At 33.0% G+C, this 72089-nt stretch overlaps 2 protein-coding genes and 1 long non-coding RNA gene across 4 annotated transcripts; 1 reads left to right on the forward strand and 2 right to left on the reverse strand.

Annotated features, from left to right (window-relative positions):
- Window positions 1–5595: 5595 nt before the first annotated feature.
- LOC141721491 (uncharacterized) lies at window positions 5596–9399 on the reverse strand. Of its 2 annotated transcripts, none has more exons than XR_012574753.1 (3): window positions 9205–9399; window positions 9062–9119; window positions 5596–6154 (listed from the first exon to the last, which is right to left on the reverse strand). It is a non-coding gene; the product is annotated as an uncharacterized LOC141721491 (long non-coding RNA). The 2 variants fall into 2 exon arrangements; XR_012574754.1 differs by lacking the exon at window positions 5596–6154 and adding an exon at window positions 7671–8305.
- Window positions 9400–24206: 14807 nt separating this feature from the next.
- On the reverse strand, window positions 24207–26352 carry LOC141721488 (uncharacterized). Its single transcript, XM_074524433.1, has 2 exons — window positions 24714–26352; window positions 24207–24387 (listed from the first exon to the last, which is right to left on the reverse strand). Exons 1-2 carry the CDS (start codon window positions 25954–25956, stop codon window positions 24353–24355), a joined length of 1278 nt encoding a protein of 425 aa, XP_074380534.1. The 5' UTR covers window positions 25957–26352; the 3' UTR covers window positions 24207–24352.
- Window positions 26353–26517: 165 nt separating this feature from the next.
- On the forward strand, window positions 26518–34574 carry LOC141719993 (disease resistance protein At4g27190-like). The gene is made up of 4 exons (XM_074522353.1): window positions 26518–28680; window positions 29498–29674; window positions 32901–33221; window positions 33623–34574. The coding sequence occupies exons 1-4, from the start codon at window positions 26611–26613 to the stop codon at window positions 34394–34396; spliced, it is 3342 nt and encodes a 1113-aa protein (XP_074378454.1). The 5' UTR covers window positions 26518–26610; the 3' UTR covers window positions 34397–34574.
- The last annotated feature ends 37515 nt before the right edge of the window (window positions 34575–72089 follow it).

Below are 72089 nucleotides of genomic sequence, written 5' to 3' on the forward strand. Positions count from 1 at the left end.
GCTTTCTTAAATGGGAGCCTTGAAGAGGATGTATACATGATACAACCTGAGGGTTTTGTCGATCCCAAATTTGCTAAGATGGTCTGTAAGTTGATTCGATCTATTTATGGATTGAAGCCAGCCTCAAGGACATGGAATTGTCATTTTGATGAAACGGTAAAAGAATTTGGCTTTATTCAAAATGAAGATGATCCATGTGTTTACAAGGTTAGTGGGAGCCCTGTGGCATTCCTAGTACTATATGTAGATGACATATTACTAATAGGGAATGACATACCTTCTCTATAGGCTGTTAAGACTTGGTTGAGAAATAATTTCTCGATGAAGGACTTAGGCGATGCTACCTATATATTAGGGATCAAGATCTATAGAGATAAATCAAGGAAATTAATCGGCCTTAGTCAGAGTACATACATTGAGAAAGTATTAGATCGTTTTGGGATGTAAGAGGCAAAAAGAGGATATGTCCCAATATCTTATGGGATATTAATCTCAAAAGATAACTACCCTAAATCATTAGATGATAAGGGATGTATGAGCAAAGTTCCATATGCTTCGGAAATTGGATTTATAATGTATGCGATGATATATACTCGTCTTAATGTTTCGTATGCCTTGAGCATGACGAGCAGATACCAGTCTAATCCAGGTGAGGGTCACTGGACAGCTGTCAAGAATATTCTTAAGTACTTAAAGAGGACTAAAGATTCATTCTTGGTGTATTGAGGAAATGAGAAGCTGGTTGTAAAAGGGTTACGCTGATGCTAGCTTCCAGAAAAACAGAGACGATTCAGTATCTCAATCAGGTTTTGTGTTTTGCCTTAATAGAGGTGTTGTAAGCTGGAAGAGTTCAAAGCAAGAGACAACGAGACTTGGTGTGGTTCCATCGATCACAGATCCAGTTGATCTTTACTGTGATAATAATGGAGCCATCGCGCAGGCTAAAGAACCAAGGTCCCATTCCAGGGCAAAGCATATACTTAGGAGATATCACTTTCTTGGAGAGATTAATGAAAGAGGAGATATACATATATGTAAAGTGCATACTGATGATAGTGTTACAGACCCACTAACTAAGGCTTTGTCGCAGCAAAAGCACGAAGGTCATACTAGTTCCATGGGTATTAGATACATGGGTGATTGGCTCTAGTGCAAGTGGGAGATTGTTAGTGTGTGCGCCCTAGAGACAACACTATTATGTTTATGTTATGAGACATTTGGATTATTAATTACAATTTTATGGATTATTCTTTAGTAATTTATTATATCTTTATTTTCTGCGATAAAATGTTAGATTAATAAATTTCCTTGAAATATAATATGTAAATCTATATCTCTAAGTATAGAAATGAAATTATGAGAATAGTATTGATATTCCTAAAGGTCCCTGGTCAAGTATTATTGTTAAGGGACGATAATAAATACATTGAGACTAGTATGTTTGTTGACTGATGATCCCATCTCATTGATCATAGGTATGGTGATACTAAAGTCAAAACACAGACACATGTATTAGATACATGGTGTTGGATTGTCCCGTTGTGAGATACTACATGTTTATAGTGTCATAAGTTAATCTCACAGTGATAATGATGTATTGGTCTTTAGACCTGAAGTCATTATATTTCTATACGAGAATTAATATACTTTGATACTATTGAAAGTTATCCTTGAACGGGTAATAATAAAAGTAGTCATTGGGTATATTATCAATCATTTGAGAAATATGAATGATCTAGATGGGATTTAGCCCTCCTATATTAAGGAGTGATATTAATGACCTCTTGATTGAGTATGACTATAAAATGCAGGTCGTGCTCAAATACTGATTTGTTAAATAGTTTACTCATTGATCAAGGAAACAGGGATTAAACGTTAACAGAGGATGACACAATGCATGCCTCGAGTTTGATCTATAATATAAGGCTAAAGGGATTATATTACATTGTACATTATTCATGAAAAGTTTAATTGAATCACCAATTATTATAATTAATTGGGTAGCAATGATGTATTACTAAATGTCACTCATTATTTATAATTTAATAATTAGAAATTAAAATTATAGCCAACGTAATAATAAACTAAAGGGTCACACACAAATAACGTTTAAAACAGAGTATTATTTAAATTATGAATTTAAATATTTGATTAATTGTATATATATTAGAATTAGAATTTAATAGTAATATAAACCCGAAATCAGAATGGGTCATTTTTCAGAAGATCATTAGGCTTAGGGTTAGGCCTTAATCCTCTCTCCCCTATATATACATTAAGATGTATATTTTTAGGGTTACTTGTCACGTTACATTTTTTAGAAAAACCCTAACAGTTCTACATCTTAGAGAGGCTAGAGAGAAAGAGAGAAAGGAATAGGCAACCAAATCGACTAGTACCGGCTCCGGTGATCGTTGGACGATTGGACGTTCGTTTGGATACCTTGGAGAGCAGATCTTCGCAAGGAGGGCTGTTGTGGTTCATCAAGATCATAACTTCCATTAAAATCCGAATGAAAGCTTTATTAAGGTATATGATCATATTCTCCATAATTATCCAGTCATTATACATAGATCCTGCGGTAGGGATTCAAATTTATTTGTTTTCCGTTGCATTTTGTGCCTCGAATCCCTAACAGATTCGCTATTCCATTATTGAATCAGATGTGTAAGCTATTCCGTGGGATTTTATTGGAATTCTAGCTAGTTCATTAAGCTCTAGTTTGGTTCGGAAAAGTAAGCAGATATACAATTTTATATGTGTTTATAATATACTAGCTTAAATCCCGTAGGATGCATGGGTTCACGTTAATATTTAAAAAATTATTTATCCAGTAATATTCTAATTTTGAAAATATTTTTGTAAATATATAATAATTATAAATTTATAATAAAAATAATAGGATAACTTTAGTAGAATAAGTATACTCCGTCTAGTGGTTTAACAATTTAGTAGTTTAGCGGATTTGTAACAGTATTTAATTAATTTTTATTAATAGAATACGTTGTGGTCGTAGTTTAGTAGGATAAGTAGACTATATCGAGTAATTTAATAATTTAGTAGTTTATCGAATATATAACACTATTTATTTATTTATTTTCTTGAATAACCAAAATTAGGGAATAACCGTTGAACCAAATTAAACCCCATTCCGATTATTATAGTATAGTATTGATTTAATTTTTATTAATATAATACGTTTTGGTCGTAGTTTAGTATGATAAGTAGACTATATCTACTAATTTAACAATTTAGTAGTTTAGCGGATTTATAACACTATTTATTTATTTTCTTGAATAACCAAAATTAGGGAATAACCGTTGAACCAAATTAGACCCCATTCTGATTATTATAGTATAGTATTGATAGTAATAATTATATTTTACATTTTAATTTTATTTAACTAATGAAGAATTATTTATTATAGGCAGTTGTATTTGACTAAAAGCAACCTCTTTTCATGAAATATACAATATTAACGAACTAATTGTATATTCAGTGTAGTTAGAACATTAAATTTTTATAAGACAAGATTATCAAACATTGTTCTAAATTTGTTCAGTTTGTCAAATATGTTTCTCATTTACTTTATTTATTGAGATCCGGAAAGAAGTAGATATAATAAAATAAATGTTCTTTCTCGGTTACTCCTGTTGACAAATTTGACATACGATAATTGAATAAAATAAAATGAGAGGGAAAATATTTTCTTTTTGAAATATTGATCAAAATATTGCTCAAATTTCATGTCATTTTATCATTTTGTTTAATCACAATCGAAATATACTTCTAAAATTTTACTAGTTTAGTTGGCATGCAACAAATTTATACTGCGTTCTAAAGGCAAGTTGTTCATATTCTTAGACGCAGTTTATATGATTTTGATCCAAAAACTTTTAATTTTGAAGACACAAATGAATCATTTCGAGTAAATTATAAAGTGTTGGCCGTACTTTATACTGATTTTCAAATAGTGGCCAAAATTACACATATTAAAAAAAGGTAAGTTATATAAGATTTTCCACCAAATATTCTTATTAAATGTAGTAAAAAATGAGAATTGAGCTAAGTTTTATAAAGTTAAATTTTGAGAACAATAAATATAGGAATAGTTTCGGAAAATTATCCTTAAATTTATATTTAAACAAGAGATGGACAAGTAATTTATGATTTTTTTTCCCAAAAGGGGACAGTGTTTTTCGGAGAAAGCCCACGAAAACCTGCCTTTCATTTTTTATAAAATTTGTCGAAAAAATCGGTTGATTTTTTAAAAGTTGCCGATAAATCGATTAAAAGCATTTAACTGTTATGCTAAATTACATATAAATTATTTGATTTGTCAAAAATATCTTATAAATCACAAATCGCTAAATCAATCGAATAGTTCTAATTCTGAAATCTGTAATCATGCTCCCATAACATAATCACATTCTTAACACATTTCTAAATATATCTTCCGTAATTAAATTTATTGTTTTAAATTTTAAAATAATAAATAATAAACAAATTGAAATTAGAGATATTGAACAACATTTATACTTATTAATTTTTAAAATAATTGATACTTTTCATTGTGCACGTTAGAATGTAAAATGTACAAAAGTGTAAGGGCAAACTTTAAGAGTAGTCAAGATTTTTGTCATAATTCTTGACCTAAATTTAGACCGAGACAACTTTCTATTCCAACAGTTTGATCCAAATTCATATATCAATATTATATTCTTTCAACTACTTATATGTTATTATTTGAATGTTTTGATGCTAATTCATATACCAATTAATTCTATTTCATCCAAAATAAATAAGATTTCATATTACTATATAAAACTTAAATTTTTTATTAAATTAAGAAAACATTAAATCTAAAAAAAATAATAAAGAAAAACTAATATTACATTCAATTAACTAATCGAAAGAGTATAAATATCAAAAACTAATTAATAAATATATAATAATATTCAATTAACAAACTAACAATCTATACTATTATAATAGACGAAACATTAAAAGTTTGGTAGTTGGTCGGTCGGTACTTGCTGAAATTACTTAATTACCCTTACTTAGTTATTCTAATTGTAATTATTGGATCGATCAATTTTAATTCTAATTGATATTGAAGTCAACTTCCTTTATTACTTTATCACTTTCAATTCTATTTTATATCGAACTATATATCATTATAATTTATATTTAATTCAACTTATCCTACCAATTTAAATTTTAATTCATATCGAGTTCTATATTATTCTAATTTATTACTTGGGGCTAAATTAAATTTAAGCAAACTAAATATAATTATTAAGGTTTAGTTGATATAATGTGATTCAGACTAAGATAAAATAATAATACTATCAATACTCCTAAAAATTTATACTAATGAACTTGGATAAACAAAATAATATATTTTATTTATCCAGGATAAAAAAATACATTATACAATTGCTTAAGAATGACACAAAACTAAAATAAAAATACAATTCAACCAACAAAAACAAAATTATATATATTAATTATTCAGTCTAAAACAAAATTATTTTATTTATCCAACTTTAAAAAAAATATTAAGCTAAAAATAATTAGTTTGATTTGGTCGATGTATTGGGCATCAGGTTAAAATAAAATAATATAAAACGCTGATCCGAAATATATCAAATTAATATTAGACTAAGTATAATTTGTAACCTATTGATGTGAACTAAAAAATCAAATTTTAATTAAAACATAAATATTTTTTTTAAAATACACATAGTGTAACACCCCCAAATCCGGGGTCGGGGATCCGGGTTGTCACGAGTTCCATTTCCCTTAACAACACCCAATCTTAATAAATAATCAACTACTCTGTACTGTGACCCCACAATAAATACACACACCACAAGTTATAGTCTCAGAGATGAATATCCAAAAATAATCACAAGTCGTTTTATTCCACAATTATATGCCAATACACCTTAAACAGGTTTCTGAATAAATTTACATTTCTTTGCCATTATTACAATTCATAAATATACATAATCTGATACATCAAAAGTTGAAAGCCTAGCCTATTGGTAGTTCCTACCTCAGCTATGGCGGCATCAGTGCTTCTAGAAAACTGCGGAACGTCTCCTAACCTCTTGCGAATCGGGAGCTTGGTCCGGTTCATCTTGTCTATCTGATGTTGTGTGATGAAAGAAGAAAGCAAGGGTGAGCAGCAAGCCCACCAAAATAATATGTATAATGATTAACAATATATGAGCCTTCTCATAGTACTCATGAAAGTCTTGGTCAAAAGAAATGAACCAAGTTGATATCTTAATGCGATGAAGTCGCAAAATATTCAGTACATATATATATACATATATACTTTTCAAAATATTGGAAGTCCTCTTCCATGCACAATATACACAAAGTCCCAGTGTATAACTGTATAAAAAAAATATCGTTGCAAGGTGATCTCATATATCTAACCTTGTCTCAACGTTTTTCTGAAAATCTTTGTCATTCATAAGACAATTATTAATTAGATATAAGTTTAAAAGATGAAGTTACAAGATACCCCAATATACTTATATCTTTCCCAAATACTACTTGAACTACCACCGTTCAAGTTATAATTAGCTTCAAAAGTTCATCACATAGATGAGACTATAAGGCAAGATTTGAATAGATTAAATCTTTAAAATATTATCAAAATAAAATGAAGTTACGAGATACTTCATTTGATGTAAACATCATTTTGAAAACTTGACCCTGCCAACACTCAACAATCGCCCAACCATAGCCTTTCTATCGAAGTGCTCTGGGTAGTGTTGCAGAAATTATCCAATTGGATGATGAACTCATTACGGGAGTTTGCCGCGCCAGGAAGACCACTTACGATGATCAGTCGTAGTAGTACAACCCCACCATTTTCTACATGTAGAGGAGAACCTGTCGGATTTACTTGTCAACCGAACACTGAACTCCTAAGGAATGGACCGCCTTAGCGGAACTTCCAGGCCATTTGGGCCAATATAATAAGGCTGGGCCGGCGCTACTCGGCCACTTACGCCACTCCTAGTTCAGATGAAATCCATGACTCTGAAACGTAAAGCTTGTCCCCACTTTCCCCAAGTAGAAACTTGTTGATACGGCTCCACCAAGAAGTTGTATCTATTTGGAAAGGAGAACTCACCGATATTTCCCAGGCGATGCCTGTTAATGGATTAACTTGTTCCAAGAATTTTACTTCCCGAGTGTTGGGTAAGTAATCAATTCATTTATCAAAACAGCAACCTTGTTGCGAATATAAAACACACCACAGAGCCGGATCCCTCAGGTTTTGAGCGAGTATTTAAATCCCCTTCGAAAGGAGGATCTAAAAAAAATGAGTTTTGGGATCCGCTCTAACTTTTAAAAAAATCATTTTGAAGACTCGCAAAACATTTTTAAGAATGTTTGGAGTGAAGCTGATTTAATGAAGTAAATCAGTCCCCAGAATATTTAGAAAATGTCTGAATATTATTATTTAAATAATATTCCCATAAAGAATAATCTTTATAAAATAATTGAAGTAGAAGTATTAAAACTTATACTTGAAATGAATAGCAAATAATCAAAGATATACTTATACGAAAGTAATATCTTTATTTGAATAATCAAAAGTAAGTTTGATTATCGACACCTTATTCTTTAATACAATAAAGAATATTATTAAGTAATAAGCGGAGTCATAATACCTCGAATGAATACTATAAATAATATTCATAAAATAAAGGAGTCATACATCCTCAAATGAATATCCAAGTAATATTCAATAATAATATAAACTGAGTCATAAGCCCTCGAATGAATATTCAAATAATATTCAAATAATAAAATAAACTGAGTCATAAGCCCTCGAATGAATACTCAAATTAATATTCAATTAAGTAAAATAAAGGTATCGAATAAACCTTATTCGATCCATAGTTTTAAAAACTATATCCATATATATAAATATATATATATATAATATACTTGGGAACATCGACTCCCGGTTTAGAAATATGTTCACCTTTTATCCCCTATACTAAGGGTATACGCAACTACTTGCTTATTTCTAGCATAGGTATTATGCAACTATAAGCATTGAAATCAACAGATAGATAACCAGATTACGAAACAGACATGCATATATACCATATCAGCATACTCCAATATATCGCAAAATTTGCTAATAACAATCATGCACTATCACAAGATAATGCATATACATATATTTACATCACAACAACAGTATATCGGGTAGAAAACTTGCCTGAGCGACTGGGGGTTACGAATGGCTCGGGACGAGTCTGGTAACCTATAAACAACAAGTAAGTTGGAATTAAACCAAAGTCACTTGTAAATCTATACTCTAACCAACTCAGACTCTAACGCTCGTTTTGCGCTTACTGATTCTCTTAAGTCACTCGAGTACCCTCGGCTCCACCATTTTTTAATAATTTAACCATTACGAGTTTTAAGGCGATTCCTTCGCGAGTGTCTTACCAACTGCCTATTACACCTTAAATAAATGTTTTATACTTAAATTAGTCATTTAAGATCTTTAACCTATGTTTCAAAGTAAGGCGAGGGGTAAGGGTTCGTTCGCGAAACGTCGTTATTTAAAACGGTCGTTTCTCCTAAACCGTTCATCGGAATCAAACGAACCACATATCAAAACGAAGCTCATAACATGAACTATCTAAACATGGCAATGGTCAAAACCTAGCAGGGAGTTCTCGGGTCCTAATGTTATGAACAAAAGCAGTCTAAAGTAAATCGGACATTACGACGGCTATGTTTACGCGATTTCCCAAATTTTTACCATTCCAAATCATATCAATCCAACTACCAATCAACAACAACTCAAGATACACATCAATGCTACTGATTTCAGTCATAATAAGCTCAAGGATCTCAATCCAATCATATATTATAACATCTCCAACTTTAACTAAACTACTTAACAATTAAGCTCGAATCATGCTTATCATTCAAATTACTACTCATCCATCCAACCCATCTCCAAACTTCAACATTCAAACTTATTACTAAAGGGTGTGAAGATTTATACCTTCCTTGGGAGGTGTTAAGTTGCTAGGAAGCCTTAGGGAGCCTCCTACAAGCTTGATCTTTCCAAAGAAATCAAGAACACAAAGTTAGGCTTTGAAGTTTCTAAAAGTCCGATTTAAATAACTGTAAAAATGAGGGTCTTACCATGCTTATTTGGAAGAGACTTGTGAACAAGAGTTGTAGGATATCTCAATACCTTTCCAACGAGCTATAGAACACAACATTTGAGTGAGTATTGAAGGAGATATGGCAGTTTGAAGTTGCTGGGTTTGTTTTAGCCGAGAGCTTTCTTCTTGAAATGGGAAAGTCAACTTCTAATTTTTGTGTTTTATGATATTTGCTTGGTTGCTTCTCCTTTTTGGCCTTGGATAATGTTTTAGCTTTTTACCATGGTAAATTTTACATGGCCCAAAATCAACCAACAAAACAAAACCCCTTGTCATGCTTATGTCATCTTGCACATGTCATAATGCTTCCACTTGTCCACACCTTGTTGGTTTGATGACATCATCATCCCTAACCTCCTTGATTAACTCCTAATTGCTTGCCTAATGACCGCTGATCTGTTATACGGTTCACTTAACTTTCGTTTTCATTTATCGTTTGAGGGATCATACCCGGGATCTTATTACTTAGGTTTCTTTAACCTTTCTCAATACATTATATTCCTTTCATGATCCTCTCTTATAATCCTTGAATTTAAATCCTTTTTATTCTGTTACCTTATACTCAATTCTTTCTGTATCTGGTAGATTTTCGGGAAAAATCAAAGTGTTCGGAATTGGATTCTGACGATCTTTACATACACTTATATACCATATAGAGTACTAATAAAATCTCAGAATATCCATAACAGAACCCCTACATAGTGTGGCATGAAAAGTTTTCTCATTCAGCAAAAACACTAATTATAAGGGTTTCAAAAATTTCCAAAAATTGGGGTTATTACACATAGAATTATCAATAAAACTATATCGTTCAGTCAGTAATATTATTTTTGTAAAATATCTTTTATAAAATTATAGTTAATCGATTAAGTAATCACCATGCTAAAATAATATTTTTTAAGGTTCCAACATAATGGAGACATTATAATTTTACCCTCAATAAAATAATAATTTTGTTATAATAATGTTTTCCACCCTTACCAATGCTATGTCTTTAAATAAGTTTAAATGTTCTAAAAAGTTATGAACATATACGTCTACTAATATAATTATCATGAAGTCATATCATTTAAAGTTTTAGATGAACAAAATTAAGAATTGAATACAAAATATTTTTTAAAGAAATATATAATATTAAATAAAATTGTGCAATCCGTGCATCGCACATGTTTTAAGCTAGTATTTATAAAACACAAAAAGTTAATATTTTATTAATAAAAAGATTTAGATCCCTATAATGTCGCCCCAAAATTCATACCAGCATTATTCATTGACCTAAGTTAGAATCACTATTTTTGGGTAAATTTGGACCGAAATTGATCCAAATTTAGACCAATCGGCGAGTCTTGTAGATGGCCCAAGTAGAGGAAAGATGTTGGTGCAAATTGAAGTTTGAGGGGGTCCTTGCTCATGTGAACCTGCCTACATATTTAGTGCTTGAAAGTTGAAATTGACGGTCCATGCAAACTGTACATTTAACGCGTTAAGACTCATTGTCCTTTCATGCATCTGTGTCACTCTGTGATTTAGCGTTGTTTCGAATATGGACCCTTTGAGTTTGTACGTAAGTTCGGGTTCCCTACTCCATTATTGAACCAGATGTGTCCACTCGGATCTAGCACATTTTTAGGATTTTAAAAAAAATCTAATTTATGACTTAAAATTGAAATTTTTTATATAAGCGATATAAATATTATAACTTATAAGTTATTTAGGTATTTAAATAATTTTGCGTATAAATTATTTATAAATCGATAATGTGTTTGGTGAATTATACCTTACTAGTTTAAATCTCGTGCGATGCACGGTTAACGTTAATATTTTAAAATTTTATTTATCCCATTATATTCTAATTTTGAAAATATTTTTGTTAGTACATAATAATTATAAATTTATAATAAAAATAATAGGATAACTTTAGTAGAATAAGTAAACTCAGGTTTAACAATTTAGTAGTTTAGCGGATATATAACACTATTGATTTATTTTTTAATAATAGAATATGTTGTGCTTGTAGTTTAGTACGCGGTAATTAGATACAGTAGTTTAACAATTTAGTAGTTTAGCGGATATATAACACTATTTATTTATTTTCCTTAATAACCAAAATTAGAGAATAACTGTTGAACAAAATTATACCTCATTCCGGTTATTATAATATAGTATAGATAAATTGTTATTTTCTGTTTTGAAAAAAAAAACGTAAATTATAAATTACATGATTAATCGATACTACAGTATAATAACCAGAATAAGGTATAATTTGTTGTTTGATTAAACCCTCATTTTGATTATCTTTTTCCATCACGACCATCAGATCTTTTTCATCAAATAATAAGAGACGTTAGATCCAAATAGTACTAGCAAAACGCTCCACAAGTTTTCAGGTTCGAATATCGTGAACAACAAATATTTATATTATTATTTATAAGGATACATATACGTTATCGGGTTCAAATTCTGTTAACAACAAACATTTATATTATTATTTATAAAGATACGTATAAGTTTTCAGGTTCGAATTTCACCAACAACAAACATTTACATTATCATTTATGAATAAGATCTCATCAATCATATACTATTTATACTATTTGAACTTAACTTAAAATTATACACAATGAGATTATAATTATATAATCATTATTTAGTATTTAATTATTAATATAGAATTTTAATAAAATTATATAAATTAGAAATGAAACTATATAAATATTAATTAAGACCCGTGCATAGCACGGACCGTAAGTTATTAATTTTAATACATGGATATAAAATAAAAAAAGAAAAAATTTGATAACAAGGCTAATGATCTAGGACAAAGCTATGTAAGATACACTATTCATCCCGGCTAAAATAAAATTATATTCCCTCCGTCCCTATTATTTAGTATCTACATGTCCAATTTATTTTTTTAGGAGTCAAATTGACTAATTTTTGACTTAATCTTAAAAATTATTGATTAATTATTTTCCAAATCTGAAAGTTACGTTTTATTATAGACTAAATATACTTTCCAATGATATAATTTTTATTATTTATGTCAATTATATAATAAGTGTAAATTTCGGTCAAAATTTGGTGAAAAAGTCAAGATAAACATGTAAATATGGATAAAGGGAGTATTATTTATCCAGATTAAAAAAATAAAACTGCACATAATTCATATTAAAATCTTCAACAAATTAAATTTAGAAAATTATATAGTATCAAAAATATTCCTCACATCATATAATTTTAAAACAATATAAAATTAAAAAAGAAAATGAAAAAGACGAGTAATGAAATAAGAATGTGGAAAGTACGTACCTCCTCCTTAATATTTAACTTATGTCGCATAAGTTATAAATACGGACCTTTCTTAATTGTGCCAAACAGGTGCGGTTACTCTCGTTTATCATATAAGTCCAATGAAGGCCAGTGGAAAATAGGCCAAACAGGCACTTAATTGGAATTCTAGCTAGTTCATTAAGCTCTGGTAACAGGCACTTAATTGGAATTCTAACTTGTTCATTAAGCTCTAGTTTGGTTTGAAAAAGTAAGCAGATATAAAATTTTATAGGTGTTTATAATATATAATAATAGTATTTTACATTTAAATTTTATTTAACTAATGTAGAATTATTTATGACATATAGTTGTATTTGACTAAAAACAACCTCTTTTCATGAAATATACAGTATTAATAAATTATTCGTCTATTCAGTGTAGTTCGAACATAAAATTTTTGTAAGATAAGATTATCAAACATTATTCAAAATTTGTTACAGTTTGTCAAATATGTTGCTCATTTACTTTTTTTAATGAGATCCGGAAAGAAGTAGATATAATAAAATAAACGTTCGTTTTTTATTAATCTTGTTGACACATACTTGACATACGATAATAGAATAAAGTAAAATGAGAGGAAAAATATTTTCTTTTTTGAAATATTGATCAAAATATTGCTCAAATTTTATGTCATTTTATCATTTTGTTTAATCACAACCGAAATATACTTCTATAATTTTACTAGTTTAGTTGGCATGCAACAAATTTATATATACTCTGTTCTAAAGGAAAGTTGTTCATATACTTAGACACAGTTTATATGATTCTGATCCACCGTAAAGTTAAACTATTTATTTTGAAGATAAAGATGAATTATTTTTGAGTAAATTATATAGTGTTGACCGTATTTTATACTGATTTTCAGAATAGTGGTCAAAATTTTAAATTTCTAAAAAACGTGACCAATTTTTATGTCCATCTTCTAAAAAAATGGTTGCCGTCAATTGTTGTTAAATTTTCGCAGTCTACTAATATATTTAAAGCATAAATTAAATAATGGTGGCGGTACTTTACACTTATTTTCAAAATAGTGACTATACTTTTAAATTTTTAAAATAATGATATATTGCTGGTCTGTGAAGAATTTTCAAAAGTTCTCCTAAATTGATCCTAATATGAGTCAATTAACAAATCACAATCACTTTTTCGTTCTAAGTTTTTTCAATGGGTGGATGCTCTTCTATATAATTTTTCTAAATTTTTTATCTGTGTTCCTGTGTGAGGAGGTTGATAAAAATATGGAAGGTAGACACTTGATTGAATTAGAATAGGAGAAAAAAGTAATAATTATTTGAGATGTATTTGTATCTATTTGTTTAGCGATATCATATATTTTTAGTGATAATAAAGGTGTGAGTCCGAATAACATATTGACGAAACCATTCTTGTAAAAGGCGGAAACTAATTCAATTATTTATAAAAGTTTAATCAATTTTTTGAAAATAAGTGTGAAGAGCTACCACCATTTTGTAATTTATGTTTTAAATATATATGGCATGTTTGGCAAATCTTATAAGCCAACTTAACGGCTTAAAAGTCTGCAACAGTTTATTGACGAGTGTTTGTCGACCCCATTTATAAGTTGAATTTACAACTTATAAGCTGATAAGTTGAATATTAGTAATAATGTATTTTTTCTCAACTTATTTTTTATTTTTCATTTTTTTTATCAATTTTAATTTAAAAAAATATTTTTTTAATGTTAATCTAACTTAAAATATAAGAATTAAGGTAATTATATTTAAAAATTATTTATTGTAGTTCAATTAAATAATAAAAAAAATTGACTTATAAGCAGTGTTACAGAAATCGGTAATCGGGGAAGATCGGTAGCATGACCTTATCAGGATTAATCGGCAAATCGGGGATTAATCGGAACAAAAATTGGATGTATTTTAATAATATTTAATATTTATATATAAATTAATAATTATTAAATATTATTTTAAATTTAAAATATTTTATAATTATTTAAATAAACAATTTGAATATAAATCTATGCAAATTGGACTCTTGTAACACTACAAGAAAACAAGGCTAAATACAACCGATTAAATACAACCGGGGTTAAATTCAACCCCTTTCGGTTGAATTTAAGGGGTGCGGCTAAATTCAACCGCATGCGGTCGTATTTAATTACGGTCGTATTTATGCGGTCGAATTTAGCAACAAATGTGACCGTATGCGGTTGAATTTAGCCGTACTCCTAAATTCAACCGCATTCGGTCGAATTTAGCCTTACCAAAAAAATGGGTGTACGGTTGAATTTAACAATACTCCTAAATTCAACCGCATTCGGTCGAATTTAGCCTTTCCAAAAAAAAGAGGGAAATTTTCCCGCCAGCGTTTTTTTTGACACTCCTAAATTCAACCGTTTTCGGTCGAATTTGATATTTTGAAATGACGGGAAATTTCCTAAACTTTTAAAACATTGGTTGCAAAAGTGGGGGAAATTTCCCGCTTTTTTAAAAATTGTAATTTTAGTAGAAATCAATTGTATTTATCTATTATGAATGCATTCGGTAATATTAATTATTTTCGGAATTTAATTTTTTTAAAATAAATTATTTAAGTAACTTATTAACTTTGTACAAGTTATTTGTGAACTGAGCTGTTCACGAAACAAATATTAAGATTTATATATATTTTAATGATAAGATATAAATTTTAGAAAAAAAATAACGTATTTGGTTTGCTATTTTAACAGTCAATCAGTAGTTTGACCACTACTTTTCGCTAGTGCTTAGTCCCAAACTAATTTTTTGTTCTTTTAAAAAAAATATTTATGAATAGTCCAACCGTAAGGATGTCAAGATCTATATATTTTAGTGATATGATAAAATTTTTAGAAAAAAATAAATGTATTTGGTTTGTTATTTTAACAGTCAACTAGTAGTTTGACCAGTTATCCTTACTAGTGTTTAGTCCCGTACCGATTCTTCTATTTTTTAAAAAATGTTTATGAATGATCCAACCGTAAGGATGTCAAGATCTATATATTTAAATAATATGATAAAAATTTTAGAAAAAAATAAATGTATTTGGTTTGTTATTTTAACAGTCAACTAGTAGTTTGACCAGTTATTCTTACTAGTGTTTAGTCCCGTACCGATGTTTCGATTTTTTACAAAATGTTTATGAATGATCCAACCATAAGGATGTCAAAATCTATATATTTTAGTGATATGATAAAATTTTTAGAAAAAAATAAATATATTTGGTTTGTTATTTTAACAGTCAACTAGTAGTTTGACCAATACTTTTTACTAGTGTTTAGTCTCATACCGATGTTTCGATTTTTTACAAAAAAATTATGTATGATCCAACCGTAAGGATGTCAAGATCTATATATTTTAATGATATGATAAAAAATTTAGAAAAAAATAAATGTATTTGGTTTGTTATTTTAACAGTCAACTAGTAGTTTGACCAATACTTCTTACTAGTGTTTAGTCTCATACCGATGTTTTGATTTTTTACAAAATGTTTATGAATGATCCAACCGTAAGGATGTCAAGATCTATATATTTTAGTGATATGATAAAATTTTTAGAAAAAAATAAATGTATTTGGTTTGCTATTTTAACAGTCAACTAGTAGTTTGACCAGTTATTCTTACTAGTGTTTAGTCCCGTACCGATGTTTCGATTTTTTAAAAACTGTTTATGAATGACCCAACCGTAAGGATATCAAGATCTATATAATTTATTGATATGATAATTTTTTTAGAGAAAAATAAATGTATTTGATTTGTTATTTTAACAATCAACTAGTAGTTTGACCAATACTTCTTACTAGTGTTTAGTCTCATACCGATGTTTCGATTTTTTACAAAATGTTTATGAATGATCCAACCGTAAGGATGTCAAAATCTATATATTTTAATGATATGATAAAATTTTTAGAAAAAAATAAATGTATTTGGTTTGCTATTTTAACAGTCAACTAGTAGTTTGACCAGTTATTCTCACTAGTGTTTAGTCCCGTACCGATGTTTCGATTTTTTAAAAAATGTTTATGAATCATCCAACCTTAAGGATGTCAAGATATATATATTTTAATGATATGATAAAAAATTTAGAAAAAAATAAATGTATTTCGTTTTCCTATTTTAACAGTCAATTAGTAGTTTGACCAATACTTCTTACTAGTGTTTAGTCTCGTACCGATGTTTCGATTTTTTACAAAATATTTATGAATGATCCAACCGTAAGGATGTCAAAATCTATATATTTTAATGATATGATAAAATTTTTAGAAAAAAATAAATATATTTGGTTTGCTATTTTAAGAGTCAACTAGTAGTTTGACCAGTTATTTTTACTAGTGTTTAGTCCCGTACCGATGTTTCGATTTTTTAAAAAATGTTTATGAATCATCCAACCGTAAGGATGTCAACATATATATATTTTAATGATATAATAAAAAATTTAGAAAAAAATAAATGTATTTGGTTTTTCTATTTTAACAGTCAACTAGTAGTTTGACCAATACTTCTTACTAGTGTTTAGTCTCATACCGATGTTTCGATTTTTTACAAAATGTTTATGAATGATCCAACCGTAAGGATGTTAAAATCTATATATTTTAATGATATGATAAAATTTTTAGAAAAAAATAAATGTATTTGCTTTGCTATTTTAACAGTCAACTAGTAGTTTGACCAATTATTCTTACTAGTGTTTAGTCCCGTACCGATGTTTCGATTTTTTTAAAAATGTTTATGAATCATCCAACCGTAAAGATGTTAAGATATATATATATATATATTTTAATGATATGATAAAAAATTTAGAAAAAAATAAATGTATTTGGTTTTCCTATTTTAACAGTCAACTAGTAGTTTGACTAATACTTCTTACAAGTGTTTAGTCTCGTACCGATGTTTCGATTTTTTACAAAATGTTTATGAATGATCCAACCGTAAGGATGTCAAAATCTATATATTTTAATGATATGATAAAATTTTTAGAAAAAAATAAATGTATTTGGTTTGCTATTTTAAGAGTCAACTAGTAGTTTGACCAGTTATTCTTACTAGTGTTTAGTCCCGTACCGATGTTTCGATTTTTTAAAAAATGTTTATGAATCATCCAACCGTAAGGATGTCAAGATCTATATATTTTAATGATTTGATAAAAAATTTAGAAAAAAATAAAAGTATTTGGTTTGTTATTTTAACAGTCAACTAGTAGTTTGACCAATACTTCTTACTAGTGTTTAGTCTCGTACCGATGTTTCGATTTTTTACAAAATGTTTATGAATGATCCAACCGTAAGGATGTCAAGATCTATATATTTTAGTGATATGATAAAATTTTTAGAAAAAAATAAATGTATTTGGTTTGTTATTTTAACATTCAACTAGTAGTTTGACCAATACTTCTTACGAGTGTTTAGTCTCATACCGATGTTTCGATTTTTTACAAAATGTTTATGTATGATCCAACCATAAGGATGTCAAGATCTATATATTTTAGTTATATGATAAAATTTTTAGAAAAAAATAAATGTATTTGGTTTGTTATTTTAATAGTCAACTAGTAGTTTGACAAATACTTCTTACTAGTGTTGAGTCTCATACCGATGTTTCGATTTTTTACAAAATGTTTATGTATGATCCAACCGTAAGGATGTCAAGATCTATATATTTTAATGATATGATAAAATTTTTAGAAAAAAATAAATGTATTTGATTTACTATTTTAACAGTCAACTAATAGTTTGACCAGTTATTCTTACTAGTGTTTAGTCCCGTACCGATGTTTTGATTTTTTAAAAACTGTTTATGAATGACCCAACCATAAGGATGTCAAGATCTATATAATTTATTGATATGATAATTTTTTTAGAGAAAAATAAATGCATTTTAATCATTAGATCTCGATACTTTTAACAAATAAAGTATAATTAAGTATAATTCGACCGCATTCGGTCGAATTTAAGCGGTCGAATTTAGCCGCTCCGTATACTAAATTCGACCGGTTTCTAAATATGACTCGACCGAATGCGACCGGTCCAAAAACCGGTCGTATTTAGTTAAATACGACCGAACGTCGTATTTAACTAAATACGACCGGTTTTTGGACGATCGTATTTACCCGTTTTTCTTGTAGTGTAACTTCATATTGCAAGATTCTATTATCATAATTGATATATATTATCCTTTTTAAAAATTACACCCCATATTATGTGAGTATATGATGTGTAAAGAGACGTGCACATCAAACTGAATACAAGGTGTGTCTCTTTTTAATTAGAAAACAATTATTTTGGGTTATGTGCATCGTCTTCTCCTTCGTTTCTCTTCGTTCATTTACATATGTATACATATATTCGTGCTTTCAATTTCCTCCTCTTCTACTCTTCCATCTGCAAGCTTATAGTAGAAAACGTATTCATCAATCGACCCGATTTGTGCCGGCGTTGACCCGATTTCGCCGATTTTAACTCAATTGACCGGAAAACGTTTTTTCCGACGATTTTACCATTTCAGATCGGTCAGCCTCCGGTCCCCGATTACCTGGCCGATTTATCGGCGATTTGTCCGATTTTTAGAACCATACTTATAAGTTAAATTATCCAAACACTTATCAATACTATATTATAATAGACGAAACATTAAAAGTTTGGTAGTATGTCGGTTAGTACTTGCTGAAATTAATTATTTACCTTTAATTATTATTCTAATTTTAATTGGTCCGTTGGTCAATCGGTTAATTCCAATTAGATCTAATTGATATTGGAGTCAATTTCCTCCACCAATTTAAATTCTATTTCATATCCAATTCTATATCATTATTAATTGATATTAAAGTCAACTTCTTCTACCAATTTTAAATTCTAATTCATATTTAATTTTATATTATTCTTATTGATATTTCGGACTAAAATAAATTTAAGCAAAATTAATATAATTAGTTGAATTTAGTTGATATAATGTGCATCGAGTTAAGAAAAAAATAATAAATAATATCAATCCGTCTAAAAAATTATACTATTGAATTAGGATAAACGAAATATTATATATTATTCGTCCAAAAATTATTAAAATAAAATTCAACCAACTAAAATAAAATCACATATATTAATTATTCAGGCTAAAACAAAACTATTTTATTGATTTGGACATAAAAAATTAAAATTAAACTAAATTTAATTAGTTGAATTTGGTCATAGTAATGGGACTCGAGCTAAAATAAAATTAAGTAAACCACTAATACGGGATAAATCAAATTAATATCAGATTAAGCATAATTCGTATTCTATTGATATAAACCAAAAAATAACTTTTAACTAAACATAATTATTATTATTTTTAAAACACACATAAAATGATCAATAAACTATATCATTCAATCAGTACGATTATCTTTTTTCAAATAACTATTATAGTTTATCGATTAAGTAATAACATCTTTAAAATAATATGTTTTTTAAAGTTCCAACATAATAGAAATATTATATTTTTATTTTCAAAAAACTATAAAATCGCTATAATAATATTTTTTTAAAAACTATGAACATGTACGTGTATTAATATAATTATCATGAAGTCATATCATATTAAAAGATAGAAATAAAAAAATTAATGAACAAATTTAAAAAATTCAATTCAAGATATATATTATGGTTTAAAAAATTATATTATATTAAAAAAAAATTGTGCATCTGTGCAAACATGTCGAACCCTGTGACGACAGAGGATAAACTAATAACCACTTGACATGTTTTAATTATGTTTTTTGTTAGAAAGAACTTTGATAAATAACCGATTATCTTATTTGATGCTCCCAGATTCATTTATCACGGTATTTCTTAGCATCCCTATTGGTTTTCTTTAGCTACTAGCTCTTGGCTTTCTTTTCTCTTGTATTACAGCTTCTGCTCTTTTTTCCTTTCATCTTTCATCTGTAGTAATATTAGCAACTTGATCTGCATCTTTGTTTTCTTTTTTACAATTCAAACTCAAAAAAACAAAAAAAGACACTTTCTATAAAATTTTATTGATAATCATCATCATCATTATTATTATTACTCCATTATTGAAATATAACCTATAATCATGGTGGGTGTAGCTGACGTTCCATGCATCGGAAAATTTGTTGACAAGGTATCAGATTATACAGTTGAAGCTGTGTTTCGTGGTTTGAAGTACATATTCTTTTACAAGTCTCTTGTTGACCAACTCAATTCCGAAACTGACAAGCTTAACATTCAAATGGACAACATGTCCAGGGAAGTTGAGAAAGAAAAGGATAATGGTAAAATTATCAAAACTCATGTATTGAAATGGCAAGATGATGCTACAGAGTTAAAGAAGAATGGCAAAGAGTATTCACCTTCATGCAGCTGCATACCTTGCACCGGTTATAAATATGCCAAAATCTGATACCACATTCGAAGAGTTTCAGTCTAGAAAAGATACTTATCGAAAGCTCTATGACGCCCTAGTAAACCAAGATAGTCCTATGGTTCATGGCTGAAAACTACGAGCATCTCGAATCTATCCTGTATCTACACTAAACTCCATCATAAACACAAGAACAGTTGCAGATCATTTGAGAGAGTAGAGAGAGAGACAAGAGAGAAGGATAAAAAGAGATGTGAGAGAAAAGAAAAGTTTGTTATGATTTCACTAAATCGAATCTTTTTACAATCAATGTTTAGATGGTCTATATATACTTGATATAAAATAATACAAAATACAAATCTTACTAACTAACTATTGACTTTACTAACTAATTTTGACTTTCCTATTTTGGTAAGCTATGAGTAGTTTCTTTTGTATTTGATTTGCACATTTCTGAACTATGTTGACTGCTGCACTAGGCACATTTTCATTGCTCAATATATTTTCAGTCCCCCTAGTGACAGATGCCACAATATCCCCCCCACAAATGGGAATGGAGCCAAAAGTGAGAATTCCTAATTTGGATGCACAAGACCAATGTATAACCTTGCCAAGTCCCTTAGTGAGTATGTCTGCAGTATTCTGTAAAGTAGGAATCTGAAGCACCTGAACAATACCCAACTTGATTTTTTCTCTAATGAAATGACAATCTAGTTCTATATGCTTTGTACGAGCATGATAAACTGGATTAGCTGTTAAGTCAACTGCAGCTTTATTATCACAATACAAAGGCACAGGTGCTGAAACTTTGATATTGAGTTCAGCCAAAAAATTCAGAAACCAAATGACTTCACATGGGGCATCTGCAACAGCTCGATATTCAGCTTCTGCAGAACTCCTTGAAGTAACATTTTGCTTTTTAGAACGCCAAGAAACAGCTACATTTCCAAGAAGTAAACAATAAGCACCAACTGACTTTCTATCATTTGCATCCCCTGCCCAATCACTATCACTATAAATTGATAATTGAAGAGAATTGTTAGCCGGAAAGAAGAGACCATGTCTAACAGTCCATTTCAAATACCTGAGTACTCTAGTTAAAGCATCCATATGTTTCTTTCTGGGAGCATGTAGATATTGACTCAACATTTGAACAGAAAAACTGATGTCAGGTCTGCAAGAATTTAGATATAACAATTTTCCAACTAGTGCTCTATACAGGGAAGGATTATCAAGTAAGCAACCAGACTTAGAACTGTCAAACAGTTTCAAATGAGGATCAATGGGAACTGATAAGGGCTTACAATCCACCATATCAACAGAAGCCAACATATCTTGAATAAATTTTTGTTGAGTAACAAAAATACCTTCCTTATTCCTGATGATTTCCAGACCAAGATAGTATTTGATACTTCCTAGATCTTTGATGCTAAATTGAACATCCAACAAGTGTTTCAGTGCCTGAATACCTTTTTGATTATTGCCATAAATCAAGATATCATCAACATAAATCACCGTCACTAGAAAAATATCATCTTTAGTGTAAGTGAACATGGAATGATCAGTTTTGGATTGAACATAACCAGCCTGCAGTAAACTAGTAGCCAACTTTTCAAACCAGCATCTTGATGCTTGCCTTAAGCCATAAATGGATTTTATCAATCTGCAAACAAGGTTAGGTATACCAGAATTTTGAATGTAACCTTGAGGAAGAGTCATGTAAACCTCTTCATGCAAATCTCCATGGAGAAATGCATTATTGACATCCAGTTGCTCAACAATCCAGCCTTTTGCAGCAGCTACAACTAAGAGAGTTCTAATGGTTACCATTTTTGCCACTGGAGCAAAAGTGTCATGAAAATCTATGCCTTCAGATTGTGTGTAGCCTTTTGCCACTAATCTGGCTTTGTATCTATCAATGGTGCCATCAGAATGATATTTGATCCTGTAAACCCATTTACAGCCAACTGTCCTTTTACCAGGTGGCAGAGGTACTAATTGCCAAGTATTATTCTGTTCTAGAGCATGCAATTCCTTTTGCATTGCCTCAATCCATTCTGGATGTTGAACAGCTTGAAAGAAATATTGTGGTTCAGAAACAACAGGTGTGGATAATAAAGCATTAGCTAAATGCACCTTTGACTTATTGATGGTGGAAATATGATAATCAGTCATCCATTTTGGCTTGTGACTAACTCTAGTAGATTGTCTGGTAGGAACTTCAGTAATTGAAGAATTATGAGGAACACTCTCAGTAGTTCTATGATTAGGTGAATTAGAACTTGGTTCAACAATAGAAATTGGCTCATCAATGTGATTATCAGGAAGTGATCCAGTATCTGTAACCTCAGGTAAAGTCAAGTCTGGACTTGAACTATGAGGAACATTATTTATAAAAGGAGAAGATTGATTATATGTTAACCAATCTAAAAAATTTGAAGCATAATCTGCAGGTTTTGAAGAATTTTGATATGGAAAGCAATTCTCATGGAAAATGACATGTCTACTGGTAAACAAAGAGCGAGTTTCCAGATTGTACAATTTATAACCTTTCTGATGAGAAGGATATCCCAGAAAAATGGATTTGATAGCCCTAGTTGAAAATTTATCGTGATCATGAACTGAAGCATAACATAAGCAACCAAATGACCTTAATTGTGAATAATCAGGAGGCTTGTGATGCAAAAGTTCATAAGGAGTTTTATACTGAAGTATAGGAGTTGGTAACCTATTTATAAGATAGGCTGCAGTTAAAACACAGTCCCCCCAAAATTTTAAAGGTAGACCTGATTGAAATCTTAAAGCTCTAGACATTTCCAACAAATGTCTATGTTTTCTTTCTACCCTAGAGTTTTGTTGAGGAGTGTAAGGGCAAGAAGATTGATGAATAATGCCAAGATTGGCCAAGAAATCATTAAAAGAAGAATTGAAAAATTCACTCCCATTATCAGTTCTAATAGCTTTAATAGGAATATTAAACTGACTAATGGTATAAGCATGAAAATTTCTGAAAATAGTAAGCACATGTTGCTTATTTGGCATTAAGAAAATCCAGGTGGCCCTGGTATGATCATCAACTAGTGTTAAGAAATACTTAGCACCTGTGATAGTAGAAGTGCCATAAGGCCCCCACACATCCATATGTATCAAGTCAAAAACAGCAGAAGAATGAGATTTACTTTGCTTAGGAAAAGACAATTTACATTGTTTAGAAAATGGACAAATAGGACAATCCTCATTACAAGAGAGAGTTTTAATATCAGCTATATGCTTCATAACAACATCAGATGGATGTCCTAGCCTAACATGCCATAGTCTAGATACATCAGAAATTGATTGAAATTGCATAGCATTGACAGAAGCCACAGTGCCAGCATTGGAAGAGATACTTGGAGAAGTTGAAAGATGAGAAGAATTGAGGTAATACAAACCAGCAGAATGCTCACCAGTAGCTAGAACTTTCTGCTGAATCTGGTCCTGAAAGACACAATGAGTTGAAGAAAAATTGACAATACAGCCAGTATCTTGTGTCAATTTAGAAATTGAAAGAAGATTACAACTAAAATCTGGAACAAATAGAACATTTGTTAAAATGATGTGAGAATTGAGTTGAACATTACCAATCTGATGAATGTCTATGATGTGTTTATTTGGTAATGTCACCTTGAAGGGTTTAGATAAAGAAGTGAGATGACTAAAAAGACTACTATTGCAACACATGTGATTAGAAGCACCTGTATCAATGATCCATATAGATGGCCAATTACTATTACTGACAGAGGCTTGAAGACAATAAGCCATACCTGCCATAGATGATGAAACTTGATCTTCAGGAGAATTGAAATTGCCTTTTTTGTTCATCATGAGAATCATCATTTGATTCATATGAGAGATTTGATTATGTAATTGTTCAAGAGAAGGAGCAGATCCTGATTGAGCTGATTGTTTTTGACTAATAGCATTGGGACCTGCATTCACATTCTGTGACAAAGTGTCAACATGATTCACAACAGCATTTTGAGATAAAGGTCTAAAACCGGTGTTTTGAGCAGCCTGTTTAGATTTTCCCTTTTTCTTATCTGGATAACCAACTAGTTTGTAACAAAACTCCCTGGCGTGACCTTCCCTGTTACAATAAGTGCACTTCAAAGTTGATTTTTGTCCTTGAGTGACACCAGAACCCTTAGAGACATTGTTACCAGCCTTAGATGTGTCACTGACATTACCAATGAAAGGTACAGATGTATGATATCCTTGTTTCTGTTTCTCATCCTGCTTAATAAGAGAAAAAGCCTGAGATATAGTAGGTAAAGGAGTCATCATCAAAATCTGACCTCTAGCCACTGCATAACTATCATTTAACCCCATTAAGAACTGAAGCAACTTCTTTCTCTGTTCTCTGTCCTCAATCAGCTTATAAGAACCACATTTACAACCACATTTACAGGCAATAACAGATTCCAGAGCTGCATATTCATCCCAAAGATTTTTCAACTTGTGAAAATAAATCTCTACAGATTTATCACCTTGTTCAAGAGCATGTATTTCTCTCAACACCTGATAAACTCTGTGGCCATTTATACTAGAAAACTGATCATGTAATTCAGTCCACATTTCTTGAGCAGATGTAACAAAATCCATGCCATTACTAATTTCATCTGAGACGGTGTTTAGAATCCAACTTATAACCATATCGTTTACCCTGTCCCATTGTGATCTTAAAGGCGAATTTTCTTCAGGCTTAGCATATGTGCCATTGACAATACCGATCTTGTTTTTAGCTGATAAAGCAATAGTGATAGATCGTTTCCAAGGTCCAAAGTTATCTGTTCCAGTTAACTTCTTTGAAATAAGAACTAAACCTGGATGATCTATATTCTGAAGATATAGTGGATGAAGATTCGATTCAACAGAAATCTCATCATTGATATTCTGTGACCTAGAACCATTCTCTGCACTATTATCATGATTCTGATGATCTATATTGCCCGTAACCATATTAGCATACGTAACATGAGTAGATCTTCCCAAATTTTGATTTAACATACTCAAACAGATTAATCCATACACTCTTAAGCAAGAAACAATCAAACTATCGGTTCTTAATCACAAACTCTTAACCAAGAACACAAGTATGTAAACAACTATACGATTACGATCAAGAATGATCAAAAAACGATGCGGAATTATGAAGAAAAACCTGTAGATCGCTGAAAGTATCAAGATCGTGCTCGACGTAGTGATCGCAAGCTTTGAATCAAAACTTTCAGCAGCTCTGATACCATGAAAACTACGAGCATCTCGAATCTATCCTGTATCTACACTAAACTCCATCATAAACACAAGAACAGTTGCAGATCATTTGAGAGAGTAGAGAGAGAGACAAGAGAGAAGGATAAAAAGAGATGTGAGAGAAAAGAAAAGTTTGTTATGATTTCACTAAATCGAATCTTTTTACAATCAATGTTTAGATGGTCTATATATACTTGATATAAAATAATACAAAATACAAATCTTACTAACTAACTATTGACTTTACTAACTAATTTTGACTTTCCTATTTTGGTAAGCTATGAGTAGTTTCTTTTGTATTTGATTTGCACATTTCTGAACTATGTTGACTGCTGCACTAGGCACATTTTCATTGCTCAATATATTTTCAATGGCATCTATGGAATGGCAGGAGTGGGAAAAACTTGAATGATGGAAAAAATTTGGGAAGATGCCATCAATGACAAGATTTTTGACAAGGTGGTAAGAGTAAATGTGGGTAATGAGAACAAGGACGAATTAAAGTTACAAGACCAGATTGCTGCCCGTCTAGATTGCAAACTGGAGCGGCAAGATGATGTGGAACATAGAGCTTCTCAGCTGGAAAACAGTTTAAGGAATGGGGGTAAGACTCTCCTTATATTTGACGATGTTTGGACAGAGATTCGTTTAGCGGATATTATTGGGGCTTCATTTGGCGATGGCAATAGTTCCCAGGGTTCTAAACTCCTCTTTACATCTCGAGATAAATGTGTATGCGAGGTTAACGGATGCCAGAATCCTGTCAAGATCGAAACCTTGACTCCTGATGAAGCTTTGCATCTGTTTATGGACACTGTTGGTCCTGATACAATCAACTCTTTACCGGATGAATCCTTGGTACAGAAAGTGTGTGATGAGTGTGGTCAATTACCTTTACTCATTTTTGCAGTTGGCAAAGCACTAAAAGGCAAGCGTCCCAGTTGGTGGGACCATGCATATGATCAACTTCAAAAAGGCAAATTTAAAGAAATTCCTGGAGTACGTTCAGAAGTATATGCGGGTATCAAACTGAGTATTGATTATTTGGAACATGATGATGCAAAGTTATGTCTTTTTTTGTGCTCCATGTTTCCCGAAGATGCTAACATTGACATGAAGATGCTGATCGTGTTAGCAACAGGATCACAACTTATACCTGATGGAGAGTTGCGAATACTTGCTATGGTTGAGTCTCTCAAGACATCTTCTTTGCTGGTGGACTCTGGAAGAGATAATGAAACTAAAGTTCATGATATCATTAGAGATGTAGCAAGATTGGTGGCTTCTACAGATTCACAGTATGCATTTTTACACGAAAAATGCAACTCACTGTATTTTCCTTCTAATGCCGGTTGTTGTACTGGAAATTTTTTACGTTTAGATGCGGAGACTCATGATGTTCATTTCAAGGAGGATCTCATATGCCCAGACCTGCATACCTTGTGGCTACAGAGCAACAACCATCCACAACAGTTCTTAGGTGGCTTTTTCATAATGTTTGCCAATCTCAGATCTCTGATGCTACAAAATGTGAACATATCTTTGGAGAAGTTCTCTCTTCAATCCTTGGATAATCTCCGGACCCTTAGTTTAATAAAGTGTGACATAAGTAAGACAGATGTCACTCTTTTTCCCAAAAAACTAGAATCTCTTTGGATTTATGAGGGTAAACTCCCAAGGCCGCTGGATGTAGCAAACCTGGAATATCTTCAAAAGCTAGAGATCCAACAACCGAGAAAATTTACAATGCGGTCAAGTGTCAGATCTAGTCTAGCCTGTCTGAAAGAGTTAAACATATCAAAGGGAATCATGACTGACCCTCCTGAAGACTATCATTCGGTAGTGATGGAGATTAGTAAACTGACTGATCTCAGAAGTTTACAATTTCATTTCGATGATGATGATACTTTTCAAGGTAGAAATATATTTTCTAATTTAGATAGATACAATATATGTGTGGGTGAGTCATGGAGGTCGATCAAATTTAGAATATATCATGAACTTACAGTAGGTGTGAAAGTTCTACTTCTTCCACGAGTAGGGAGGTGTATTGAACTTTATGGCAATCACTGGCAACCCTGGGAAGGTTTGATGGCGAGGGCTGAAGAAGTGATATTGGTTAGAAGCAGTATTGAAGTGAGTAGCATTTGCAAAGGCCGCTTAAAAGCATTTGAAGACTTGACAGGACTGTCCATTGAGGAATGTGGCATGGGGTATCTAGCAAGTATATCACATGACGAGATCCATAATGAGGCAACATGTTTCTCTAAACTTACCATTTTAGAGATTAGAAGCTGCTCTAAATTAAAATACCTCTTCTGCAACAACATTGCAAAAGGTCTGGTACAGCTGCAACACCTCAGTGTGAGAAACTGTAACTCTATGGAAGCCATCATAATGAATGACGGTACAAGTGATAGAGAGATCATTGAATTCCCTAAATTAAGATTAATGAAGATAAAGAATGTGGGAAGACTAGTAAGCTTTTAAGCGGAAAAGAAAAAAATGCATGCACCTGGTTCAACATCAACAATGGACAACTTTTCTCAACATCAGCAATGGACAACTTTTCTCAACATCAACCACTTTTTGATCAAATGGTATGCTTTCTTTCCTTTCTAAAAAGATTACAAAAATAACTACATAGCAATTTTTAATGCAATTATTATTACTTTATATCAAATACAAAATTTTTTATTTCTGTTCTCAAAAATATTTGTTCTTGAAAATAAAATTCTGCATCACCACAGTAAATTATAAAATTCAAGAATTTAAAATTAAAATTTACTAATTATAAAGTTTTTTTGTTATGAATTTATTTTTAAAATTTAGTTCTTATTTTTAAATTTAATTGGCCCATAATATGAATGAAAATAACTATAAATATGACATTATTTCATACATTTTTCAGTGTTTAGGTAATATTACATTGGATGGAATTTTGAACTTAAATTATTTAGGATAAGAGTCACACATGCTATTAATTTTTTTTAAAAAAACGTAAAAAATAAAATAACATGAGTTTTGCTAATAAATAAAGTAAGGTGATATGTGCACAACATAGTTTAGGTGCACACCCTTTTTAGTGTCTAGACCAAAAATAGCTTTGTGGAATATACTAATAATTTTTTAGTGTCTACACCAAAAATAGCCTTGTGAAACATATGAATAAGTTTGGGATGATGATATAAACTAGGGTACATTGGTCTTTATAGCAACCAAAGGTGTGTACCTGTAAATTCAGGGGATGCAGTGAATAAAAAACAAATATCAAAACACATTTGTAATGATGCAGGTTGCATTCCCTTCCTTGGAGGAACTTTACATTTCTGGTTGTGATATGGTGCATCTTCAAAATGAGGCAACATGTTTCTCCAAACTTACCATTTTGAGTATTACTCAATGCTCTAAATTGAAATACCTCTTCTGCAACAAAATTGCAAGAAGTCTGGTACAACTGCAACAGCTAAAGGTAAGTAATTGTGAATGTCTGAAAGCCATCATATTGAATGACACCACAAGTAATGGAGAAGTCATAAATTTCTCCAAATTAAAAAAAATGACTATAAGGATACCATATATGGGGGAACTACCAAGCTTCTAAGCTGTAAAAGAAGATATGCACTCTACTCCATCTCAATATCATTCTTTTTTTGGTGGAAGGGTAAGCTTTTCTTACTTTAAAATTTATTGAGTTTTTTGTTTTTTAAAATTTGTTGAGTTTTTTCTTTATAACAGGACCATTTAAAAAAAATCAAATGATTGTATAAATAATACTCATATTTATTAGTTAGATGTTCATTTTTATAGAGTATATATAAGTTTTTAGGCGTCGGAATTTAAAATTTATTATTATTATAATTTAAAGTTATCTATTGTGAAAATATACGTTTATAAATTCCTAATTTTTATAATATTATTAATAAAATTAGAACTACGACACAACTAAGTTTAAACGAGCAAAAGTAAACTAATATTCAAAATATTGATAATTTTTATTCAGAAAAATTAAATATTTAAAAGTAGATTAATAAACATGTCGTATATAACTGCAAAAAAATTTACTTGAAAGCTTCTTAAAAAATAGTTTTAAAACTTTTTAATCAAAAAAATTGAATATTAGAAATATGTACAGGTCGATGAAAAATATTATTTCAGTAAACAAATTCTTTAGTTATATGATGCAGGTGGCATTCCCTTCCTTAAAAGAACTGACTATCTCGAGATTGCCAAACACAAGTGCTATTTGGGGAAATAATTTTTATTTAGAAAAATTAAATATTTAAACATAGATTAATAAACATGTAGTACAGTAGAACCTCGATAAATGAATGTTCGATAAATGAATAACCTCGTCTAATAAATAAATTTTTTCGGTCCCAACTTGGTCCAATGAGCTTAACGAATAATTTTGCTTAATGCATTAACGAATAAATACAAATGAAGTCTTTATAGGCCCTATGTGTAAATATAAATGAATAATCATTATATTTCAAATAATATATTTTTATTTATATAATATATCATGAATACATTTCATTCAATGACTAATTTTCAAACACATTAATAAGTCATATTTTTTCGAAAAATGCCTCCAAAGTTGATTGTTTCTTTCCTCCCCAAAATGCATCTGATCCTTGATTTTGTGTAAAGCATGCACCACTTCTGAAATATTTTGATCATGTTGCAGCAGGTAGTTTTTTATAGTGACAATAGCTTGAAAAACTTCTCTTGAGGATACTTGTGGTATAGTGATGCTATCATCGGGTTCGGGATCATTTGCCTCATCATTTAGTACAGCTTCAATGATTTCTTCGTCCGTAGGAGAATCCATAACTGCATTATTCTCTTCAGGATAGTTCAGAAGATGTTCAACATTCATCACATTTCTATAGTTCAATTTAGAAAGGAGTTTAGTTAAATATTGGATCTCTTGTTCTAGCTGACCATTATCTACTTCAGGAACATCAACTTCTTCTGATCGAATTTTACAGTGGCGAAAACAGTTTGCTATTATTTTTGTTGTCACATCAAAACTCTAAGCCATGGTAGCAAAATTAATAGCATCCAAAATATTTATTTTTTCAAGATTTGGTGAGTCAGCCTCAAGCATCTGCAAAATGCTAGAATAGAAATACGTCGATAATGAACTTTGAATGCTCTAATAATCCTGGCATCACATGGTTGAATTTTAGAAGTTGTGTTAGGGGGCAAAAAATATAACTCCACATTTCTCAAGCCTTCAACAATCTTTGGATGTGCCGGACAATTGTCTACTAGCAAGAGAACCTTTCTACCATTCATTCTCTTGTCAAACAAATGACAATATTCTTGAAAAAGCAAACGAGTCATCCAAGCTTTCTTATTAAATCGATACTCGCAATTAAGATTATTCATATTCACATTCTTAAAGCATCTAGGTTTTGCATACTTACCAATAACCCAAAGAGGCACTTTATCAGACCCGTCACCGTTACAACAAACAGCAATAGTGATTCTCTCCTTATCTTTCTTCCACCCTTCAAGCTGCTTCGTGGCAAGTGAATGGTCAGCCTCCAACCGATAAAACAATCCGGTTTCATCCATATTGTATATATCTTTAAGGTTGAATTGGTCTAGTTTTGACTGTATCTCGGGTAAAGCATTTGCAATATCCTCCATGTTAACTGAACCACTCTCACCAAATCGTCGGTAAGACTTGATTGAATATCTTGTCTTAAAACGTTCATGCCATCCACTAGAAAAGCTAAATTCTGAGTTTGTTTCTCCATACATTTTCTGCATAAACTCTTTTGCTTTACCCTGGATCATTTCTCCTGACATATTCACCTTCTCTTGTCTTTGAAGAAACCATTCATATAAAGTATTTAGTTGACTTGTGCCTCTTAACATTGCTATTTTTCATCTCATCGGACAAATATTCCGACGATCTTTTGAGAGTATTTGATATTGTGGTTTGGCTAGTAACCAAATCAAATTTTTCTTTCACCCATGCTTGCCTATCTTTTTGGCTAATACTTGGATGCTCCTTCTTATGCTCACACATGACTCTCCTTATCTGATCTGTTAAAGTAATTTTTGTTACTGGTTTTGCTTGCTCGTTGGAAGCCATTATAGTAGATTGAACACCAAAATAGTAATATGATTGTGTTATAAAGATACAGTGAGAATTTAAAATTATATATAACTTGGTATGAGGTATTGAGTAGACATCTTAATTCTAACTATGTAGTCTCAATACATGGTACGGTGCACTTTATCTACTCCATGCATGCATATACAACTAATCTAGAATTCTAAAAATATGAATGTAATTAAAGTTTGCATAAAAGTTATAACTACCACGTAAATTTGAACTTAATATATACAAAATGATATAATTACAAAAAAAAGTCTAAAAATATCATCTAAATCAATTATTATTCATTTATCGATAAATAAATATTATATTCATTAATCGATAAATAAATAATCTCGCCAAATGAATATTTTTTTTGGTCCCAAAGGTATTCATTTATCGAGATTCTACTGTATATGACAACATACAAATTATTTAAAAGCTTTTTAAAAAATAGTTGTAGAATATTTTAGTCCAAAAAATTGAATATTAGAATTATGTACAGGGTCCATGAAAAATATTATTTCAGTAAACAAGAAGCAGAGCTCGTTTGTACTAATTCTTTAGTTATATGATGAAGGTGGCCTTCCCTTCCTTAGAAGAACTGATGATCTGGCACATGCGAAACACAAGTGTTATTTGGGGAATTGACTGCTTTAATAGTGACACTTTATCCTCCTTTTCCCAACTAAAACGTCTTGATGTACGTTGGTGTGACGAACTGGAAATTGTGATCCCAGAGGCCATGTTGCATAGGCTTAATAATCTGGAATACATAGACGTAGCCATGTTCCCACTTTCTGTTGCAACTGCTCTTAAGCACCTCAAGGGATTGCGTGTATGGGACTGTGAGAAGATGACAGATATTATCGAGGCAGGTCAACAAGTAATTTCTTGCCAGGTACATATAAAGATGTATTGCTAAATGACTCAATTTCATATTTTGACAAAACCTTGATGTTCATGCTAAAGAAAAATATAAAGAAATGGTTGGAAGTGGGAGTATCATTTCAGTTAAGATTCTGAACTAACTATGTCTTACACATACAAGGAAAATTATATATTTTGGAATTAAAGTTCTAACAGTTTCAAATATTTTGCATAGTCATCTTATAAATTGTTACTTCTTACTATTTAATACTATATACATATTCTATTATCAAGGAGCATTTGAATTATTCATATGTACCTCAACTCAAGTCAATTCATATTCTTATAAATAATTCATATTTGAATTATTCATATTCTGCACTATCTGCTATCTTTATTATAGCCAAGTTGACGTCACATTGATTTTTGTAGGATTTACTTATACTCCCTCAACTCAAGTCAATTCATCTTAAAGACTTTCCTGGTCTCAAAAGGCTTTTTCATGGTGCGGATTTCGAGTTCCATTTGCCGGCTTTAAAGGAAGTGGAGGTTAAAAACTGTGGACTCTCAACTCTTTTTACATTCTCTATGTTCAGAAATTTCCAACTCAAAAAATTAAAAGTAAAAAATTGTGAATTGTTGGAGAACACTGTTGAGGACGTAAGGGGGGATGAAACTTGCAACAAGACTATCACACTCTCCCAGCTGAAAGCAGTTAATCTTTCAGGATTGCCGAAGCTCAAAAGTTTTTTCCATAATGCGAATTATGAGTTCGACATGCCGGTTATAAAGAAAGTGAAAGTTCATCTTTGTGGGTTATCTAACACTCTTTTCACCCGCTCTATCTTCAAAAATCTCAAGCAACTGAAAAAATTAATAGTTTCTGATTGCGGATTGTTGGAAGGCATCTTTGAGTATGCGAGGGGTGATGAAACTCTAAATACGAGCGACAAGATTATCACACTTAATCAAGTCTCTACAGTTTTTCTTGATGGCTTACCGAAGTTCAAAAGTATGTTCTGCGGTGCAACTTTCGAGTGCTATATGCCGGCTCTAAAGAAAGTGAAAATTGTTGGGTGTGGACTCTCTGTTCTTTTTACGTGCTCGGTGTTTCAACAAATCCAAGAGCTTGAAGAATTACATGTATCTAACTGCTGTTGGAATAATCTAAACTTGGTATCTATTTGTTTATGTCCGTTGATTTAATGTCTGCAGCCCATGTCATCAGTTTGAATAAGTCCTCAGAGATGCTGTGCGTTTTTGTATGAGCAGTGACATCGTTTTATTCGGGTAGTTTATTTGTTTTAGGAAAGTTGTTTTCCCATCATCCTAGTTTTTAGCTAATCTTTGGTTGTCAGTTTCCTATATGTATTGCTTCGCATAATAATCAAGTTAAGCCGTTTTGTGTATCAGCTTTTACTCTGTTTTTTTCACATGCGAGTTGTGTGATATACAGTTTTGTAGCTTTGATTTCCCAACACTGTGGTATCAGAGCATCGTTTTACGTAGTGGATGCCCAAGTGTATGCCAAGACCATCGACTATGGAAACAGATAAGAGCAAGGAGGGTACTGTGGGCTTGACATACCCCATGCTAAACAGAGGAAACTATACGGCGTGGGCGTTGAAGATGAAGGCTAACATGCAGGCTCATGGAATCTGGGAGGCTGTGGATCCAAAAGGTTCAAAAGCTGCCGTTGATAATAGGAAGGATAATATGGCATTAGCTGCTATTTATCAAAGCATACCGGAGGATGTGTTGCTGTCAATCGCGGAGAAAGAGACAGCAAAAGATGCCTGGGAGGCAGTGAAGGTTTTGTGCCAGGGTGCAGACCGCGTGAAACAAGCGAAAGTCCAAACCTTGAGATCAGAATTTGAATCGATGAACATGAAAGATTCTGATTCTCTAGATGACTTTTGTATGAAATTGAATGGTCTTGTGACCAATATTCGTGCTTTGGGCGACAGCATGGCTGAGTCGTACGTGGTAAAGAAAGTGCTGAGAGCTATGCCAAATAGGTTTCTGCAGATAACATCTGCCATCGAACAATTCGGTGATCTTGGGAAGATGACTGTGGAAGAGGTGATTGGGTCACTAAAAGCTCATGATGAGAGGGTGCGTGGACAGGTTGAGAATACTGGAAGTGCGAGTACTAATCAACTCCTTCTCACGGAAGATGAATGGAGAAAAAGGGAGAAAGAGGAAAGCAAATTACTGCTCACTAGGGACGAGTGGTTGAAAAGATCAAATAGGAATGATGGAGGTTTTCAAAAATACAGGGGAAAGGGAGACACTCGAGGGTTTCGCGATAAAAGAAAGGTCAGATGCTGGAATTGTCTGGGTTATGGTCATTTCGCTGCAGACTGTAGGAAACCCAAACGTGACAAGGAGCCAAAAGAAGAAGCGAACTTTGCACAGATACCGGATGACGAACCTGCATTACTGTTGGCTGAAAAACAAGATGATGAAGGCACTGTCATGCTGTTGAGTGAAGACAAGGTGAGTCCGAAATTAAGTCAAGGTGGAGGAGAAAATAAATTTGTGTTAAACCTGTGGTATCTTGATAATGGCGCAAGCAACCATATGACCGGGCAAAGATCAAAATTCAAGGATTTGGACGAGAATGTAACAGGTCAGGTGAAGTTTGGAGATGGGTCGATTGTTCACATAAAGGGAAAGGGGTCAGTAGCAATCAAATGCAAAACTGGGGAGGAGCGAATTCTGCAACAGGTATATTATATCCCTTCTCTCCGAAGTAACATTATTAGTCTTGACCAGTTATCTGAAGATGGGTACAAAATAATTTTAAATGGTGAGTATTTGTGGGTTCGTGACAAAAAAGACAAGCTTCTAATGAAGGTTAAATGATCATTCAACAGACTTTATAAAATTATACTTGAGCCTATTGATTATAGCTGCTTGTTGTCTGAAGAAAATGGTGCAGAATGGTTGTGGCACTCCCGATTGGGACATGTGAATTTTAACGCCATGGTTCAGATGGCATCAAAAGAAATGGTGCACGGGTTGCCGAAACTGTCTCATCCCAAGCAAGTGTATACATGGTGTTTAATGTCAAAGCAAGTGAAGAAAGCATATCCCCAGCAGTCGAATTATAGTGCAAAGAAAGTCCTTGAATTGGTTCACGGTGATCTTTGTGGTCCAATCACACCGTCGACCAAGGGAGGTTGTAAATATGTTTTCTTGTTGGTTGATGACTATAGCAGGGTCATGTGGGCATATCTCTTGAAGTCGAAGGACGAGGCGTTTGAAACATTCAAAAGGTTTCAAGCTCGAGTAGAAGATGGACGAGAGAGAAAAATTCGAGCATTCAGATGCGATCGTGGATGAGAGTTTCTCTCAAAGGAATTTATTGAGTACTCTGAGAAAAATGGCATCACCAGGCAATTCACGACACCTTATTCTCCCCAACAAAATGGGGTTGTGGAACGGAGGAATAGAACGATGGTTGAGATGGCAAGAAGCCTACTGAAAGAAAAGCAGCTGCCTTGTTATTTTTGGGGTGAAGCTATCCGTCACAGTATTTATCTCTTGAACAGGTTGCCTACACGTGCTATGTCGGGTATAACTCCCTATGAGGCCTGGTCCGGAAACAAACCACATCTTGGACACATACGTGTATTTGGCTGTTTGTCACATATGCGCATACCACGTGTGAATATGACAAAGCTGGATGATAGAAGCAAGGCTGTTATACACTTGGGAAAAGAGCCCGGAACAAAGGCCTATCGTCTCTATGATCTAGTAAATACAAGGGTCTATGTTAGTAGAGATGTAATCTTTGAGGAAGCAAAAGCATGGTCATGGGATCAATATGAAGAAGGAACGGAGTTGCAAGGGGAAACTTTTGTCATATTTGGCATGAGTACAACTGATTCTGGGGGCGAAGAGTTGATGGGAGAAACAGACTCTCAGAGTTCTAGTGTAAGTGCAACACCTATAGAGTCAGAAAATAGTCAAAATATTGAATCTGATACAGAGTCCACAAGTGCTTCAAACTCAACAGGTGAGTCAGATACCAGCAGCGAGGCCCAAAGATATAAATCTCTTGCAGAAGTATATGCAAACACAGATGAAGTTGAACTGGAGACAGACGAATTATACTTTGCAGCAGCAGATGAACCAGTAAATTACAAAGAGGCATCGAAAGATAAAAGATGGAAGGAAGCCATGGAAAAGGAGTTAGAGGCAGTCGAGAGAAATAAAACATGGGAATTAACTACACTTCCTCCAGGCCACAAGCCTATCGGACTCAAATGGGTTTATAAATTAAAGAAGGACACTAGCGGAAATGTCGTGAAGTATAAAGCAAGGATTGTGGCAAAGGGATACGTCCAAAGAAAAGGAATTGATTTTGAGGAAATTTTCGCACCAGTAACTCGTTTGGAGACTGTACGTTTGCTTCTCGCACTTGCAGCAAAGAACAAGTGGGAAGTACACCACCTAGATGTGAAGACAGCTTTCTTGAACGGAGAAATCGAAGAGGAAGTGTACGTTACTCAGCCCGAAGGTTTCGTGAAGAAGGGTAGAAAACAGATGGTGTATAAACTGATCAAAGCTTTATACGGGCTGCGTCAGGCACCCCGAGCGTGGTACGCCAAATTGAACAAGTGCTTAGAGGAGCTTGGATTTACTAGGTACCCTTACGAACATGCTGTTTATACAAAGAAGATTGGTGAAGAGACACTGATTGTGGCGGTGTACGTTGATGATCTCATAATCACTGGCACGCAAAGGTCAATCATTGAGCAGTTCAAAAAGCAAATGAATGAAGTTTTTGAGATGAGTGAACTGGGGCTACTGTCACACTATCTCAGAATTGAGGTAAAACAAAGTTCAGGTTGTATAGAGTTGAGGCAAACAGCTTATGCGAAAAAGATTTTAGAAAAGGCTGGCTTGGGTGATTGCAATCCAACAAGGTTTCCCATGGATCCAAAGGAGATCATTACAAAGGACGAATGAGGGAAAAGAGTCGATGCAACGCACTTCAAGAGTATAGTTGGAGGACTGAGATATCTCGTCCACACGAGACCAGATATTGCTTTTTCAGTTGGTATTATTAGCAAGTTTATGGAGACATCTACATCAGTTCACTTGAATGCTGCAAAGAGGATCATGCGTTATGTGAAGGGAACATTGGACTATGGGCTCACGTATGCTGAAGGCAGTGGGAATAATTTGTTAACAGGATATTCGGACAGTGATTTAGCAGGCCATGTGGATGATAGAAAGAGTACAAGAGGTATGGCATTCTATCTAAATGAAAGTTTAATTACATGGGTCTCTAAAAAACAAAGATGTGTAGCTCTAAGTTCGTGTGAAGCTGAGTTTATGGCTGCAACGGCAGCAGCATGTCAGGCCATTTGGTTAAAGAATTTGCTAGCAGAAGTGACTGGTAAAAGCGGAGGTCCTGTGGTGTTATACATCGATAATAAGTCAGCTATTGACTTAGCCAAGAATCCAGTATTTCACGGTCGTAGTAAACATATCGATATCAAATACCATTTTATCCGTCAATGCGTTGAGAAAGGGGAGATTGTGCTGAAGCATGTCAGTTCAGAAAACCAACGTGCAGATATGTTGACGAAGTCTCTGGCAACATTCAAGTTTGAAAAGCTAAGGAAATTACTTGGTGTGAAAGACCTGACTACAAAAGTTTAGATTACAGGGGAAATTTGTTGGAATAATCTAAACTTGGTATCTATTTGTTTATGTCCGTTGATTTAGTGTCTGCAGCCCATGTCATCAGTTTGAATAAGTCCTCAGAGATGTTGTGCATTTTTGTAGGAGCAGTGACATCGTTTTATTCGGGTAGTTTATTTGTTTTAGGAAAGTTGTTTTTCCATCATCCTAGTTTTTAGCTAATCTTTGGTTGTCAGTTTCCTATATGTATTGCTTCGCATAATAATCAAGTTAAGCCGTTTTGTGTATCAGCTTTTACTCTATTTTTTTCACATGCGAGTTGTGTGATATACAGTTTTGTAGCTTTGATTTCCCAACAACTGCAACTCATTGGAACATATTGTTGAGGAGGTTGGGGGTGGTGAAACTTCTGAGGTAAAGGGTAAGAGTATCACATACTCTCAACTCTCATCAATTACTCTTGAATCTTTGCCAAACCTCAAAAGTTTCAGTTGCAGTTCGAGCTATGTTTTTAATATACCCAGATTGAATAATTTCAGGCTTATTAAGTGTCCCCAGATAAAATATTTCAGTTCCTCAGAAACAAACGCATCGTTCGTATGTGTTACTAGCGACTGGTGCAGTGAAGATTTTCAAGACTTGGACGACTACACAAGACAATATCACAAAAGTGGAAGCTACTTAAGTGATAGTGCTGAAGAATCGAGTTATAGCAAGATATATCTGGGAACACAATCAGAGATAACTGAAGAAGAAGAGTCTAACTGAAGCTGAAACTTTTAGACAAAGATGTACCTCAACATAGATGAATCTTTGTGTTGTGTAAAAACTTAAACCATTTTTATTGTCTTGTTTTGTTCAACATGTTTGTTCAACATGTTTGTTCAATTTATTAGCTGTCCTGTATTTGGATACTTAATTGCCCTTAATTAATATCTAATAAATTACCTTTATAAGTAAAATATGTTGGGTTTTTTTATTTTCACCAACTAAAACAGCTATTTCTCTACAAATATTTTAGACAATTCATTTTAATCTTTTTTTCCCGAAACCCGGGAAATATATTGAGTCAAATTGGGACAAAACCCATACAATCTTGAGAGAACTAAATCTACAACCCAGAAATTAGTATATAATACACGAAATATTAAAAATTTGGTTGGTACCGTCCTTCCTTACATAATTGCCCTTCCTTTAAAAATTTTAATATTTTACTCAATTACCCTTACTTAATTAATATATAAATAATTATATTTATAAATAAAATACGTTGCCTTTTTTTCACCAACTAAAACAGCTCCTTCTATACAAATCTATACCCCTTTTAAGTAAAACATATTATTTTTTTTATTTTCTCCAAATAAAACAAATCTTTCTTTAAAAATATTATGAACAATTCTTTTTAATATATAATGATTATGTATTTATCAAACTATACTATATTATAATAGACAAAATATTTAAAATTTGGTAGTCGGTCGGTACTCGCCGAAATTTCATAATTGCAGAACTTAATTAATTTATTATTTTAACATAATTATCTTATATAATATTACAAAATAATAGACGGGAAAAAAGAAAGTTTTATCATGAATTAAATAAGATTCATGTTCACGACTCCCAAATCGACAACGATATTTGAACTAATCATATTTTTCCTGAGAATAATTCTCCAACAATGATAAAAATTGTTATGGATGGAAATTGAATCTATATTTTTTAGCGAGTTTATTAAATTAATTTTTTTTAAAACATAATTATTAGAAAATAGGGATTATAATATAATAAAAGATAAATTCTGATTTAATTATTCAGACATACTTACAGTTTTAACAAATATAATTAATAAAATATTAACATCAAAATAACAATTATTTAAAATAACCGTGCATCGCACTAAACATTAAAAGTTTTATAATGGGTCGGTACTTGCTGAAGTTACTTAATTGTCCTCACTTAATTAATTTATTATTTTGACATAATTATCTTATATAATGTTATCGTTAAAAACTATGAAACCCTTAAAAACAAAGTTATATGTAACCGGACACATTAGGCGAGTATGGGACGGTATTTGGGTAGGCATAGACGATGTTTGATTATAATAAAATAATAAATATTACTGACGGTGTCAAAACAATTATACTATTGAACTGAGATAAAAAAATAAACTAAAAAATAATTTGTTGATCGATATGGGCGTGTTTGGAAATCTAATATCTATTAAGTGAGCTTATTAACTTATAAGCCCCGTAACAACTTATCGACGAGTGTTTGTGTACCAACTTATAAGTTGAATTTACAACTTATAACTTGATAAGTTGAATGTTAGCAATGACGTACTTTTTCTTAACTTATTTTGATTTTTTGTTTTATTTATTAACTTTAGTTTTTAAAAATATTTTTTTAAATGTTAACCTAACTTAAAATTCAAGAATCAAGATAATTATATTTTAAAAATATTTATTTTAATTTATTTGAGTAAAATTTTTTTGACTTATAAGTAAAATTATCGAAACACTTGTACAACTTATAAATATTCATCTACTTATCACTTTTAAGTCACTTATTCGATTTAAGTTATAAGTTATTATTTTAAGATTTCCCAAACGGACTAAAAAATAACATATTACTTAATTTTTTAACAGCTATAATTAATATAATCATAAAATAAAAATAATAATATAACAAATATTTAAAACAACTGTGCATTGCACTAGTTTATAAAATAATTTATTAATTTGAGAAATATCATACATATTTGCATGTTGTAGGTAAATGTACAGTGTTTATATTGGGGAGATATTAAGGCAGGGGATTGATTGAACACTCGATAGATGAGCAACTCGGATGGATTTTGTTGAGCCAGTGAGTTGACTCAGTTGGAGAAAGACAGCGAGTTGTGAGTGTTTGTGTAGCTCACTGAGTTGCGTTGGCAGTGAAAACATAGACAATTTAAAGTTACAAGACCAGGTTGCTGGCCTTCTACAATGCCATCTGGAGTCGCAAGATTTTAAAAGAAGAGCTTCTCAGCTGGAAACCAGTTTAAGGAATGCGGGTAATATTCACCTTATATTTGACCATGTTTGGAGAGACATTCCCTTGTGCCTTTATAAGCCAATCTATTATTATATATCTAACACAGCAACAAGTTGGCTAAGCAAATTTAATCATAAATACAGTAATTAATATCCATAGATTATTTATTTTAACCATTAATGCTTATTCATTATTATATAATTATTACAGATTCATTCATGTAATTTTTATTAACTCAATTAAAACATCATTAATATGCAAGTCATTAAAAATAATTTCTTCATAAAATTTACATACTCTATTAAAAAAAATTAGTATAAAAAAATTAAATGATAACCCTTGCATAAGAATTCATATAATACATAAGTTATCTCATCATTGACTTACTAATATCGATTAGTTGTTGCATACTTATATATATATTTATTTATAACTAATTATTGTAGAGATACATGCATGCACCATATAATACATTAGTTATCCCATAATTGACTTACTAATATCGACTAATATCTCATGTATTAATATTGCTTATTTTGTTATAATAATAATAATAATAATTATTATTATTATTACTATAATAATAATATTATTATTAGAAATTTTAATATATTTGTTTTATAGACATACTATTTAAGTATACTTAATATATATATATATTAAGTATACTTAATAATTAATCGATTAGTTGTTGCATACTTATATATATATTTATTTATAACTAATTATTGTAGAGATACATGCATGCATCATATAATACATTAGTTATCCCATAATTGACTTACTAATATCGACTAATATCGATTAATTATTGCATACTTAATATATATATATATATATTTATAACTAATTATTATAGAAATACATGCACGCATGCATATATACATACATATGTTAGAAAATGGAAAGTTTGAGGCATATTTTATATATGTTCTTGATATGATTTCCGGAAACTAACACTTGGAGGTTGTTCCTTGATATGAGGACTTAAACTTTCATATTTGGATCTAAGATATTTTCTTAGTGGAATCCATGATTATATTGAGACAAAGTTGCTTGTTTGAAATGGGTTATGGGGATTTTGTCCTACATTGGTATTGTAAAAGAAAGATATTGAGTTTATATAGCATCTTGTGTTAGTGTTGTTTACAACTACTAGCATAAGTGGAATGCTTGTGGCATCTTGTGTTAGTGTTGTTTACAACTACTAGCATAAGTGGAATGCTTGTGTGACCTAATGCTAGTGGGAACTCTTATATTTTTCTTTTTTATTACAAGTTTAATTATTTATATTGATTATTTAATTATTAATATAAAATATATTGAGTAAGGATTATTTTAATCATACTCTGAATATATTTTATAATATTAATATTAAGTAATCTGGATATAATATAAATAATAAGGAAAACCCATTTTGTTTACCTTTTCTGTTTTGTTACTTGGTGTACCACATCGAGTAAAATAGAAGAAGAGTAACTTGAGATGCCTATATATTGAGAGGTATACTTGAGATTAAAATGATACAAGTCTCGGTGCCTACCTCGCAAACATATATGAGTTGCATAGGTTTTTTGGGCAAACTGAGGTGCGAGTCACCGTTGATCATTGTTGGTTCTGTGGCCAGATTGATCTGTTGCTGTTTTATCCTGGAAGCGATATTGCTGCATTCCATCACAGCTTAAGTGGGGGGCAATAATCTCTTCAAGAACAGTCAAGTCCTCTTGAAGGGTTTGGCGACTCAGCTGTTGTGTTCTTCTTCTTATCAGAATTTGGAAAGCGATAAGAGATAAGTTTTCTTTACTTTCTTTGTCAATTACAGTCTTTATAGTTTGTTATTGCCTTCGTATTTTATTTGGTTAGTTGGTTATTTGCCATGTTCTTGTTATTATATATATAACTGCCCATTGTTGCTGTGTAGTTAGAATTATACCCAACAATCTTGAAGAGATTATAGTTATATATAGTTAATTAGCAAGATGGTTAACGAAACTGCTGATGTTCCTAAAATTGTTGAGACTGGTTCTGGTTCTGGTGGTACTACTACCATTGACTGGACCACGTATCGTTTTCCCCATCCAATTAATTTATCGCGTATGCCTAATAAATTTAGTGGTGGAGCTTCTTTTCTCTTTGGCAGAAAAAGACGAAGCTCTAGTTAACGGTTAAGGGTCTATTGTTAGTGGTACAGTATGATCCTCCTGGGTTGGATCAAGAGAAAGCTGAATCTGTTAAGGTTTATGCTTTATGGGCTGAGAAGGATGGGGTGGCTAGGGCAGCCAATTTTGGCATCCTTGGAGAACACCTTGTTCAATGTTTATTCATCAGATGCCTATACTGCTAAAGTCTTATGGGATAAGCTGGACCAAACCCATAATACTGATTCTCAAGGATTTGAGAAGTATTCTGTGGCTAGGTTTCTTGATTTTAAGCTGGTGGATGGAAAATCCCTGACTGAACAGGTTCATGAGTTTGAGATGTTAGTTCATGATTTGGGTGAGTCCGGTATGGTCTTGCTTGAGAAGTTTCGAGTGATGTCTGTGATTGAAAAACTCCCTAAGTCTTGGGAAAAGTTTGTTCTCTCCCTGAAAAGACAGAAAGGAGAGATCACATGGACTAACTTGATGTTGGACATCTGAGTACAAGGGCAGCACAAGTCCAAACAGGGACATGTGTTGCCTGTGGAACATGGGAGCTCGAAGGTGAATGTAGTGACTGTACGACATAAAAGAAAGGTAGTCACTAACAAGGCTAACACTAAACTTGACAAGAACAAGGCTAAGAAACCAAAGACGAACAAACCATGTTGGTCTTGTGGACGGGTTGGTCATTGGAGCAAGAACTGTCCAAGTAAGAAAGCTAAGAAAGCTGGAGTGGTAGCTCAAGCAAATACTGTGCTTGGACTTGGAACCACGAATGGGCCAGTAGCTAACATGGTCATTGGTGAGGTTGTTGCCTCTGGAACCGATGACGGGTATGTTACTTACAACCCTGTACTACTTTCCACTTATCTGTCACATGAGTGGTTGATTGATACTGGAGCTAATGTACATATTTGTGCTGATATTAGCTTGTTTGTATGTTATCAACAGAGTCATGGAGTGACAGTGACGATGGGGAATGCTAGTGCTGCACAAGTGCTTGGAATAGGAAATGTGGGCCTGAAGTTTTCTTCTGGGCGGATTCTATCTCTCACTAGAGTGTATCATGTTCCCTCTATTCGTAGAAATATTATAAGTGGAAGTTGTTTAGTTAAAAACGGCTTTGAACTTTCTTTGAAGTGTAATAAAGTAGTTATTACTCATACTGGTACATTCTTTGGCAAGGGTTACTTGTCTGATGGTTTGTTTTTAATAAATGTTGAACCCGTTTTGGGTGGTTTTATTAATGATAGTGTTGCACCTTCTGTTAATTGTGTAAAATTATCTGATTTGTGGCACTTACGACTTGGTCATTTAAATCTTGGTGCTCTAAAGAATATGTTGAATTTAGAGTTGATTCCAAAGTACGCCATTGATAAGAAATCTAAGTGTCAAGTGTGTGTAACTGCTAAATAAACAAGGAAACCTTTTCATAATGTTGTTAGGGATTCAGACTTGTTAGATTTAGTACACTCAGACATATGTGAATTTGGTGGTGTGTTGACTAAGGATCACTGTAGATGATTGTAGTAGATAGTGTTATGTTTATTTGCTTAAACATAAGGATGAAGCACTAGATACATTCATTATGTATAAAAATGAAGCTGAAACACAAATTGGAAAAGTACTTAAACGTTTGAGGTCTGATAGAGGTGGTGAGTATACGAGTACCTTGTTTAATGAATTTTGCGCAAACAATGGTAAAGTTCATGAGGTTACTCCACCATACACACCTGAGTCTAATGGGTGGCAGAACGAAAGAACAGAACTTTTAAAGACATGATTAACAATATGCTAATTAATTCTGGGTTGCCTAAGTACATGTGGGGAGAGGCTCTGAATACGGCTTGCCATATTTAGAATAGAGTCCCTCTGAAACATATGGACAAGACACCATATGAATTATGGAGAAAGCGTAGGACAAGTTTGAGTTATCTTCGTGTGTGGGGGTGCCTTGCTAAGGTGCTTTTCCCTGAACACAAGAGAAAGAAACTGGGTCCGAAAACTGTTGATTGTATCTTTCTGGGCTATCTTGAAACCACAAATGCTATGAGATTTTTAGTATTAAAATATGACATAGATGGTATTGTGGTGAATACGCTAGTTGAGTTTCGTGATGCAACTTTCTTTGAGGAAGTATTCCCAATGAAGACTAGTATATCTTTGGGTAGTTTTGAGGATGATCCCACTCACACATCAAGTTCTATTCCTGATCATGTGAAAAAGATGACAAATGTGGGGGTGGATCCTGGTAGTAGCTCTACTCCTAACAAAGTAGAGGAACCTAGAAGGAGTAAGCGTGCAAAGGTAGTCAAGGACTTTGGAAGTGACTTTATCACTTACAATGTTGAGGATGAGCCTTTAACTTTCCGTCAAGCCAAGGATTCTTCGGAGTCAAGGCATTGGAAAGGCGCTGTAAAGAGTGAAATTGACTCAATTGTTTCAAACGGAACATGGGAGTTAGTTGATCTCCCTCCAGGGTGTTCTACTATTGGATGTAAATGGATCTTCAAGAGGAAGCTAAACCCTGATGGCTCAATAAATAAGTACAAGGCTAGGCTAGTTGCTAAGGGCTTTAGGCAAAGGGAAGACATTGATTATTTTGATACATATTCTCCAGTTGCCCGAATGACAACAATCAGAATGCTTATTGCATTGGCTTCTGTACATGGTCTTATCATCCATCAAATGGATGTAAAGACAGCTTTTCTTCACGGTGATCTTGAAGAAGAGATTTATATGGATCAACCTGAGGGATTTGTTGCTTCTGGTAATGAGAGGAAAGTATGTAGACTAGTCAAGTCCATCTATGGCCTTAAACAAGCACCTATAAACTGGCATAAAAGTTTGATGAAACTGTTTTAGACTTCAAATTTTTTAGTTAATGAAAGTGACAAGTGTGTCTACTATAAGGTTAGAGGTAATGATTGTGTGATCGTGTGCTTGTATGTAGATGATATCTTGTTATTTGGAACCAATATTGAGATTATTAATGAGACAAATAGTTTCTTGAAGATGCACTTTGAGATGAAGGATATGGGTGAAGCTAGTGTGATTCTTGGGATCAAGTTGACTCAGTCAACTGATGGAATAATTTTGTCACAGTCTCATTATATAGAGAAATCTATACTTGAGAAGTACGGTTATTCAAATTGTAGAATCGCTAGTACACCATATGATTCAAAAGTTGCCTTAGTCAAGAATAGTTCAGGAGTTCCTGTGTCTCAGTTAAGGTATTCTCAGATTATTGGGAGTTTGCAATATCTTGCTAATGTGACTAGGCCATATATTTCTTATTCTGTGCCTAAGTTGGCTAGATATACAAGCTGTCCAAACAAGACTCATTGAGAGGCACTGGATAGAGTTCTTAGATATCTGAAGGGAACTATTTCCCTTGGCTTGCATTACCGGAGATTTTCGGGGGTACTCGAGGGGTACAGTGATGCAAATTGGATAACTAAGAAATCTGGTTCCAATGGAGTGACTGGATATGTGTTTACCCTTGCGGGTGGAGCAGTGTCCTGGAAGTCTTCTAGACAAACTTTGATTACTCGGTCTACTTTTGAGGCTGAGTTGTGTGTACTTGATGCCACGGGGACAGAGGCTGAATGGTTACATGGACTCTTGAGTATGTTACCTGTAGTAAGCAAGCCGCTTCCTGCCATTTCTGTTCATTGTGATAGCCGTACAACTATCGACAAAGTCAGAAGTGTAAAGTATAATGCTAAAACAAAGAGACACATCAAAGTTAGACTAAAGTCTGTAAGGGGTCTTGTGTCTGATAGGATTATTGCTATAGAGTTCATAGGAACTCAGGATAATATAGCTGATCCGCTGACTAAAGGGATTGAGCATGCTATAGTCCTTAAGTCGAGGTTGGGGATGAGACCGGTAACCCATCATAATTCATCAACAGCGGGAACCCAATACACCTGAGAGGAGATCTCTCGAAGTGTATTCAATGTGGTAATAACAAGTTGTATGGATGAATTGGTAGTACCTCTACCATATACATTTAGATACTTATGTATCTGAGTCTATTCCCTATAAACCTTAAGAGGTACTTGAATTGCTAGTTAGCAAGAGTTATTTAAACTCTGAATGGGGTCAAGTCGTTTGACGAGATGATAACAGTACATCTCTGGAGATGCCCAGCTAAGCGAATGTAATTGTGTGGTCGCAATTAGAGGAAAAGATTATTCCTCGAAACATTCGACGAACAGGATCGAGACATGACCATTAACGTCTCAAAGCCGTAGATTGGCACCATAGCCTTTGACTTGTCGTCATCTATGGAGTGTGGTTACACCCAACGGATAAAGATTCAAGGTGAAACATTCCATCTGTATCCGGTAGCCATCGAAGTAGAGGACTTAGGAGGGTTCAAACCCGGGAGGGTACCGACTCTGAAAAGCAAGTCATGATAAAATCTGGTATGCAATTTAATTATGGATTTGTGGGGGATTGTTAGAAAATGGAAAGTTTGAGGCATATTTTATATATGTTCTTGATATGATTTCCGGAAACTAACACTTGGAGGTTGTTCCTTGATATGAGGACTTAAACTTTCATATTTGGATCTAAGATATTTTCTTAGTGGAATCCATGAATATATTGAGACAAAGTTGCTTGTTTGAAATGGGTTATGGGGATTTTGTCCCACATTGGTATTGTAAAAGAATGATATTGAGTTTATATAGCATCTTGTGTTAGTGTTGTTTACAACTACTAGCATAAGTGGAATGCTTGTGTGGCCTAATGCTAGTGGGAACTCTTATATTTTTCTTTTCTATTACAAGTTTAATTATTTATATTGATTATTTAATTATTAATATAAAATATATTGAGTAAGGATTATTTTAATCATACTCTGAATATATTTTATAATATTAATATTAAGTAATCTGGATATAATAGAAATAATAAGGAAAACCCATTTTGTTTACCTTTTCTGTTTTGTTACTTGGTGTACCACATCGAGTAAAATAGAAGAAGAGCAACTTGAGATGCCTATATATTGAGAGGTATACTTGAGATTAAAATGATACAAGTCTCGGTGCCTACCTCGCAAACATATATGAGTTGCATAGGTTTTTTGGGCAAACTGAGGTGCGAGTCGCCGTTGATCATTGTTGGTTCTGTGGCCAGATTGATCTGTTGCTGTTTTATCCTGGAAGCGATATTGCTGCATTCCATCACAGCTTAAGTGGGGGGCAATAATCTCTTCAAGAACAGTCAAGTCCTCTTGAAGGGTTTGGCGACTCAGCTGTTGTGTTCTTCTTCTTATCAGAATTTGGAAAGCGATAAGAGATAAGTTTTCTTTACTTTCTTTGTCAATTACAGTCTTTATAGTTTGTTATTGCCTTCGTATTTTATTTGGTTAGTCGGTTATTTGCCATATTCTTGTTATTATATATATAACTGCCCATTGTTGCTGTGTAGTTAGAATTATACCCAACAACATACATACATATATCCATACATCCAAACATATTAGTTAGAGATGTTATATTTTCATAGCAGGTTCTTAATTATCAGAGTAATACAATAAAAATATTATATTACTCTCATTTTGTTTTTCTATTTGGCATAGGGTTGTATTGTCTTCTCCTTTTTATTTGTTCGGAAAATTAAAAACTTGATCTTCAAATGAAATTTCCCTTTTAGTTAATGATTCATTTTTTTTTGTCTACAAAAAATAAAATTGTACTTATTTTTAACGTAAGTTAAATTCTAAAGACGAGAATACATACATTATTAGTTATCAAATTAATAATATAAATAAGTGAATTTTAAATATAAAGTAAAAATAAATATTAATATTAATAGTAATAATTTTAAATTTCATTAAAAAATAAAAAATATTTAATCTGAATAGCAGGTCTATAATATATTAAAATTTCTAATAATAATATTATTATTATAGTAATAATAATAATAATAATTATTATTATTATTATAAAAAAATAAACAATATTAATACATGCGAAACTTGAGTACAAAATCATGTTATTTATAAAAAGTGGCGGTACATTTAAATTATAATAAAATTTATTTTTACAATATATTATTGTTCGTCATTAATCTTAATGATATTATCACAGCCTACCACTGACCTTTAATCACACAGTTGATTGTCATATACCATATTTATCACATTAACACTAATATTTAGGTCTATTATAAACATTTGCGAATTAAATATTAAAAACAAATCAACCTGAGAAATTTATATATTAAATATGATTATGTGCATCGCACCCATTTATGCCTCTAACTGAATAAATATTTATATCTAACTATGTCATACTCTTAAGTATTATATTCTTATATTTACACAAACACTACAACAAATCTGGCCATTTACGACGGTTTTTTTGAACTGAAATCGTCGTAATTGAGCCAATTATGACGGAAAAAAATCGTCGTTTTTGGTCGAGTAGTAAGTTCCTTTTTTCGTCACAATATAAAATTGCGTCGCAAGTTAGAAAGTAGGGCCCACATACTCAATAAAATAATAAATCTACTTACGACGAAATATATCGTCGTAAGATACCAAAATATGACGAAAAATAACTGTCGTAAGTTTTGTACTTACGACGGAAAAAACGTCGGATATTACTTTACGGGACCCACTTTTAATAAGATAAAACATAATTTTACGACGAAAAAATGCGTCGTAAGTTAGAAATTTCCGACAGAAAAAACGTCGTATTTTAGAAGGTGGGGCCTACAAGCTTGGAAAATAAAAAATCAAAAAAATAAATAAATATGAAAATGGCTATATTACGACGGAATATACGAAGAACAACCATCGTAAGTTTATTTTATGAGAATAATTACGACGGAATGTATGAAGAACAACCGTCGTAAGTTTGTTTTCCAGAATAACCAAATACTGATTTTCCAGTTTTCAGCCTTTTCGGATTTCAAATTGGATCCTAAACCTGTACAATCACAAATACCGATCTACATACAATAGTAGCTCAATCCAAAACCAAAATCAAATAACAAGCAATCATCCACGTAATTGAATAAATCAAAATTTAGAAACATCTATGAATTTTCTTCCGTAATCACAAATTAACTAGATTTTTACATTTCCTCGGCATCTAGTTAAAAATTAACCAAATATCATTTGGCAGTATTTACAAATTATAATGCTAGACATAGCAGGTTGATATTCAATATATCAACCTTAAACCTCATGGCCGAATTCTGCTTGTGTATATAAACTAGAATCAGAATGCATGCTAAGTTTTACATGAACTAATAACTCCCGAAACCAGGCATGTTCATCCGCAAACCCTTATTCTTCTCTTCGTCTTACGGCCTGGCACTCCCGAACAAGATAGCGGGGCAAATTTCGTCCAACACAATTACCTTTCCTGTTAATAATTCAAGCAAAATATCCACTTTTACATCAATCCTATTGTTACATCAAATCTTTCAAACTAAAATTTACAAAAATATTAGTATCATTTTGTTAGGCAATTTTCTTATCACTTCAAATCAACCCCAACTCTATTGCCATAAATAGACACAACAAATCTGAGGGTAAAAAAGGCTTTAAACCACAAAATACCTATCTCTATTTCCCATCCTTTGCTACTGATCCAAAACATTGACTAGAAGGCTACTACTCCAATAATTAATTACTTTCTTTGATGGCTAGGCTGTGAATTAAATATACCGTGGCAATGCTAATATATACTCCTAGAAGGCTAGAAGTATTATGTAACATGTGGACTTATTGTATATACGAATCGCAGTCAATAATTGTTGGATATATTTGAGAGATCTTTCTCCTCGACGTTGGGAAGGATATTATGTTTTTATGGTTGCAAAATTTAATTCTTCATGTATTGGTAACCAATAAGTATAATATAGTAAAGATATATTAATGTTTTCATCTTTCCCTACTGCGCTTGACAAACGACATTTCATACCCCTCTATTTTAATTAATTTATTCCTCAAAAAAATATAATAATGACTCTAACGTAAGATACCTCACTAATTGACTACAGTTTGGTGAAAATATAATACTGCCATTTGCCAAGCTGTTAAACTCAACTGCTTTAGAAGGCAGCGTAGGATATCGCCGCTGACAGAATGTCATCAATCTTTTTACTGACTACAAATACTTGCGCTTAGTCTCATCATTCATAATGTATGCTACACTATTAGTGTGAATCTTTTCATGAGCTGAACGCTCGTGAATACCAACCATGGTAACACCTATAGGCCAAGGTGCATTTCCAATGGCCATTTTGATATAATGATCCATTGCAGCTAGGTAGTCCCGCTTCTTGCAGCAGTTGATGAAAGTTTCTACGAATATCAAGTTCTATATTGTATTGAAGAAGAAGAAGTAGTTACAATATGTTGTTTACAAAGCTTTATATACAAGACACTATTCTAACTAACTGAGCGGGAAAATATGTTACTTTAATTATACAGCTGTCATGGTGAATGATGTGGTATAAGGTGCTGATGTGTGCTAACATGACTGTTACTATCAGATACTCCCTCTGTCCCTCCCAAATGTTTACATTTGGGTTGGGCACGGAGTTTAAGAAAAATGATAAAATAGTGGAGGAAAGTTAAAAAAGTGAGTAAAGTAGGGGGATTGATTAATATTATATGTATAAAGTGAGTATAGTGGAGAGAAGTAGTGGATGTAGGTATTTAAAAATTATAAAAACTTTACTATTTTAGGAAAATTTTGAAATGTAAATAATTGGAAGGGACATCCCAAACAGTAAAGTGTAAACAAATGGGAGGGAGGGAGGGAGTACATCAATAGCCTCCCCCAAGTTGGGAGGGGCTGAAGAATAAACCAAACCCAACTTGGACGAAAGCAACTGCAATTGTAGTGATGGAACTGTTTTTGTCAAGATATCTGCTAGTTGATGTTTTGTGGAAAGATATGTTAACTAAATCAGTCCTTCAAGAACTTTGTCTCGTGTAAAATGACAATCAACTTGTATGTGTTTTGTACGCTCATGAAACACCAGATTCTTTGCTATGTGAATTGCGGACTGATTATCATAGTACAGATAACCGAACTGAGATTAGAAACACCCAATTCTTGTAGAAGATTGACAGCCCGGGTAACCTCTGAAGCAGCTGAAGCCATTGCACTGTATTCAGCTTCTGAGCTAGAACGCGAAATAATAGATTGTTTCTTGGATTTCCATATAATTGGAGAGTTCCCAAACATCAAGATGCAACCTGTTACTGATCTTCTGGATACAGGACAAGAGGCCCAGTCTGAGTCTGAATAAGCCTGTAACTTCAGATTATCTGATTCTCGTAGCAAAACTCCTTGGCCCTCAGTATGTCTGACATACCTCAATGTATGAAGTAAAGCATCATAATGAAAAATAGTAGGAGAATGCATAAATTGGCTTAAAGCTTGAATAGAATAGCATAAATTTAGCCTTGTATTGGTAAGAAAATTAAGCTTTCCAATCAAGGATCTGTACTTTTCTGGATTTGGCAACAAGGTTCCTTCACTTGAAGTAAGCTTAAGATGTAAAGGTAATGGAGTAACAGCCCTATCAGATATGTCATCAGTACAAAAGTTAAGCAAGTCTTTAGTAAATTTCTTCTGACTCAGTATAATTCCTTCGGGAACATATGTAATCTCTATACCCAGAAAATAATGCAAAGCACCAAGATCTTTGATACTAAAAACAGTGTTCAAATGATCTTTCATCTGCTGAATGTGAATAGAACTACTACCTGTGATTATTATGTCATCGACATAAACTCCCATAATAGTTATATCAACACCACTCTTGTATATAAACAAGCTGTAATCATGTTTCGATCGAGTGAAACCTTGTACAACCAGTTCTGTTGCCAATTTAGCAGACCATTGTCTTGAGGCTTGCTTTAAGCTATATAGAGACTTCCTTAATCGACATACCTTATTGAATGGGTTAGGATATCCTTCAGGGGGAACCATATAGACTTTTTCATAAAGATCTCCATGTAAAAAAGCGTTATTAACGTCCAATTAATGGAGAACCCATTTTCCACTAGCAGCCAATGCTATAATACATCTCACTGTACTCATTTTCACAACAGGTAAAAAAGTTTCTAAGTAATCTATACCAAATTTCTGATTGAACCCTTTTACAACCAAGCGTGCTTTACAGCTTTCTAGTGTTCCATCAGAACATAGTTTGACTTTATACACCCATCTACACCCTATTAGCTTCTTTCCAGGTGGAAGATCTACCAAATCCCAGTTTTGGTTAGCTTGTAATGCACTTAATTCTTTGGACATAGCATCTTGCCAAATAGGATTAGATGTTGTTTCTTGATAACAAGAAGGTTCAGTGATGACATAATTAGAAGCTAAAAGACTAAAACAAGTCTTTGGAAATGAATCAGAAGGCACAATATTACACCAGTTAGAAGTTACATAAGGTTTTTGAGTTTGAGATAACAGACATTGATAATCTGTCAAATATGAAGGAGGATGTTTAATTCTAGTAGACTGTCTGATAGAAAGAATATCATGACTGGAACTACTAGATTGAGAGTTACTAAAATCACCAGAGCTATTTAAATCATGCACAGAGGAATCAGACATGGTATTATTAGATTGAGAATCAGGCAATGTGGTCTGATCATGATCAGTATTTTCATGTGTAAGATTAAAATCTCTTGACACTGGAAATACAACATTATCATCAGAAAAAGCAGGGTGAGTTATAGTTGGAATGAAAATCTCTTTGAGAAATTGAGATTTAGAAACTGAATTATCAGATATGAGATGAAAAGGAAAAGAATATTCATAGAACACTACATCTCTGGATACAGTGACAGTATTGTGTTTAAGATCATAAACCCTATAGCCTTCTTGAGTATTAGAATATCCAAGAAAAACATGAGCAATTGCTCTGGGATCAAGTTTTGATCTGTTTGTGTTAATAGTGGAAACAAAACACAAGCAACCAAAGATCTTCTAATGATCTAATGAAGGGGCAGTTTTGTGTAACCTAAAATATGGTGTTTGATCAGAAATTGATTTCAAAGGCATTCTGTTGATCAGATATGTAGCACATAAAACACAATCACCCCAAAACTGGTCAGGTACTTTTGATTGCAAAAACAGAGTCCTGATTGTTTCTAACAGATGTCCTATATGGACCCCATAGATCAATACAAAGTAACTGGAAAGGACTTACAGACTTGATATAACTAGAATAGAAAGATTGTCTTGTTTGTTTGGCATTATGATAGACTTGACAAGTGGTAGAAGCAGCACACTCTTGAAGTGGAAGATTAGGAAATAACAGCTTCATTTTGATGAAAGGAAGGTGACCAAGTCTAATATGCCATAGTCCTTTCTGCCCTACTCTAGAGGCTTCCACCTTTCTTAGAACCAAGTCCCCTTGTTTAAAAAATATTTCCTTTACCCTTAAGTTTTAGTAAAAAGAATCTTTCTTATGATATTATCTCGTACTTCATCAATTAAATCCAGGGCTAATCTTTTCCCTTTCTCATTTTCTTCAGCATCGTATGCTCGGATTATGAGAGACGAGTGTGATATTTCTACAGGAACAACCACTTCTGCCCCATATGCTAACATGAATGGGGTTGCTCCAGTGGTGACTCTACAAGTAGTCCTATAAGCCCATAATATTGGGAGTATTTCATCCACCCAGTTATTCCTTGATTTCTCGATCCTCTTCTTCAGTCCATCCCGGATTATATGATTCGCCACTTTCGCTTGTCTATTGGCTTGTGGGTGAGCTACGGAGGTAAACCACAACTCAATCTCATTCTCCTCGCAATACTTCTTGAATTCCTTATTGTTGAACTGTGTTCCATTATCGGTAACCAAGATACGGGAAATTCCATATCGGCACGTGATATTTTCCCACAAGAATTGTGCAACCTGCTTAGTTATGATCTTAGCCAAAGGTTTGGCTTCAATCCACTTAGTGAAATAATCTATGGCTACAATTAAAAACTTCCTTTGAGCTGTGGCCACAGGAAAAGGCCCAAGTATATCCATTCCCCACATAGCAAAATGGATGGGAGAACATTGATTACATTGTTAAGCTTACAACAACTTTATCGCTTCGAATACTGACTGTTAATAATATATGTTATTTTACTTAATTTAACGTAACTTAATAGATTTTTAATATAATTTATAAATAAATAAAGTTTACAGAGAGTATAAGTCAATTCGTGTTAGTAGTTTACCTAGTAGCTTGTAGTTTTTCTAAAATTAAAAATAAATATGAGTTATTTTACTTAATTTAACATAACTTAATTAATTTTTAATATAATTTATAAATCATTTATAAAATATTTTTTATTTTATGAAGTAAATAGACGATTGGATGAACACTAACTAAAAAGAAAATAAAATTTACAAAGAATAGAAGTCAACTTATGTTAGGTAAGTACCAAAATTTGGTACTTGGTACTTTGTGCACCAAATTATACATGGTTTCGCTTATTAATAAAGAGTATAGATGAAATACGCTTTCTCAGATTGGGTATATACCGAATACCCATTCTCAGAGTGGGTATTTCGACCAATTTCTTTTTTAATTTTTTTTAAATGTATTTTTACAAAAAAAATAAAAAAATAAATTTTTTTGAGATACCCAATCTGAGAATGGGTATTTGATTGGTGAAAATGGCCAAAAATTGAAAATGGGTATTCTTGTCGCTTAATCCCAAAAAATGTTATTTTTGTCATTATTTCAATTTAAATCCTGAATACCACATCTCAATTAAATATATCTAAATTTTATGAATGAAAAAAATATTTTAAAATCTCAATTCAACATACCCCTTAGAAAGAGGACAGGTAAAAAATAAAAATACACCCGTGATGGCCCTTTTACACAATGTGCCAACTCTAGAATATGAGCAATTGTAGACAGTTTTTTGTGATTTTAGGAGTAGCTGTAACACCAGCAGGTACGAGACTTTCAAACGATCAATATCTTCCCAGATTTCACTCATAGCAGTGTTGTGACCAGATTTCATGACAGATCATTCGACATGGAGAATATATATTTATGAGTAGGTTCATCATCTACTTCTCTGATCCAAAAGCTCTCCCTAGACCACCCACAAAAAGGCTCTTGAATACCCTTATACACTTTCTCTTGCATTCGTCTTTCTCATACATTCCTCTCAGTTATATACTACAATCACTGCAATCTCTTTCTTGAAACACATCCCTTCCTCTAACTTGTATCTCTGGCAATTAAAACCGAAACACCAACTTCCAGGAGAGTTGTACTATTGAAGAGCAAAATAAATTGACAGCAACAGCTATCTCATGATAGATATAATCATGAATCAATGATATAAACAAAATGAATGCAGAGAATAAAGTAGAAAGATAAAATATATTGTAACTGCATTGTTGGGACAGATCCCTTTGTTCATCATATATAGCCTGGTTCACATAAAGACAAAAACTTATCCATACAAAACGGTAATGATAAAACTGAATGAAAAGCAATGTGTCAGAGTGAGCTGTCATTCTTCATGAGCTGGCCATGTATTATTCCATTTCTCTTCTAACACTCCCCCTCAAGCTGACAAGAAGGAACTGAATTGGTCAGCTTGCGAACATGAGCCTGATGCAGCTTGACTGGAAGAATTTTGGTAAGAATGTTAGCAACTTGCTGTGTGGAGGACACATTTGCTGTAGATATATTGCCATCTTTTAATTCATCTCTGACATAGTGATAATCTATGTCAATATGTTTGGTTTTCTCATGTAGGACCGGGTTCGCAGCTATTGTTATGGCCGCCTGATTGTCACAATTTAAGACAGCATGTGGCGCCCTCCAAACCCGGGTCAGAAGTTTGGGGTCCACACACACACCTTAATTATAACCTGCTTATAACAATAATAAAGATAATAATAATATATGCAGTGACCCTACTTACCAACCACCACGGACCGCAACAGGTTAAAGTATGCACACAAGCCAAACACACTAATATATTACAAACCGTTCAAATCCCAACTATTTCAAACTCAAACTGAGTATTAAACATTATTACAAACTTTTACAAACTTAAATTATCCCAAAAGAAGCCTACTAGCTCAGCTTTCTCAACCTGAACCCCTAGCTCTCGCGCTGGACTGGGGATCCTTGCTACCAACTGGTTCCTTTTTAACTGGAAAGAATATAAACAACATCGCACAAATAAGCTAACTAGCTCAGCAAGTCATAATGACAAAACTGAGAATAATGATCATCAGGTGAATATGATTATGATATCAAGTGAACAATGGATTATGATTTAGAATTGGATATTATACTTTTAATTTAAAAACCAAGGTTAGGCTGCTGATCAGTCACGCACTAACCCCGAGCAAGACACACATCATTGCTCTAACTACTGGATCCAAGGCACACATTGGCCTAACTTGACCATTATATGGTCTGACCACGAATCTGGTCCATAATTTTATAAAAACAATCCAATTCTAACATAATAACAGAATATGCAATAATAAACAATAACCGAAATTATTAACAACAATAAATATTTAACAATGAAAGGGTTTCAATCCTTGTAAGGATCAATAAGGCAATTTAAAATCTTGGATGTTGGGTAATGAAAGAATTGGATAACAAAGAAATCAACATTTCAGGGTTTCAAAGATTTGGGCTTTCAATGCATAGGATACAATGATTGAATGTACAAGTAATTCAGTTCAGTGTTTGGGATTTTGTTTGCATGTATTTGTGGAGTAGTATCGTATACTTGAGGTTCGTGTTTGGGTATACAACAATCAATGGTCTAGAAAGAATAAGGTTCATGGCTCAAGAACAATAACTGGAATCAGGGTTTAGGTTTCAGTGCTTCAAAGCACTTGCAATATCAACAAGACTATCACGTATTACAATATTTCGAGAAAGTTCGGAATACTTGCCTGATATTAGCTTACTACACTGCACTCGCTTCCAATCACAAGCGTCTTACTCCTCAACTATTTGTTTCCCTTTCCTACGTCTTGCCTCTTCTGCTCATATATCATAAGCATCTATCAATAATTTACTCATGGAATTCTATTTAACACATACTTCTATCTACCCTTCATTTTACCCAAATCCGATTAACGGATTGAAAGTTATGCAATAATCAAGTAAACACCGAATATATAGACTGATAGTCAATTAACAAGTCACATATAGCACATAATACATCACATAATCAATGATATATTATTTATAAAGAAGTCTCGGGTCATAAATAGGCTTTCTGGTATTTAAAATGATTTTTAAAACATTTTTCGAAATTAAAACGGGTCGTTGGATCAATTTCGGGTTAATAAACAGGGTTCGGTTGGCCAATTCTGTCTCCGAAATAATTTTAGAATAATTATCGAGCCTTGGAAATAATTTAGAATAATATTTTAAAGCTCGAAACTATTTTTCAGAATTTTTAAATAATTAAATCTAATTAAATAATTAATTAAAATCAATTAATAATTAATTAAAATCAATTAATAATTAATTAAATTAATTAATCAATTAATTTTCGAATTAATTGATCAATTAATCAATTAGAAATTAACTGAAATTAATTAACTAATTAATTTAGATTTATTTCTGAATTAAAAATAATTTTCAGAATTAAAATAATAATTTTTAGAATTTTCAGAAATTAAAAACGAATTTTTATAATAAAAATAAATAGGAAATATGATTTTTAAACATTTTTAAAACAGAAATCCAATTTTTGCAAAGTCTGGAAACTACAGGGACCAAACTGCATCATTTTCAAAACTATAGGTACTAAACTGTAATTTTCCAGGGGGTCGCCACAAAACAGTCGGGGATGGCCGGAGAACACGTTCCAGGGATGCTCAGGCCACCATCACCTCCAGATCACATCTACACAACACCAGGAACACAACCATGCAATCAATTCATCCTAACAATCCCTGAGTTGGCCGGAATTTGGCCGTGAAATTTTCCAGTTTCCGGCGAACATCGGAAAACTTCAAAACACAACTCCCTTCTCTACAGACCTCGTTGGTTCATGAAACTTATACGACTAGATTGCAAATTTCACAGAGAACACAACCCACTATAACACAACATCAATCTATCACAGAATAAGAAACCCCCAAATTTCAATTAAGAACATTCATACGGGTTATAAACCCTAATTTTAAAATTCGAAAATCAAACTCAAATTTGAACATGTTATTGAACTCCAAATCAGATGTATGACATATGAAAATCATCAGGAAAACAAGCTCTACAACATGCAATCATCAAATCATACAAACAATCATCCGAACAAAAATTCATATTTTTAATAAAATAAATTCAAAAATAAATAAATTTTTAGAAAAATAACCTTGATTTCTGCAGGTGTATGGATTACAGAATCTGGTAGAGCTCTTCAAGACCTTCAGATTGGTTACTCGAGCTTTCCAAACTGAATTCAATAACACCTCCAAATGCTTGTTTGATTCTTAGAACAGTTTTAGGAAATTAGGGTTTTTCTCTGAAAATTATATAATTATCTGTCTGCAAATGATTTTGATACGAAATAAATTACGGAAAAAGGCTATTTATAATTACGGAAAATTAGTATCCCGTTGGATCATTCCGGATATAAAACGGTACGTTTATTTGTAAAAACTGATCCAAACGGTATCAGTTTTCGGGATAATTATCCAAATCAGTACAATTTGTACTGCGGTCTTGGTCTCAGCGCCTGGTTACACGTATTACGAAGTGATAATTGTGATAGTTTAATAAAAAGCTTCCGTTTATCGAAAATACGGGTTTTATTGATTTACCGAAACGAATATTGTATCGAAAATGTTGCGCCGGGACCCGCGCAGGACAAACTGTACGCCGGATCGAAAAAGTCGAAACATGGAATATGCTCGGAATATTACAATTAGGTTAGGAAGGAGTTCTCGAAAGAGTTTCGGGTTCCAAAAACGTAACAATGGTTGACGTCGGTTGGTTCCCGTTTTTATAAAATAGATTTTAATTACCCGGAAAAAGATTTTAGAAATATCATATGATTCTTATAAATCCATAAACCAACATAAAAATAATTAGGAAGATATGACAACTATCTATATTTTATTTTGGACATATAAAAATTAAAATACTCAATTAATATTATTTTTTTGAATATTCAAGTACAGATAACACTTAACAATTAACTCACAGAATAGATACTGAACACACATAATAATTATATAATAGCAAAAATAATTACACGATATACTCCGGATATTACACAGCAGGTGGAAGATTATGAATGCCAAGATCCTTCAGTAGAGCAGTGAGCCAGGTAACTTCACATGTTGTGAGCGCCATCGATCCATACTCCGCCTCTGCTGAGCTTCTAGCCACTACTGTCTGTTTTTTAGATTTCCAAGATATTGGAGATGAGCCAAAGAAGATGCAGTAGCCATATGTGGATTTTCTGGTTATAGGGCAGTTGGCCCAGTCACTGTCATAGTATACAGTGAGCTGGGCGGCTCCAGATGCATCTAGCAATATGACTTGACTTATAGTTCCAACCAGGTACCTCAAAAGCCTTTTTGCAATCTGATAGTGTACTGTTGTTGGAGAATGCATGAACTGGATGAGCAATTGTACAGAGAAGGCTATATCTGGCCTTGTTATTATGAGGTATATTAACTTCCCCAAGAGTCTTGATAGATGACAGGTTGAGGGAGAAGATCACCTTTGTCATGAGTAAGTTTGAGATGAGAATCCAGGGGCAAGTTTAGTGGTTTAGCTTTAGACATACCATATTCTTCAAGAAGATCTTTAGTATACTTCTGTTGAGAGATAAAAAGCCACTGACAGATATATCAATTTCAAGTCCTAGAAAGTATTTTGCAGGCCCCAAGTCCTTCATGTGGAACTTATTAGAGAACATTTTCTTGAGATGACTGATTTGAGTGTTGTCATTTCCACAAATCAGAAGATCATCCACATAGGCAAGCACCACTGTTATGTTTGCAGCTGATTTTCTCAAAAACAAGCTAGCATCAGATTTTGATTGAACATAGTTCAAGTCAATAAGAGTAACAGACAATTTTGAGAACCATTGTCTTGGAGCTTGACGCAGCCCATACAAAGACTTGTGCAGCAGGCATACAATCAAAGGATCAGTCTTGAGCAAGGTTTGATGAAGTTGAATTCTGCATCCAGAGTGAGTGTAACCCTGTGGTAATTTCATGAATACGGTTTCATGTAAATCACTATACAAGAATGCGTTTGTAACGTCCATGTGGACCGTGTCCCAATTTTTAAGAGCAGCAACTGCTAGTAAGGTCCGAACAGTAGCGAGCTTAGCTACAGGGGCATAGGTCTCAGCAAAATCTTCTCCATATGTCTGATTGCAACCCAGTATAACAAGTCTGGCTTTCTTTCGTTCAACAGTGCCATCTGCTTTAAACTTTGTCTTATAAAGCCATTTACACCCTATGGCTTTCTTGTGAGGAGGTAGTGTAGTAATAGTCTAAGTGTGATTCATTTCTAATGTCGTGAGTTCAGTATTCATAGCCTCCACCCAACCTGGATCTGTGACAGCCTCTTTGAAATAAATTGGATCAGTGGTGGTTGCAAGGGTGGATAAGAGACAGTGGAATTGAGGTTGACCTATAGTGAAAATCAAATTTGAGACTTGAGGTATATCATTTAACTTGGTGAGAGAACAACTGGCATGAAAGGTTTTATAGTTCTAAAACTAGAATGGGCTTTATCAAGTTTGATTGGATCTTCTTACAGGAAAAGGCTCAGGTTGAGTTATATCAGATGAAGGGATGCTGTCATTTGGTTCAGGAATTGGAGATTGAGTTGTCAGAGACGGAGATAATGGGGAGACTTCATCTGTCAGACTAAAAGAGAAGTCATCATCATCAATTCCAGGTGGTGGCTGAATGATTGTTTCAGTGACTGGCAGAGGTTTCATGTAATTGGACAGAGAGTCTGGGTGATAGGGAAAAATAGATTCGTGAAATTTCACATCTCTTGAAATGAAAGTAGTTTGAGTAAGTAGATTTAACAGTTTGTACCCCTTTTTCAGAGGTGGGTAACCAAGAAATAAACAAGGAACGACTCGAGGTGACATTTTATCTGTTGTAAAAGTGGGGTTGTGTGCAAAAGCTAAGCAGCCAACAACTTTCAGGTGAGAATAGGTGGGGGGTTTGTTGTGTAGAACATAGTAGGGTGTAGAATTATGCAACACTGGGGTAGGTAGTCGATTGATGATGTATACAGCAGCTTGGACACAATCACCCCACAATGATACAGGTAGATGAGCTTGAAAATGAATAGCTCTTGCTATTTCTAGGATGTGACGGTGTTTTCTCTCAACCCTAGCATTTTGCTAGGGTTTATGAGAGCAAAAGGTTTGATGCAAGATACCATTGGCATGAAAGAATTGAATAAAGTTTGAATCAACAAATTCCATGGCATTATCTGAACGAACATTCTTAATCCTTTTATGAAAATGAGTTTGGGCATAGCTGTGAAATGCTTTAAAAATAGAGAAAGCATCAGATTTATGGGCCAGTAGAGAAATCCATGTATGCTTGCTGTGATCGTCTACCATCGTCAAAAAACACTTGTGATTACCTTGAGTAGGAATTTTATAAGGTCCCCAAGTGTCACTGTGGATCATTTCAAATATTTCAGAGGCATATGAATCACTAAGTGGGAAAGGTAGGTTTGTGAACTTTGCCATAGGGCAAGTCACACAGGTTTGGCTTGGACTGTTTGAGGTTGTTATTTCAGGGATCTGTTTGAATTTAGCAACATGTACATGACCTAGACGATGGTGCCAAACACTTATAGAAGCATCACAGGTAGATTCAACAGCAGAATTTAAACAAGTAATATAAGATATATTGTGTTTAGACAACCAAGACAAAGGATCCTCAGTATTAACCAAATAGTATAGACCCTGTTTGGCCTCTCCTACAGCTTTGATTATTTTAGTGAGGTTATCAATGATCACACAGTGTGTGGGGAGGAATTTAACTTCATAGTTGCAGTGCTTAATAAGTTTCTGAACAGATAACAGATTATGCTTAAAGAAGGGCACATAAAGCACATTTTTCAAATAGAGACCATTGGAAAGAATTGTGTTACCAGTATGAGTTATCTTGGTTGTAGCTCCAGTAGGAAGATTGATATGTGTAGCAGTGGTCACAGGAGTTGGAGAATCAAGATTGATTAAATGTGGTGTCATATGATCGGAAGCCCCAAAATCAATTATCCAATCTCCAGCCGCAACACTTGTATTGTGACATGTCATCATCCCAGAGAAAGGGGTTTCCAATTGATCGTCAGCTTAATGAGCTCCTTGAAGTCCAGATAGTTGCATCAGTTTTGCAAGTTGTGCTAGCTGTTCAGATGTAAACAAAGTGGTATCTGCAGATGATGATGTTGCAGATTGAGCCACATTTACAGATTTAAACTGTTGAGGTTGCCTTTGATTTCCAGACCACCGAGCTCTATTTCCTTGAGCAGTTATATACGAAGACTTGTTCTGAGTGATGTGGTTAGGACCTTTATATATTGGATGCCATCTGGGATAGCCAATATGAGACCAACACCGATCTTGTGTATGACCCTTTCCTCCACAAGCAGTGCACTGATAGATTTTTGGTGTTGAGGGTATACCTTTGCTGTACATAGCTAGTATATCATGATCAGGGGCTTTAGGTGATGTCAATATTTGTCTTTGAGCTTTCTCCTATTTTAGAATGGTTGTAGCATTTTCAACACTGGGTAGAGGATTATTCAACAACAGCTGACTCCTTTGGGCTGAATAAATCTCATTGAGACCATTTAAAAACTGAAATAGCTTAGATTCCTCTTTCTGCAAAACGTTTCTAATAACTGATGAGACATTGGAAGTGAGCCAACTTATATTTTCGAGAACCATTTGATACTGAAAAATGTTGCTCTAGATTTAGCCAGATTTCTCTAGAGGTAGTCATATAGATAATAGATTTTCTAATAGCTGATGAGATATTGGAAGTGAGCCAAGAAATTACCATGTTGTCACAAGTATCCCACATTTCAGCTTTAGATGTATCATCAGTAGATCTTTCCACAGTGCCCGTGACAAACCCAAGTTTGTGTTTTGAAGTGAGACCAATCTCGAGAGATCTTTTCCAAGATCTGTAGTCTGAACTACCTTGTAATTTATCGACTTGAATAGATGTAGCCCCGTCTGAAGGGTGTAGAAATAAAGGATTCAACATATCTTGGAATAAGATCCTGGAATTAGACATGGTTTAAAAAGTAGATCTGAAACCCCAAGAAAAGATTGTAAAAGAAAGATTGAGTTTTTAAACCCTGAAATCAAGAAAACAACAGATATATTTGTAGAAAGACTGGCTCTGACACCATGAACAACAAAATAAATTGACAGCAGCAGCTATCTCATGATAGATATAATCATGAATCAATGATATAAACAGAATGAATGCAGAGAATAAAGTAGAAAGATAAAATATATTGTAACTGCATTGTTGGGACAAATCCCTTTGTTCGACATACTGGTTCACATAAAGACAAAAACTTATCCATACAAAACGGTAATGATAAAACTGAATGAAAAGCAATGAGTTAGAGTGAGCTGTCATTCTTTATGAGCTGGCCATGTATTATTCCATTTCTCTCCTTAACAACTATTGTCCGCCATGGTACCCAAATCCACCATACGGGGTTGTGATGTTTAAAAGATATAAGGCATCCTTTTAGCCTTAAATTCACGTGCATAGGGGTTTGCCACAGAATCACGGTCCTCACATGTTGTCATGCTGCCTATGGACGCTACTGGTTTAGTTGATCCAATAAGATCCAAATCCAGATTTAGATCCAAAAAATCGGGTTCGGGTAGACCCAATCGGGTCGGAACGGGCCGGGTATCCGGGTAAAAATCGGGTTCGGGTAGACCCAATCAGGTTCGGATAGACCCAATCGGGAGTAATCTTTTTGCCTTAGTTTTTAATAAGGCTCCAGGTTACTTGAGACCAAGTAACTCAATTGACTTACTTGCGATCTGCTTTACAAGTACAGTTACTTGTACTTAACCAAAAACAAATCAAATGTTTACTGGCGACCAGAGCTCACCTTGTTCTTTTTCCTCCTTTTTCTTTTCTTTTTCTTTTATTTGTTTTTTTGTTTTTTTCTTTTCTTTTTCTTTTCTTTTCTTTTTTATTTAAGTTTAAATTGTAATTAAATTAATTTATAAAATAATCTTAAATATAACTTATATAAATAAACTAATTTAGATTTATAAAATAAACTTATTTAAAGTTTATAAATAAATCATTTTAAATTTATTAAATAAATTATATTAAAATCCATTAAATAAATTTATTTAAGCTAATAGTTAAACTTTGAACTTGGTCAATTCCTCTAGCTGTTTAGCTGTATATCATGCGCACCTCTTTTCATACTTTAACAGATAAACGTTCAATCCAAGTACGTTCCTCAACTTAAAAATTCTTCCATAAATAATACCCAGATTTCTTTCACGTGCTGTTGACGCCTAATGCAACTGGTCTGGTTCACAGACGACTAACTCCAATTCAGGTCTATGATGCCTCTTGGTAAATTGGTGAATGGCCTTTACAGTACTAATGATTTGCAGAGTTCTCAATCTAGTATTTCTTATAAAGCTGCTAATACTGACAATCACAAAACTATGGAGGATGCAAAACTATAACATTGATCATTAGTAGTTAACTGTACACTTCAGATCAGCACATAAACGTGTGACATGTATCAATTTAAACTGAAACTCAGGAACATGGAGAACTCCTTGAAATGTGATTCCATTACTTAGTTTCATAGTGCCTATATGCAAAACTTTAACTTTTCTTCCATCTGGTATTGTAATGAAATTATCTTGATCTTTAGGGATGTCATAATGATCAAAAATTTCTATATATGGACAAATATGATGTGTAGCACCACTATCTATTAACCAGTTACTATTAAGATTGGAAAATAGACAGAATTTACCTGCTAGAAGTGCATGTTTAGACTCAGTAGTGGACCCCTTATTCTGATTAAGCAAATCCATCAACTGATTATATTGCTCCAAAGTAATAGTTGGATTGACCACATTATTTTGTTTAAGTTGAGCAGAATTTTAACCATGTTGAAAATCATTCTAAGAACTTTATGAAAAGGCAGCAAACTTCTTGTCCTGTGTTGCTTGAAAACCTGGAGGATATCCGTGGATTTTAAAGCATCTTTCTACACTATGACCACTGATTTTGCAATGAGTACAGAAGTAGTTAGGCTTGGAACTCCTCTTAGCATTAACACCAGATTATTGAACCTATTTTGTGCAGCATTGACGTTTGATTTAAAATAGTTCCTCTAATCTTGACTCTGATTAGGAAACCTTCTTCTGTCTGCAATAAAAGCCATTGCTTCAGTTTGAGAAGTAATATTAGATAATTCTTTGTGCCTTTCTTCTTGTGCAAATAGTCTATAAGTCTGAGCAATGTTGGGAAGAGGCTGCATCATGAGGACATTTCCTCTAACATCAGTAAAAGTATCAGAAAGCTTCATGATGAATTGAAGAACCCTATACTCCCGTTGTTTCTGTTGAAGCCTCTAAGTCAGATTACATATACACGCATTGCAAGTACAATGAGGCAAATGACTAGCATCATTGACTCCATCCCATTGTGTTTTAATCTTTGTGAAAAATTCAGAAACATAATCTTGACCCTGAGTTATCTTAGCTAATTGTTGTTCCAATGAATAAACCTGAGCAATTAAAGCATATCCGAATCTTTCTTTAAGATCAAGCCATATCTCTCTAGCCATTCTCATAAACAACACACTTTTGGCTATGCTTTCCTTCAGATTAAACAACAACCAAGAGATGACTAGATCATTACATCGCTCCCAGAGTTTGTATTCAACTGCATTAGGCGCAGGAACAGGTATATAACCATCTATGAAACCTAACTTGTTCTTTACCGAGAGTGTAAGAATCATTGAGCGTTTCCAATTGTGAAAACCGACTCCATTAAATTTGACAGAAACAAGTTGTTTGGTAAAAGAGTCAGATGGATGAATATGGTATATACTAGAGGGATCATGATTATTTTGTGGCAGATTTAGATTGTTTTGTTGTGCCATGTGATTCAGAACTTTTATCATACAGTTTGTGTGCGCAAGAGTTTTACAAGGCAAAGAAAAAACGTGAAAGATTGTTTCAAAGTATAATATCAAATTTTAGAAGATTCAACGAAGTAACAATATCAATACTGTCGAGAATCAAGCAACAATGTGAAATCACAAGCAACAATGTGAAATCTCAAGGACAAGGTCAAAAAAGAGAGAAACAGTACAAAGATCTATACTAATTCGTTTGGATTTTTGTATTTTTCTATTTTTATTGTCATTTTAATGAAGAATTCGAAGAATTTCAACACAAATTTTAGATAAATATTATAAAGATAACGATTACGATCAAGATTTGACGATTCGATATGTATATACATATAGAAATGAACCTGTACTTGAGTAAAAGAGATGAAAACAGTGATGATCTTAAGCAGGACGAACTTAATCAGGATCGAAAAGATGCCATTAAAGTTGCTCTGATATCATGTACGTTTCTGTGAATATCAAGTTCTATATTGTATTGAAGAAGAAGAAGAAGAAGTAGTTACAATGTGTTGTTTACAAAGCTTTATATACATAACACTATTCTAACTAACTAAGCGGGAAAATCTGTTACTTAAATTATATAGCTGTCATGGTGAATGATGTGGCATAAGGTGTTGATGTATGTGTTGATGTGTGCTAACATGATTGTTACTATCAGATACATCAATAGTTGACCATCAACATCAATACTTGTCGGATATCATCCTAAAGGATCTATTAAAAAAATATAGATTGTCACGTGTTAGACAACAAATTAGCTTGGCTCAACTATTGTTGTGCCTATTTGAATAGCCTGCACACAGTTTGACTTGTTTACACCCCCATGCAAACCTAAACGGATCTGACACAATTATTCTAATTTGCATTGATCTTTAAATTCTCATATTCAAGCTATAATAAGTTCAACTTCTGTTCTATTTGGATACAGTAATTGGTTCAAATTAACTTTTGTTATAACATATAGGATTCACTGTTTTACTTTTAAGTCTATTTCCTCATATCCAAACTTACAATTAAATCTAACAATGGTTAAAGGAGACTAAACCTATCTTTGTGTCAACTCATATCCAAACTTATTATTAATTAAGAACACAATGGCATATACAGAAATCTAACAATTGAAATACAAGTGTTATCCAAAATAAATATAATTGACACATTTTACTAATAACATCCACTACCAAATGAACTGAAGCAAACAACTCCTTCTACAAGTCTACTGTCATACTCTGAGATATCGGTAATAATCTACCTATCCAACAAAAATTGAACCACATAATAAATCACATACCAAATGTAGTCCAAGTACATACCCTCCCTCTCATACTTAGAGCTACTCAAATTAGCCGATACCTAAGTTTTCCTTGCTATAACTTAAAAACCAAAGTTGATATGACACTATGTTCAGTAATCAGTATCATTACAGTATTCAAAGCCATGTTTACCAAACTAACGCATAATGTGCTTTTTCCCTTAAATTTGTCAAAAGAACTACGGTATCACACAACACTTATAGTGGCATTACAGGACATCCGTAATTTTCAACTTATGACAAATTATTTCACTAATCACCTTCTTAAGACCTTAGCAACCGGTTCACTTCAAAAAATAAAAAATAAAATATAGCATAGATAAAAGACAAACATTTCATACAAACTGGTAAGAAAAACTCACCTTCTTCCGACAGAACTTAAACAACGGGTTCAACTAAAAGAAATTGTTAGCTCCATTAATGGAGTATTACTTTAGTTTGGAGAAGAAGAAAATGGAGATCTGAATATATTGAGAAGAAGAAGTAATAGTTTGTTACATTACTGTCTAATATATATAAGACAACAAAGCTTACAGCTGAACTAACTAACTTTTCTTCGAGAAGCAACATAGAATGTTTAACTATGTCGACTTAGGACGTTGACTTGCAGGAGTCTTCTCATCATCCCCCCTCAAGCTTGAGTGTGGGAAGAGATTGAGCACACCAAGCTTGGACAGTAAAAGAGACATAGAAAACAAAGGAACAGCCTTAGTAAAAAGATCATCCGGTTACTCCTTGGATGCAATGTAAGCAGTAGTGATTAATCCCTTCTGGAGTTTTTCACGAACGAGATGACAATCAATCTCGATATATTTTGTTCGTTCGTGAAAGACAGGATTGGCAACAATGTACAACCTCCCCAATCAGCATCTACATAAGCTGTGAGTTGAAGAGGACTGTAAGCAGAAAGAAGAAGGCCCTGCACTAGAGTGTGCTTGAGATAGCGAACTACACGAAAGGCAGCATCCAAATGACATTATCGAGGAGAAGAAAGAAAGTGAGATAGAACATGAACCACATAAGAGAGATATGGACGAGTAATTGTTAAGTAAATAAGACGACCGACAAGCCTTCGATAAGGACCAGGATTAAACAGAAATGGTGAAGTAGTATTACTTAACAATGTATGATTTTGCTCAATGGGAACAGTAGCAAGCATGTCCTGTTCGAAACCAACATCCTTGATTATGTCAAGCATATATTTATGTTGATTAAGTTAAATACCCTTATCTGAGCGAGCAGCTTCAATGCCAAGGAAGTACTTAATTGGACCCACATCTTTCAGTTTGAAATGACTGGCCAAATGAGTCTTCAAAAGAGAAATTGTATGTTGATCATTACCAACCACCAGAATGTCGTCAACATAAACAAGAACTGCCAAAAAATTGGAGGATGCCAAAATGAACAAAGTTATGGTCTGAGGTGGCTTGTTTGAATCCATATGGAAGTAACACGGACTTGAACTTGATAAACCATTTCCAGGAGACTGCTTCAACCCATATAAAGACTTAACCAGTTTACAAACAAGTGGAATTGGAGAAGAGTAGAAAGCAAATTCAGAAGGTAAGTAGTAACCTTGAGGAATGGACATATATACTTCCTCTAAATCACCATATAGAAATACATTATTCACGTCCATCTGTGTGACATACCAATTATGAACAGAAGCTAATGAAATAAGAACACGAACTGTAGACATTTTTACAACCAGTGCAAACGTCTCAAAGTAGTTGAGGCCCTCAGTTTGATTAAAACCCCGAGTAACCAACCGAGCTTTGTATCGTTCCACAGTACCATCTTGATTAAATTTCACCTTATATAGCCACTTGCAGCTCACAACATTCTTGCTAGGGGAAGAGGAACAATAACCTAGGTTTGATTAGCTTCAAGAGCGGTAAGTTCAGCAGTCATGGCTTCACACCAGACAGGGAATTGACAAGCAATCTTGTAGGAAGCAGGTTCAGGAACAGAAGTGACATTACTAAGAAACACTTGGTATGTACGAGTAGACTTCGAAAAATGATGTGCCTGAATAACTGATGAACTCAATACATTGGGTAAACCAACATAATCCTTAAATTTTGTTGGTATAGCTTTGAGCCTTGTACTTTGTCGTGTAGGTTGTATGATAGGTATTTGGGTATCTATAGTGTGAACATGTTCTGAAGTAGATGGCACATGAGATATAGTGGATGTTACAGAAGAACTTGAAGTGTCAAGAGGTGGAGAATTAATGATACAATCAGGTACAGAACCATCAAAGAGAGGATCAATAAACTTAGTAACATCAGGATTAAAGAGATGATGGGCAGGAGATGACACAGAAATTTCCTTAAAAGGAAATATATGTTCATTAAACAACACATATTTGAGAAAAAAACTCGCTTGGTTTGAAAATCCATAACTCGATATGCCTTTTGAGAGAAGGGGTAGCCAATTAAGAAACACACATATAATTGATCTATTACTGAATTTATCCTTATGTAGAAAAACATAAACACCCGAAAGTTTTTAAATTGTCAAATGGTGG

This window comes from Apium graveolens, chromosome 4, assembly GCF_009905375.1.
Source record: "Apium graveolens cultivar Ventura chromosome 4, ASM990537v1, whole genome shotgun sequence".
In the NCBI taxonomy this organism is placed as follows: Eukaryota; Viridiplantae; Streptophyta; class Magnoliopsida; order Apiales; family Apiaceae; genus Apium; species Apium graveolens.

Excerpts from the sequence above, each read along its gene's own strand:
- LOC141721488 (XM_074524433.1), bottom strand. The coding sequence starts at position 25,956 with ATGTTAAATCAAAATTTGGGAAGATCTACTCATGTTACGTATGCTAAT. Across the intron at positions 24,388-24,713 it reads AGTTTCATCATCTATGGCAG|GACCAGATTCAGCAGAAAGT; the intron begins GTATGGCTTATT and ends TGTGTCTTTCAG.
- LOC141719993 (XM_074522353.1), top strand. The coding sequence starts at position 26,611 with ATGATGGAAAAAATTTGGGAAGATGCCATCAATGACAAGATTTTTGAC. Across the intron at positions 29,675-32,900 it reads TACAACTGCAACAGCTAAAG|GTGGCCTTCCCTTCCTTAGA; the intron begins GTAAGTAATTGT and ends TATATGATGAAG. Across the intron at positions 33,222-33,622 it reads AACAAGTAATTTCTTGCCAG|GATTTACTTATACTCCCTCA; the intron begins GTACATATAAAG and ends TGATTTTTGTAG.